General features: G+C 38.1%; 1 protein-coding gene across 1 annotated transcript; it reads right to left on the bottom strand.

The window, feature by feature from the left end:
- Positions 1-738: 738 nt before the first annotated feature.
- Positions 739-31,393, bottom strand: CYP2C8 (cytochrome P450 family 2 subfamily C member 8). Its single transcript, XM_012439613.3, has 9 exons — positions 31,123-31,393; positions 29,741-29,903; positions 29,401-29,550; positions 26,813-26,973; positions 25,401-25,577; positions 9,856-9,997; positions 6,926-7,113; positions 3,292-3,433; positions 739-1,273 (listed from the first exon to the last, which is right to left on the bottom strand). The coding sequence occupies exons 1-9, from the start codon at positions 31,288-31,290 to the stop codon at positions 1,092-1,094; spliced, it is 1,473 nt and encodes a 490-aa protein (XP_012295036.2). The 5' UTR covers positions 31,291-31,393; the 3' UTR covers positions 739-1,091.
- Between the last annotated feature and the right edge of the window lie 29,555 nt (positions 31,394-60,948).

The following is a 60,948-nucleotide window of genomic DNA, read 5'->3' as shown; positions in this document are numbered from 1 at the left end:
CCTCTACTACCAGATGCTGATCTTTACCCACTGTTCCACAAGCCATGGCTACAGCTTTCACTGGACAAGAGACTGACTTCAGTAACTTTATCCTGATAAGAGGACCACTGAACCTGTGCTTGTTCTAACTGTTTACAGAAGCTTTGTGCTTGAGTGCCCTCATGTCCCCGCTCCATTTTTTTGGCCTATGGGGTTAAAGATGAGTGGCTCAGTGAAGTAGGAATGGACATTGAGTGTCTGAATTCAGCCCTCTGTTTTGGTGTTGTTGTGAACACTAAACAAAAATCTGAATTCTTTTTCACTTTATGTTTTAACTTAGAATCAAGTATGAATATGTACTTTCATATTGTTAATCATATGTGCTGAGTTTTATTCTTCTCTCTCCAAACAAGAACAAAATCCTTGGAAAGTCTCAACAGATTACATTATTTTTCTAATTTCTATTTCTTGTTTTACACATAAATGCAATGGTAATTTGATTGTATGGCCCTGAAGTAATTAAGCCTCACATTATCTCCACAAATACACAGCTGAACTCAGTATGTCCCTTAAGGTTGTTTCTTCCCTTGGAGAGATTTTCTCTCTTATAAAGCCAAACCTTCAACTCTAGGTGCCAAACATCCATAGACCTTCCTTACCATATTCTCCTTTGTCAGTCTCTGCCGGGACTCCTGGAATTTTCTTTTCTTTAATTTCTTTCTTACATTATGCACAAAGAAAGGAAAGTCTGAGAACTGATTAATAACAATTAATAACACTTTTTATTTAGCACATTCACAAAAGAAATGGTTCTAAATTATCAATAATGAATCACTTTTCTGTGTTTTATAGTGATAACATATTAAAACATCAGTACTAGAAGAGTATTAGCATATATGGCAGTCAATACAAGTGTTAGAGTATGAATAATTGCAAATATATTTGTGCAATGACCTGAACAACTCTCCTTAATGGAGGTTGAATGCTCATAGGGATATTGAGGGAATCAGAAGATGTGATGAGAGGTTAGAGAAGACATAATAGTGGGAATGACCTTGATAAAAAAGAGCTACAGATGACAGCAGATCTGCAACCAGATGACCTAGCATTCTTCAGACAGGAATGAAGCAGATCTGGTACGGGGGTGGCAAAGAAACAATCACATTGCTAACTGAAGTAGTATTGAGGTTCTTTATATCACCAACAGATTTCAGATTAAAGTTCTGTAAAATTGTGGTTAGGAATAAAAATATCTCCATGCGGGCGAGTCCCTCTCCTGCACAAATTCGTTTCCCTGAAGATAACAAAGAGAGAAAGTAGTTACTCCTTGTATTTAACTGTGACTATCACAGACAGTCTGTTTGTGACTTGCACAAACAGAATATGCAGTAAATAATTGATGAATGACTGGGTAGATGAATGAACACATGGATGAATAGATGGATGAAATGATGGATGGAATAATGGATGGTGGGACAAACAAATGTACAAAAATGGACACACTTGCTATCTGTCTAACATCTAATCTCAATAGGCATCTTTCATTCAACAAATATTTAACAAATACTCGTAACAATCACTTCATTAGTTATTTCCACATTAAAACAGCTCTTTTGCCATTTTGAGTTTCCACCTGTCATTATATAAATACAACCATATCTCTGTTTCCTGTTTCAAGCCTGATATTCCACGATCTTTCCTTCCACTTTTCACATAATCCGTTCTCAGCTCTAGCCATACACACTCTTTATCAACGTTGAACACACCATGAAGTTTCAAGTTTCATATCCTGTTGTTCGTTTTGGCTAAGATACACCTTTATTAGGCTACATTCAGGACATAGGTCCAATTTTATTTCATCTTCACACTATTTATAATCCCCTCAAGTAATAAAATCATACCCTCTCTGGTTTTCCTCAACATCATACTCATGCTTTCATTAAAACATGAATCACCTGGAATCATAATTCTGTATTTATTTATCTATTGTGCTAAAATGTGAATTCTTGGGTGGGCATGGTGGCTCACGCCTGTAATCCCAGCACTTTGAGAGGCCAAGGTGGTGGGTAGATCACTTGAGGTCATTAGTTTGAGACCAGCCTGGCCAATATGGTGAAACCCTGTCTCTACTAAAAATGCAAAAATTAGCTGGGTGTGGTGTGGTATGGTGTGGTGTGTGGGCACCTGTAGTTCCAGCTACTTGGGAGGCTTTGACAGAAAAATTGCTTGAACCCAGGAGGCAGAGGTTGCAGTGAGCTGAGATCATGCCACTGCACTCCAGCCTGGGCAACAGAGCGAGATTCCATCTCAAAAAAAAAAAAAAAGAAAAAGTAAATTCTTGAATGAAGGTCTCTGTCCTTGTTATCTTGGAATCTACAGTGCCAAATATAGAGCAGACATAAAAGGTCAAAGAATCAAGGAAGGAGATTCCATGGCCAGAGACTCAGCACACAAAATGCAGGTGTGAAAATCAAGAATACAGGATATATGATCAAGACTGGAGGAATTCAGAGTGCTTTGGAATCACCATAAAGTAACCTCCTATCTTGTCAAGGTTTCCTGAACCCCATGATTATTTAGCAAATGTCTGACATTCTTGATCTAAAGTAAACGTTCTGCTCTGTCATTCATTAATTCCTTCAAAATGTCCAGCCTTCCCTTAGATTTTATCACCTCCTTTGAAGGAGATCAAACACTCTCTGAGTTACTTACTCCATTTTATGTCTCACTGTGTTGTATGAGAGAGCAAGAAGCATGCAGTTTCCCCCTCTATGCCCTACCCAGGGACTGTGCTTTTCTCTCTCAAAGTCCCTGTCTGACTAAATTACAATGACCTGTTTACTTTTCTTCCCTAACTCAGGAGTGAGCCTCTTAAGAATTCATTCTGTTCTCGTTGAAACTTGTGCCCCTAGAGCTCACCCTGGGAGGCGAGGAACACCATGTAGAAAACACTCAATGCAGTTGTGAACTTAGATACATTTCTCGTGGCAGGTAAGGAAAGATCAGATGAAGTTTGCCTTCTAGGAGGAGCTCTTGGGTACCTTAGTGATGTATCTAATGGCAGAGTTCAACCAACCTAGACATTAGTTTTCTCAGTTAGGAACAATGGAATTAACTCCTCAAAGCCCCACTATCTGGCCCAATAATGAGGGTGTATTGTGAGGGTGGAGCACACAGGTATTGGGAGTGGTGCTCTTGATCACGAACAAATAGAAATTCTACCAGCCCCAGAGGAGGTGCCATGTAAATTGCAACTGATTCCCAAGAGTTATCTCTTTCCCTTAAATACAGGTGGAGATAAGTTTCTATTACCTGCTGAGAAAGGCATGAAGTAGTCACTTTTCTTAAAGTTGCCATTTTTATCCAGAAAGTGGCCAGGGTCAAAGATCTTTGGATTGGGAAATTCTTTGTCACTGTGCAGCACGGAAGTCAGTGATGTCATTATGGTTGTGCCCTGGAAGTAACAAAACAGATAATCTGATTTATAAAGAAGTCTGGAAGTGAGAAGAAGTAGTGGACATCACATAGTCCCATATCATTGATCTTTAGATGAGGAAACTCAGGTCCAGCCAGACACAGTAATTTACATAGATGAGTTTAAGGCCAGTGACGGAATCTTGCTGAAGAGCTTTCTAATCACATTTGAAGTCTTGGGTACTTGTGTGTAACCTTCTGAATGTGCTCTCCTGATCAAGTGTGGATGCCCCTGTCTGTCCCCACTTGCCGCTCTATTTCATCTCTTCAAATTTCACACATCTTGTATTTAGATTATGTAGATTATGATTTAAAGTGGAAGTCTCTGTTGATATCTGAAATGTCCAAAGTATCTGTTCATGAAACTTTTGTAAATAAACATCTAATCTATCTAAATATGTTGTCTTTTGAGATGATAATCACAAGTGCAATAACAGGTAAAAACTATGGAGTGTTTATTATTGCCATCTATAGATTAATGTTAGTTTAAAACACTGAAAGATGATGAAATTAGAAAAATTATCACTTTGTCACAATTCAAGTCAGGATCATCAGGTCAGGCAAGGATCATCAATTAAAGCTAGAACCAATGGGTATGTGATTCTGGAAGCAGGAGTAACACATAGTCTTAATGTACCCCCATAGATTTTTACTAGTTGCATATAAAAAGCAGATCAGGCCAGGCACAGTGGCTCACTCCTATAATCCCAGCACTTTGGGAGGCTGAGGCAGGAGGATCATGAGGTCAAGAGAGCGAGACCATCCTGGCCAACATGGTGAAACCCTGTCTCTACTAAGAATACAAAAATTAGCTGGGTGTGATGGTGCATGCCTGTAGTCCCAGTTACTCAGGAGACTGAGGCAGGAGAATTGCTTGAACCCGGGAGGTGGAGGTTGCAGTGAGCTGAGATCACGCCACTGCACTCCAGACTGGTGACAGAGTGAGACTCTGTCTCAATTAAAAAAAAAAAAAGCAGAACCTCTGCAATGGTGAGATCTGGAGGATACCACCATATTATGTGAGGAACTTAGCATGAGCAATAATGGCACATGTGACATTTTATGCTCGTCCCTCATCAGTGTGATTCAGTGGGATATTTAAAGCACCTATGTAGTTTTCTTGCCAAAATTGTAGCTGGAATCTGCCTCTAGAAAACAGTCACACAAAACCAGTCTGAGGAACATTTTAAATGACTGCTGGTCTCAAAAAGGTCAACTGATTGAAAAGAAACAAACAAGGAAAGGAACTTTCCTTGATTATAGGAGGTGAAAAGGTCAACACAAATAAACTATATGCTTGTTCCTTGCCTGGATAGTAAACTGCAGAAGAAAAAAGCCATAAAAATATTCTCAGAAAATTGGAAAAATTTAAATTAGGCTGTATTATTATTTGAACAATAACTACTGAGTATGAATATTATTGTGTATAAGGAAAATCTTTGTTTTGGGGCATACATACTGCAGTATTGAGGTGTAGATAGATTCCAGTATTGAGAAAGACAAGCCTCTCCTGGTTGTGTGCTTTGGTAAAAACTGTGTGGACTGAGGTCCTAACTCTGGTAGAAAATCAGTGATAATTAGGGGGAACCCCATTGCATCTTTATAAGTTATCAATTCTGTCTTCTCCAGAGGATGACATTAGTAATTGAAACCTTATCAATCTCATTGTTTTCCGTCATGAAAATATAACTTCTATTATTTTTAATTGCTTAATAATAAGTGGAATTGTGTGGCTTATAGCACAGCAATTAAAACATCTGGATGAATACAGAAACCATATGATAGAAGGTATTGTGAACCTGCAAAGACTAAAATTGGTCTCCAGATTACAAAGGCAAAAATTGGTCCCAGTGATGGAAGAACCTCAGAGAGGTAAGTCCATACCTACAGTTAATATTTGACTGTGTTCACATCATGTTCAATTCTGATTCAGGACAGGAGGTGTTGTCATTATTACTGCCTATGAGAGAGGAATGAATCCATTCTCTGACATTCTGCATTTTTTCATATATTATATCTGGTACCAAACCATAGGTTTTTAGGCATTTCAAGAATACAACTAAGTGGTCACAAGAAGAAAAGTGGAAGAAAGAGAAAGCAATAAAAACAGACACATATTAGGAACATTTCTCACCTAGTTTTATGCAACCAGCATTATCTTGTTATCATAACTCTGACAAGAAACTTTTGAAGAAGAAAAGTTGCAGACAAAATATCTTATGAATATAAATACAGAAGTTCTAAACAATAAGTAACAGAGCAAATACAGCTTTTTCTGTATACTTATATATATTTAGTAACGGATGTGAGGCCAATATATGCAATCAGACAGATGCGGAGAATCAATTTGGCAAAATTGCACACATATTCATGACAAAAATTTATATAAAAATAAGAGAAGAGGGAAAATTTTCCTAATCTGATAAAGAACATCTACTAACATCTTAAAGATTTCTGATAAAGAGTATCTACTAAAATAGTTAAAGCATCATTCTTAGTAGTGAAGTATTAATATTCTTATACTCTACCCTGCAGCAGATCAGAAATGAAATAAAAGGATGCCCTCTATCACTAATTCTGTTCAGTGTTATTATGGAAAGCCTAGCCAGTTCAATAATGCAATAAAGATAAATTAAGGACAAAATAATTAGAAAATAAGAAATAAGATACATATTAACCTAGATAGCAAGATAATGTACATAGAAATTCCAAGCATATCCACAGGTAAATTATTAGTAATTATCAGTAAATTAAGGAAAGTTGTTAGATGTAAGGTCATCAGAATAGTAAAATTAGATACAATTACATATACCAGTTACAAAGAAATAAAAATTTATAATAAAATATTAATTATCTAGGAAAAACATAATGATAGAGTTGTAAGCCACTGTACTGAAACTAAAACATTACTGAGAAAACAGAATAAAGCTCAGTAAGTTGTGAGCATAACCATATTCATGAATTTAAAAATTCAATGCATGAACATGCTAAGTCTTTCCAAATTGAACTATACATTGAATGTAACTTTGATAAAAATCTCAGAAGAATGTTTTTGGAAATTGACACACTGATTATTTTCAACAATTATTTGAAAATGTAAACACCTAAGAGTAGCCTATTAAGGAAACCTATTATAGGTGGGGAGTTGGGGAGAGAGAGCACAGGGAGAAATGCCAGATATAGGTGATGGGGAAGAAGGCAGCAAATCACACTGCCATGTGTATACCTATGCAACAATCTTGCATGTTCTTTACATGTACCCCAAAACCTAAAATGCAATTAAAAAAAGAAAAAAAAGAAAAGAGCTTTATAAATTTTTATAGCCCCAAACAAAATAGCAGAAAGTCCATCAAGCTGCCACATATATGAGTATTGGACCTCTCTCATCTTGTGTTTTTAGAGGATTGGAGTCAAACTGGCACTTTGGAAATTTTGGAAGCACAGAAATAAAGTGTAAGAGAAACAAGCTTACCTTGGGGATGAGGTAATTTCTGAACTTAATGTCAGTGGTCACTGCATGGGGCACACCGGTGGGGGCAAGGTTAATGTATCTCTGGATTTCGTGCACTACAGCATCCGTATAAGGCATGTGGCTCCTATCCTGCATGCAGGGGCTCCTGTGTCTGCCAATTACGTTATCAATCTCTTCCTGGACTTTAGCTGACAAGACACAAGGAAGAACTGATGGAAACGGAGATACATAGAACATTTATCATAGCAATTCATGGCCACATTAAACATCACATAAAAATCCCAACAACATTACAAACATGAGTTACATGTCCAAAAGTACAAGCAGCCGTATAAAGAGAATTGCCATACAATAGATACATATCATTCCCCTACAAACTAGTAATTACAGTACACAAGTACATTTCTATAAATTAGCACACATGACAACTAATACAAATGTAAGTAATAAATTATTTAAAAAATAAACAACACAATAAGTCAAGAAATTACAGTGCTTGTAAACAGAAAAACAAGAATCAAATAGTATATGTATTATTAAAATAATACATGAGGTATACTGTTAAATTGTAATGGTTTTATAAATATATTTGTGTTTGTGTTTTTTGTGCGTTCATGTGTGTGTGTGTGTGTGTGGGGAGGTGCAATTAGCAATGGTACTCTCTTCACTCTTCCAGTTCCCAATTGTGGCCACTTTGAACATGCTAGCAGCTTCTTCTGAAATGTATATTCATATTTCTAAATAACCACTATCTCTTTACATTTTTTTACTTAACAATTTTTAGACAATATTTAATGATTTTCTGGTATGAGAGATGAGAATTTTAATCTCCATCTCTATTCCATATATAGACACACACCCACAAAGTGATATGTATACACACACACACACACAATTCTCCTACTTATCAGAATATACTTAGACCACAATTCCAGGTTATATCACTATTCATTATTTACATCATTCTGACACACACACACACACATACACACATCTATTTATACACACACATTCTTCGTTGGCTTTTTAGTTAACTCACAATTTTATATGTTTCAAGTTAGACTATTTGCACATGCTCAGGTACATGTTTGCAACTCCCAGTAATAATTTCCCAATTATCTGGAAATCTCAGACTATCAATCACATCTCTTCGCTTCTTTTCATCTCCTCTACATGTGTTATCCACCTGGTCTTTTCTGAAGTGGTTTTTTTCCAGGACTGGTGCCCAGCAGTCTCTCTGATACTCTCATTCTCTTAAATGAGGTCTCCTGATTCCTGGCACCTGTGGTTTTTACTGACTTGGTTTCAGACATGAGATGGAGCACAACCTCCAGTATTGGAGAAAGTTAGTATAGAGCGTGAAATTTGTAGCAAGCATACAGGTCTATTTTTTTTTCTATTAATACACAAGATACTATGCTTGGTAATTCTGATGCTGTCCGAATGCTGATATTTTATACATGACCTAATATATGTCTCTGAAAGATTTTCCCTTTACTTCTGGTGCTCCAAAATTCTATGACCCTGTGTCCTGTGGTGCATGTTTTAATTTCATTTACTCTGCTGAACACTTGTAACTTACTATTAACATGGCAAAATATGGGGGTCTTTTCTCTAGACTTGTTTCTTCTCTGGAGAATATCTAGCTGACTGCTGAATGTCAGGAAGCAAGATGGAGAAAAATGCTGAGTCTTTGAATCCGAGGAGTAGATCTTTCCCAAGCCTTTTTTTCTGGCTTCACACCTCACACTTTTCTGGCCCTGTAAATTTTTCCCAAGTACAGGGCTTCTTAGCCTCAGTTTCTCTGGAGAGAGTGCCTCACTTTTCCAGTGGGAAAAAATCAGGTCCCTGATAAAAGGAGTTATGGAGGAAACCTGGGAGAGCCTCCCTTTCAGCCTCATTCTCTACCTTCTTTGGCCCTTGATGCCTCCAAATACTCAACCTTATAAGAATCATAGTGACACATATTAGCTTTTCCTCTTGATAAATCTTCCTCTGCTGACACTTAGGTTACAACTTCATCCTCTAGTTGTGTCAATTGTCAATTCTCCATTGTCTCTCTGTATTTTAGAAATTTGCCAAAGACTTGTTGGCTGTTTTCTATTCTCCTTTCTTTTTACTTCAGCAGGCTAATTTTAATTTATAATTTAGTTATTGAAATTTCAGTGGGATCCTGACACGGGGGAAAAGGTATGCTATCTGCTGCAAAACAGGAAGTATTTAAAGGTAAATTCTAAGGAAATGTAGAATTTACTCTAAAGGTAAATTGTAAATTCTAAAGAAAAGTTGTATTGGAAAGATGCAATTATTAACCCCCTCTTCCAAAAATTCCCATTTGGTAAAACAGCAGTTGTATGAAATACACTTCTAGAATAATAAAATTCCTTTAGGTACAGTCTCTGCTTAAATCAAAACACCTTTCTTAGGAGTCTAACTTTTAGATTACTTCCCAAACTGGAATTTATCTCAGGATGCCTCACTACAATTCTAGAATTTCCACTTATGCTTCAATAAAGATTGTTTTTATCTCCCTACCCCAGCATTAGAGCATGGAATTTTCAAAATGGGAAAAGATATGTTCAAGAATATACCTACTGTTCAAAGTGGACTTTTCATTATAAAACCAACATTCAATACCAGGCCAAATTATGTTGGCTCTCCCAACCACAAATTACTTCTGCTGAAATCCAGACACTTAATCAGGGCTTTATTTATTTTGCTGCTGCCATACTGTTTTTACTGATCTTGGACATCCTCCTTTATCGTGCAAAGATGTCCTTTTTAATGATGGTATCAAATTTAGACAGATTACAGCTGATGACACAAATTTAAAGAATGAAGCTTCTTTAAGGGAAGCAGAATGGAGGACACTGGCACCATCTTCTCAGCATTGTTCTGAAATTCACTTTGCTCATCATCTGTGGTCCTACCTGTGACCTCTGGGTGCTTCAGCAGGAGCAGGAGTCCATATCTCAGAGTGGTGCTTGTTGTCTCTGTTCCAGCAACAAATAGATCAGCTACAGTGCCAACCAAGTTTTCAATAGTGAATTCAGACTCTTGGTTGTCCTTTTCCTAGAAGTGATTTCATGCAATTATCTGAGAAATTATGTGCCAGCATATCTAATTACATTAAATTAAAAAAAATACTATGTTATAAAGTTAGCCAGAAGAGAAACTGGGTGGTACAGTATTAGAAAAAATAACTGTATGGTATGGCAGAAACTGCAGATCAGTTGACTCAAACTTTATTTCCTGATAGACCTACAAATTCCATTCATGAAATCATTTGCTGCTTAGTTTAGTTACAAAGAATATTTATTTCCCCAGAAATATAAGCAGAAGTACACTGATGCCCTGTCTTAGTTCAATTTGTGTTATATAACAGAATACTGTAGACTTGGTAATTTATAAAGAAAATAAATTTATTTCTGATGATTCTAAAGACTGGGAAGTCCAAGAGCATGGCACTGGCCTCTGGTAATTGCCTTCATGCTATTTCATTGCATGGCAAAAAGTAGAAGGACAAGGAAGGGTAAGAGTGAGAGAACAAGAAAGAGCCACACTCACATTGATGACAAACTGTCAAGAACCACACAACTCTTGCAGTAATGATATGAGTATACTTATAAGGGCAGAACACTGATGACCTAGTCATGTCTTGTTAGGCTGCACCTTCTAACACTGTTGCATTGGGCAATCATTGTTAGTGCATGAACTCTAGGGGACACAATCAAACCAGAACATGAATCTTCTTTTATTTTCTTCTTATTACTCAAAACACAAATGTGAAGGAGGAGGTGGGATTGACATCACCTTGGGACATGAGTATTTGGTCATAGTCATCAAGACTTCTGTATTAAATATGGTGAAAAAAAAAAAAAGAAGGCATTGACTCTCTGATGCTTCAGGGCTACCATATTATTTCTAATCTAGGCCACTATAAGACTTCTTGTATTTGAGATATATAAACTATTTGGTTAAGCTCTTGATATAGTTTGGATAATAAATACTGTCTCCCCAAATCTTTAGTTGAAATTCAATCCCCAGTGTTGTATTTGGGACCTGGTGAGAGGTGATTGGATCATAGGGGTAGATTTCTCATGAATGTTTTTTCCTTTGATGCTATCATGAAAATAAGTGAGTTCACATAAGATCTGGTTGTTTAAAACTGTTTCTCCAACTTGCTTCTCCTCTTGCCATGTGATGTGCCTGCTGCTGCTTTGCCTTCTGCAATGAGCAAATGCTCCCTGAGGACTCTCCAGAAGCTGAGCAGATGCCAGCATCATGCTTGTACAGCCTGCAGAACTGTGAGCCAAGCAGACCTCATTTTCTTATAAATTATCTGGCCTCAGATATTTCTTTATAGCAATGCAAGAATAGCCTAACACATTCATTTTTATGAATTTTTCTTATTTTTAAGTGAAAACAATTTTAGTTTATAAATATAGGTAAATTAGGGCCATATTATGAAAAGTGTTACTCTCTTGAATCAAGAGTTTGCAATTCTCTTCTTTCATTAAAAATTTACAAAGACTCAGTATTGCCGACATATTCGTTATGAAGCTGAAATTGTTTAAAACAAATATATCAACAAAACCAAGAATAAAATATAATGAAAGAGAATGAGCTCACAAAGGCAAGATAGGTCTGACAAAATTGCAATCCAGATGGGAGGCAGCAGGCAACTTATTCTAGGGAACAAGTTCAGGAATAAATAGGAATATACAAAGTGAAGAGAAATGTCAATTATTAACACAAAGACTTGAGGTATTAACTGCCTATATTGGATGCAGAAGAGTAGGGGTAATGCAAATGCCAAGGCTAAGGGACTAATCAAATAAAGATCTCATAAATGGAAAGTGTGAATACACCTTCAATAAGTATTTGAATTAGCAATCAAGAACTCCCATGCTAAAAAAGTTCCAGCTCAGGATATCTTCACTAGTGAATTCTACAAAAATAGTTAAAAAGAGCTCGGATCCAAGGGAAAAGGAAAGAGACCTTGTGTGAACAAGGTAATGTCCTCAAGAAGTCTCAAAATCACAGCTCACTACAGTACTTGTGCTCATGAAGGCAAAGAAGCCCACCTTGACTTCAGATCCTAGCAGTCTTCCAGATTGGGTAGGGAAGCAGAGAACACTCCCATCTGCCTTTTCCATAGATTACTAAGTCTCTCAGTGTTTGACCTTTGCCAGCTTCTTACTTTATTTGTGTGTGTGTGTGTGCGTGTGTGTGTTTGTGAGCTGTAGATTCTTCCTATGAGTTGACCAATAAGCTCCATTACTCTCTCTAACACTCTATTTGGCCTATGATTATTCACCTGTAATATTGGCTCTTCCTTTGAGGATAATTGGTCATTGACTTCTTTGTCAGCCAACTGGAAATCTCTGATGCCTCAGGCTGTGGAAAGGTCTGAGAGATGTACAGTGGCTTAGACTCCACTCTTTGGTACAAAGGAGGACAATGTTGAGTGGGGCTTAACTGGGCCTGTCTATCCTCTGGTCTCCCAACAGCAGGTGCAAGCACCACCACTGATGGAGGTGGCAGGAGAGTTACATAGACTCTGTAAGATTTCCTTGGTTATAAATAGCCTTAGTATGGTGGTTTTCTCAAATGCCAGCTGTACTAGCAATATACTGGGCTTGTGAACACACTCAAGACCTTCTGATTAGCTGGGATAATGTGGGTATGGTGTTAGCTGAGATAAGACAAAAGTTTTCTCCTTCGCAAATGCTGTGTTATTTTAGCAGAAGATGTTGTAATAGGCTGTGCCCATTGGTTTCCAGCTATGAGATGTTTCTTGCAGGAGAAAGACACCTACAGTGGTAGCTGTAGGATCTGTGCTTGGCTTATATTTCCCAGGGGAACATGTAGAAGAATGAAATATGATTTCTCTATCTCACCATATACAACAATTCATTCAAGATAGACTAAAGACTTTTATGAGACTTGAAATCATAGAAATTCTAGACAAAACCCTAGAAAAAACTCTTCTGAGCTTTGGTATAGGCTAAGGATTTATAACTCAGTGTTTAAAAGCAATTTCAACAAAAAAAGTTGGCAATAGGACCTAAGTAAACTAAAGAGCTTCTGCACAGCAAAATAAATGACAAGCAGAGTAAATGTACAAACTACAGAATGAGAGAACATATTTTCAAAATATACCTTCAACAAAGGACTATTTTCCAGAATCTACAAGGAGTTCAAGACAGCAGGAAAAGAAACCCAATCTCATTAAAAAGTGGGCAAATAGCATGAACAGAAATTTCTCAAAAGAAGGTATACAAATGGAGAGTGGAGCAGGATGGCAGAATAGAATGCTTCACTGATTATTCCTCCTGCAAGGACATCAATTAAACAGCTGTTTACACAAAATGTACCTTCATAAAACCAAAATCAGATGGGTACCTAGATTTAAATGTATATCATTGAAAGAGGAACTGAAGAGGTAGAAAAAATAGTACTGAATTACTGACACCCTCTTTTACCCTGGAAGCAGTGGCATGGTTCAGAGAGCATTTGTTAATACTGAGGGAGGGAAAGCATAGCAATTGTAGAGCATAAAATCAGTGCTGTTCTGTTATGGCAGAAAGGAAAACCAGCCTAAATTCAGCTGATGCCCACTGATGCATTTAAACCAGCCCTGGCCAAAGGTGCATCTTTGATACCAGTAGTTGGAACTGAGTTTCTACAAGCCTCACCACTGTGGGCTATAGGACTCTGGGACTGTAAATAAACTTGAAAGGCAGACTAGGCTACAAGGACTGTAATTTTATGTGAGTCCTAGTGCTGAATTGGGTGCAGAGATAATAGACTGGGGATGGGGGTGAGCAACCTACTGACACACCAGCTGGGGATGGGTAAGGGAATGCTATCATCCCCCATCTCCTAACCCCAAGCTGCCCAGCTTTCACTTCCAAAAGAGACTCCACTGCCTTTAGAAAGGAAAGGAAAGAGTGAGAAGGACTGTATTTTGTGGTCTGAGTGCCAGCTAGGCTGTGGTAGAGCAGAACACCAAGTAGACTTCTAAGGTTTTTGACTAGTCTTGGGCTTCTGGGTAGTACCTCTGGACATGCCAGGGGACTGAAGGAACTTGATGCACTGAAGGGAAGGACACAGGCCTGACTGGATTCACCACCAGCTGATTGTAGAACCCCGGATCCTTGAAAACATGGCAGTAGCTAGGGAGTGGTTACAGCAGGCTTTGGACAAGACCCACTGCTCTGCTGACTTTAAGCCTAACCCAGTGCAGCCACAGTGGTGGTGGATACATGGGTGCTTGTGTTACTTCATCCCCAGCTTTGGTTGGCTCAGAACAGAGAGAGAGAGAGACTTTGTTTATTTGGGAGAAACTAAGGGAAGAGAACAAGGGTTTCTGCCTGGTAATCTGGAGAATTCTCTTGAAGCTTGTCCAAGATTATCAAGGCAGTCATCTACCAGTCTTCAAGAACCACTGCATTATTGGGCTTGGAGCGCCCCTAAAGCAGATACAGATTAGATTACAACACTTACCTCATTTCCCATTTATTAAAAAAAAAAAGTGCAATTCACTGCCAGTGCAGTATTCTAGGGACAAATCAAAAACAGGTTAAGTCCTTTTTAATATCTGGAAAGCCTACCAAGAAGGATGGGTACAAAAAAAATCCCAGACTTCAAACATGACAAAAATACCCAACTCTTGAATGTTCAGCCACAGATGAACATCTACAGGTATAAAGAATATCCAGCTAAAAGAACATGTGCTAAACCAATGCAAAGAAACTAAGAACCTAGAAAAAAGGTTAAATGAGGTGGTAACTAGAATAAACAGCTTAGAAAAGAATATAAACGACTTGATGGAGCTGAAAAACACAGCACAAGAACTTCAAGAAGCATACACAAGTTTCAATAGCTGAATCGACCAAACAGTAGAAAGGATATCAGACTGAAGATCAGCTCAATGATATAAGAGTGAAAAGAAATGAACAAAGCCTCCAAGAAATAAGGTATTATGTGAAAAGACCTAATCTACTATGATAGGTGTACCTGAATGTGACGGAAAGAATGAATCCAAGCTGGAGAACACTCTTCAGGATATTATCCAGGAGAACTTCCCCAACCTAGTGAGGTAGGCCAATATTCAAGTCCAGGAAATACAGAGAACACCACAAAGATATTCCTCAAGGAGAGCAACCCCAAGGCACATAATCATCAGATTCACCAGGGTTGAAATGAAAGAAAAAATGCTAAGGGCAGCCAGAGAGAAAGCTGGAGATACACACAGAGGGAAGCCCATCAGATTCACAGCAGATCTCTTGGGAGAAACTCTACAAGCCAGAAGAGAGTGGAAGCTAATATTCAACATCCTTAAAGAAAAGAACTTTCAAATTAGAATTTCATATCCAGCCAAACTAAGCTTCACAAGTGAAGGAGAAAGAAAATCCTTTATAGGCAAGCAATTGCTGAGAGATTTCATCACCACCAGGCCTGCCTTACAAGAGCTCCTGAAAGAAGCACTAAACAAGGAAAGAAACAACCAGTACTAGCCACTCCAAAAACATATCAAATGGTAAAGACCATTGACACAATGAAAAAAATCCATCTAATAATGGGCAAAACATCCAACTAGCATAAAAATGCCAGGGTCAAATTCACACATAACAATACTAACGTTAAATGCAAATAGGCTAAATGCCCCATTCAAAAGACACATACTGGCAAATTGGATAAAAAGTCAAGACCCATTGGTGTGCTGTATTCAGGAAATCCATCTCAAATGCAAGGACACACATAGGTTAAAAATAAAGGGATGGAGGAAGATTTATCAAGCAAATGGAGAGCAAAAAAAAAAAGCAGGAGTTGTAATCCTAGTCTCTGATAAAATGGACTTTAAACCAACAAAGATCAAAAGAGACAAAAAAGGGCATTACATAATGGTAAAAGGATCAATGCATCAAGAAGAGCTAAGGATTCTAAATATATACGCACCCAATACAGGAGCACCCAGGTACACAAAGCAAGTCCTTAAAGACCTACAAAGAGACTTAAGACTCCCACACAATAATAGTGGGAGACTTTAACACTCCACTGTCAATATTAGACAGATCAACAAGACAGAAAATTAACAAGGATATCCAGGACTTGAACTCAGATCTGGACCAAGCAGACCTAATAGACATCTACAGAAATCTCTACCCCAAATCCACAGAATATACATTCTTCTCACACCACAGGGCACCTACTATAAAATTGACCACATAATTGGAAGTAAATCACTCCTCAGCAAATGCAAAAGAATGGAAATCATAAGAAATAGTCTCTAAGACCACAGTACAATCAAATTAGAACTCAGAATTAAGAAACTCACTCAGAATTGCAGAGCTTCATGGAAACAACTGCTCCTGAATGTGAACTGAATAAATAATGAAATGAAGGCAGAAATAAAGATGTCCTTCGAAACCAATGAGAACGAAGACACAGTGTACCAGAATCTCTGGGACACATTTAAAACAGTGTCTAGAGGGAAATTTATAGAAATAAATGCCCACCAGAGAAGTGAGAGAAGATCTAAAATTGACACCTTATAATCAAAATTGAAAGAGCTGAAGAATCAAGATAAAAAAAACTCAAAAGCTAGCAGAAGACAAGAAATAACTAAGATCAGAGCAGAACTGAAGGAGATAGAGACACAAAAAGTCCTTCAAAAACTCAATAAATCCAGGAGCTGGGATTTTGAAAAGATCAATAAAATAGACAGACCACTAGTCAGATTAATAAAAAAGAAAAGGGAGAAGAATCAAATAGATGCAATAAAAAATGATAAAGGGGTTATTACCACTGACTCCACAGAAATAAAAATTACAATCAGAGACTACTACAAACAACTGTATGCACATGAACCAGTAAACCTGCAAGAAATGGATAAATTCCTGGACACTTGCACCCTGCAAGCCTAAACCAGGAAGAAGTTGAAACCTTGAACAGACCAATAACAAGGGCTGAAGTTGAGGCAGCAATTAATAGCCTACCAAACAAAAAAAGTCCAGGTCCAGACGGGTTCACAGTTGAATTAAACCAGATGTTCAAAGAGGTGCTGGTATCATTCATTCTGAAACTATTCCAAACAACCCAAAAAGAGAGAATCCTTCCCAAATCATTTTATGAGACCAACATCATCCTGATACCAAAACCCGGCAGAGACTCAACAAGAAAAGAAAACTTCAGGCCAATATCCATGAGGAACATAGATGCAAAAATCTTCAATAAAATACTGGCAAACCAATTGCAGCAGCACATCAAAAAGCTTATCCATCACAATCAAGTAGGCTTCATTCTGGGGATGCAAGGCTGTTTCAACATCTGCAAGTCTATAAACGTAATCCACCACATAAACAAAATCAAAGACAAAAACCACATGATTATCTCAATAGATACAGAGAAGGCCTTTGACAAAATTCGACAGTGCTTTATGCTAAAAACTCTCAATAAACTAGGTATTGAAGGAACATATCTCAAAATAATAAAAGGTATTTATGACAAACCTACAGCCAATATCATCCAGAATGGGCAAAAACTGGAAGCATTTCCTTTGAAATCCAGCCCTACACCAGGATGCCCTCTGACACCACTCCTATTCAATATTGTATTGGAAATTCTGGCCAGAGAAATTAGGCAAGAAAAAAAAAGGTATTCAATTAGGAAAAGAGGAAGTCAAATTGACTCTATTTGCAGATGACATGATAGTATATTTAGAAGACCCTATCATCTCAGCCCAAAATCTCCTGAAACTATTAAGCAACTTCAGCAAAGTATCAGGATAGAAAATCAATGTGCAGAAATCACAAGTATTTCTATACACCAATAACAAACTAATAGAGAGCCAAATCATGAGCAAACTCCCATTTACAACTGCTACAAAGAGAATAAAATACCTAGGAATACAATTAACAAAGGGCGTAAAGGACCTCTTCAAGGAGAACTAAAAACCACTGCTCAAGGAAATAAGAGAAAACAAAAACAAATGGAGAAACATTCCATGCTTATGATTAGGAAGAATCAATATCGTGAAAATGGCCATGCTGCCCAAAATAATTTCTAGATTCCACGCTATCCCCATCAAGCTACCAATGACCTTCTTCACAGAACTGGAAAAAAACACCTTAAACTTCATATGGAACCAAAAGAGAGCCTGCATAGCCAAGACAATCCTAAGCAGAAAGAACAAAGCTGGAGGAATCATGCTACCTCATTTCAAACTATACAACAAAGCTATAGTAATCAAAACAGCATGGTACTGGTACCAAAACAGAGATATAGACCAATGGAACAGAACAGAGGCCTCGGAGGTAATGCCACACATCTACAACCATCTGATCTTTGACAGACCTCACAAAAACAAGCAATGGGGAAAAGATTCCCTGTTTAATAAATGGTGTTGGGAAATCTGTCAAGCCATGTGCAAAAAGCAGAAACTGGACCCCTTCCGGACACCTTACACTAAAATTAACTCCAGATGGATTAAAGACTTACATATAAGACCTAACATCATAAAAACCCTTGAAGAAAACCTAGGCAAAACCATTCAGGACATAGGCATATGCAAGGATTTCATGACTAAAGCACCAAAAGCATTGGCAACAGAAGCCAAAATAGACAAATGGGATCTAATTAAACTCCAGAGCTTCTGCACAGCAAAAGAAACAATCATTAGAGAGAACTGGCAACCAACAGAATGGGAAAAAAATGTTTGCAAGCTACCTATCTGACAAAGGGCTGATAACCAGAATCTACAAAGAACTAAAATAGATTTACAAGAAAAAAACAAACAAACCTATTCAAAAGTGGGAGAAGGATATGAAAAGACGCTTTTCAAAAGAAGACATATATGAGGCCAACAAACATATGAAAAAATGCTCATAATCACTGATGATTAGAGAAATGCAAATCAAAACCACATTGAGATACCACTTCATACCAGTGAGAATGGCAATCATTAAAAAATCTGGAGACAACAGATGCTGGAACAGATGTGGAGAAATAGGAACACTTTTACACTGTTGGTGGGAGTGTAAACTAGTTCAACCATTGTGGAAGACAGTGTGGTGCTTCTTCAAGGACCTAGAAATAGAAATTACATTTGACCCAGCAATCCCATTACTGGGTATATACCCAAAGGATTATAAATCATTCTATTATGAGGACACATGCACACATATGTTCATAGTGGCACTATTTACAATAGGAAAGACCTGGAACCAACCCAAATGCCCATCAATGATAGACTGGACAAGGAAAATGTGGCACATATACAACATAGTCCAGATTCATCCATGTCCCTACAAAGGACACGAACCCATCGTAAGAAATGATGAGTTCATCATAAGAACTCATCATAAGAAACGATGAGTTCGTGTCCTTTGTAGGGACATGGATGAATCTGGAAACCATCATTCTCAGCAAACTGACACAAGAACAGAAAATCAAACACCACATGTTTTCACTCATAGTCAGGTGTTGAACAATGAGAACACATGGACAAAGGGAGGGGAGCATCACACACTGGGGTCTGTTAGGGGGCAAGGAAGGGAAAGCAGGGGAGGTGAGAAGGTCAGGGAGGGGTAAAATGGGGAGAAAGGCCATATGTGGGTGACGAGGGATGGAGGCAGCAAACCACATTGCCATGTGTGTACCTATGCAACAATCCTGCATGATCTGCATGTGTACCCCAGAACCTAAAGTACAATAAAAAAAAAAGTACAGCAGTGTCTAGAGGGAAATTAATAGCAATAAATGCCCATATGAGAAGCGAGGAAAGTTCTAAACTCGACACTCTACGTCAAAATTGAAAGAGCTGGAGGACTAAGATGAAAAAAGCTCAAAAGCTAGCAGAAGAAAAGAAATAACTAAGATCAAAGCAGAACTGAAGGAGATAGAGACACAAAAAAACCCTCAAAAAATCAATAAATCCAGGAACTGGCTTTTTGAAAATATGAACTAAATAGACAGACCACTAGCAAGATTAACAAAAAAGAAAAGGGAGAAGAATCAAATAAATGCAATAAAAAACGATAAAGTGGATATCACCACAGATTCCACAGAAATACAAACTACAATCAGAGATTACTACAAACAACTCTATGCACATAAACCAGTAAACCTGGAAGAAATGGATAGATTCCTGGATACTTGCACCCTCCCAAGCCTAAACCCAGAAGAAGATGAAACCCTGAATAGACCAATAACAAGGGCTGAAGTTGAGGCAGCAATTAATAGTCTACCCACCAACAAAAGCCCAGGTGCAGATGGGCTAATTTTACCAGATGTACGAAGAGGAGCTGGTACCACTCCTTCTGAAATTATTCCAAACAACCCAAAAAGAGGGAATCCTTCCCAAATCATTTTATAAGACCAACATCATCCTGATACCAAAACCCAGCAGAGATGCAACAAAAAAAAGAAAACTTCAGGCCAATATCAATGATGAACATCAATGCAAAAATCTTCAATAAAATACTGGCAATTTTAAAACACAGCCTAATTTTACCAGATGTACGAAGAGGAGCTGGTACCACTCCTTCTGAAATTATTCCAAACAACCCAAAAAGAGGGAATCCTTCCCAAATCATTTTATAAGACCAACATCATCCTGATACCAAAACCCAGCAGAGATGCAACAAAAAAAAGAAAACTTCAGGCCAATATCAATGATGAACATCAATGCAAAAATCTTCAATAAAATACTGGCAAACTGATTGCAACAGCACATCAAAAAGCTTATCCACCATGATCAAGTAGGCTTCATCCCAGAGATGCAAGGCTGGTTCAACATATGCAAGTTGATAAACTTAATCCACCACATAAACAGAACCAAAGACAAAAACCACGTGATTATCTCAATAGACACAGAGAGGGCCTTCAACAAAATTCAACAGCACTTTATGCTAAAAACTCTCAATAAACTGCATATCAATGGACTGTATCTCAAAATCATAAAAGTTATTTACGACAAACCCATAGCCAATATCATACTGAATGGACAAAAACTGGAAGCATTCCCTTTGAACTCTGGCCCTAGACAAGGATGCCCTCTCTCACCACTTCTATTCAATATAGTATTGGAAGTTCTAGCCAGAGCAATCAGGCAAGAAGCAGAAATAAAGGATATTCAATTACATAAAGAGGAAGTCAAATTGCCTCTATTTGTAGACAGCATGATTGTATATTTAGAAGACCCCATTGTCTCAGCACAAACTCTCCTTAAATTAATAAGCAACTTCAGCAAAGTCTCAGGATAAAAAAATCAATGTGCAGAAATCACAAGCATTTCTATACACAAATAACAGACAAACAGAGAGCCAAATCAAGAGGGAACTCCCATTCACAATTGCTACAAAGAGAATAAAATACCTAGGAATACAACGAACAAAAGATGTAAAGGACCTCTTCAAGTAGAGCTAGAAGCCACTGCTCAAGGAAATAAGACAAGACACAGATGCAAAAACATTCCATGTCATGGTTAGGAAGAATGAATATTATGAGAATGGCCATACTGCCCAAGTAATTTATAGATTCAATGCTATCCTCATTAACCTACCTATGGTCCTCTTCACAGAATTGTAAAAAACCACCTTAAACTTCATATGGAAACAAAAGAGAGCCTGCATAGCCAAGACAATCCTAAGCAAAATGAACAAAGCCAGAGGCATCATGCTACCTGACTTCAAATCATACTACAAGGCTATGGTAATCAAATGAGTACGGTACTGGAGCCAAAACAGAGAGGTAGACCAATGGAACAGAACAGAGGCCTCGGAGGCAACACCACACATCTACAACCATCTGATCTTTGACAAACCTGACAAAAGCAAGCAATGGGGAAAGGATTCCTAGTTTAATAAATGGTGTTGGAATAACTGGCTAGCCATGTGCAGAAAACTGAAACTGGACCCTTTCCTGACACCTTATACTAAAATTAACTCCAGATGGATTAAAGACTTAAACATAAGACCTAACACCATAAAAACCCTAGAAGAAAACCTAGGCAAAACCATTCAGGACATAGCATAGGCAAGGACTTCATGACTAAAACACCAAAAGCATTGGCAACAAAAGCCAAAATAGACAAATGGGATCTAATTAAACTCCAGAGCTTCTGCACAGCAAAAGAAACATCCTTAGAGTGAACCAGCAACCAACAGAATGGGAAAAAATTTTTGCAATCTACCCATCTGACAAAGGGCTAATATACAGAATCTACAAATAACTAAAGCAGATTTACAAGAAAAAAACAAACCCATTCAAAAGTGGGCAAAGGACATGAACAGACACTTTTCAAAAGAAGATATATATGAGACCAACAAATATATGAAAAAATGCTAATCATCACTGGCCATCAGAGAAATGCAAATCAAAACCACATTGAGATACTACCTCACGCCAGTTAGAATGGTGATCATCAAAACATCTGGAGACAACAGATGCTGGAACAGATGTGGAGAAATAGGAACACTTTTACACTGTTGGTGGAAGTGTAAATTACTTCAACCATTGTGGAAGACAGTGTGGCAATTCCTCAAGGACCTTGAAATAGAAATTCCATTTGACCCAGCAATCCCATTACTGGATATATATCCAAAGGATTATAAATCATTCTATTATAAAGACCCATGCACACATATTTTCGTTGCAGCACTGTTTACAATGGCAAAGACCTGGAACCAACCCAAATGCCCATCAACGATAGACTGGACAAGGATAATGTGGCACATATACACCATGGAATACTATGCAGTCATAAAAAATGAGTTTGTTTCCTTTGTAGGGACATGGATGAATCTGGAAACCATCATTCTCAGCAAACTGACACAAGAACAGAAAATCAAACACCGCATGTTCTCACTCATAGTCAGGTGTTGAACAATGAGAACACATGGATACAGGGGGAGCATCACACACTGGGGTCTGTTGTGGGCGACTAAATCAGGGACAGAGGGGGATAGGGAGGGTAGGGATAACATGGGGAGAAATACCAGATACAGGTGATGGGGGGATGGAGGCAGCAAACCACATTGCCATGTATGTACCTGTGCAACAATCCTGCATGATCTGCACAGGTACCCCAGAACCTAAAGTACAACAAAAAATATATACATTAAAAAAAATTAAGGATTATACATCATGACTAAATGTGATCTATAGGAGGAATGCAAGGGTGGTTCAATACGAAAATCAATCAGTGTAATACACCACCTTATTAGAAGGAAAGGAAAAATCTAACAAAGTCATTATCAAAAAAGAAGCTGAGAAAGCATAAGAAAAAATTCAATAGTCTTTATTAGACAAAGGTCTAATATACAGAATCTACAAGGAACCTAAATTTGCAGGAAAAAAAACAAACAACCCCGTCAAAAAGTGGGTGAAGGATACGAACAGACACTTTTCAAAAGAAGACATTTATGCAGCCAACAAACATATGAAAGAAAAGTTCATCATCACTGGTCATTAGAGAAATGCAAATCAAAACCACAATGAGATACCATCTCACACCAGTTAGAATGGCAATCATTAAAAAGTTAGGAAACAACAGATGCTAGTGAGGATGCAGAGAAATAGGAGAGCTTTCACATTGTTGATGGGAGTGTAAATTAGTTCAACCATTGTGGAAAACAGTGTGGCAATTCCTCAAGAATCTAAAAGTAGAAATACCATTTGACCCAGCAATCCCATTACTGGGTATATACCCAAAGGATTAAAAATCATTCTATTATAAAGGCCAATGTACACGTATGTTTATTTCAGCACTATTTACAATAGCAAAGACTTGGAATCAATCCAAATGCCCATGAATGATAGACTAGATAAAGAAAATGTGGCACATATACACCATTGAATACTATACAGCTACAAAAAAGAATGAATTCATGTTCTATGCAGGGACATGGATGAAGCTGGAAACCATCATTCTCAGCAAACTGACACAAGAACAGAAAACCAAACATCACATGTTCTCACTCAAAAGTGGGAGTTGAACAATGAGAACACATGGACACAGGGAGGGAAACATCACACACCGGGGCCTGTTGTAGGGTCGAGGGCAAGGGGAAGGAGAGCATTAGGACAAATACCTAATGCATATGGGGCTTAAAACCTAGATGATGGCTTGATGAGTGCAGCAAACCACCATGGCACATGTATACCTATGCAACAAACCTGCACATTCTGCACATGTATCCCAGAACTTAAAGTATAATTTAAAAATTCACTTAAAAAATATGAATAGAAGGGAAATTCCTTATCATAATAAAATGTACTTATAAAAATTCCAAAGGTATTTTATATCAAATTGTGAAAATTTAGAAGCTAATGACCTAAAATCAGTGGGAAGAAACCCAAGTATATTGGCTTTCACTACTGCTATTCAACATAGTACTTAAGACCTTAGCCAAAACTATTAGGTAAGAAAGAGAAATAATATAGCAATTTGTATGTTATGCATATATTTTTAAAAAAATTAATGATTATATGTCATAACTAAATGGGATCTATACACGGAATGCAAGGGTGGTTCAATAAGAAAGCAATCAATGTGATACACCACCTTATTAAATGGAAAGAAAAAATCTAACAAAATGACCATCTTAATAGAAGCTGAGAGAGCATAAGACAAGATTCAATACTCTTCATGACAAAAAACTCAAAAATACAAATAGAAGGAAAATTCCTTATAATAATAATACATATAAAAATATATCAAATTGTGAAAATCTAAAAGCTTATGTCCCCAAATCAGGGGGAGATGATCTAAGTGTATGCAATTTCACTACTGCTGTTCAGCACAGTACTTAAGTCCTAGCCAAAACAATTAGACAAGAAAGAGAAATAAAAGGCATCTAGGTAAGAAAGGAAGATGTAAAACTATTTCTATTTTAAAATAACAGTTCTATATAAATAAAAGGCCATACAACCCACACCAAAAAAAAAAAAAAAAAAAAAAAAAACCAGGAGCTGATAAAACGTTTTCAGCTTAATTTCACTGTTTAAGATCGATACAGATATCAGTTGTGTCTGTTTATATAAGCAATGAGCAATATGAAAATAAAATCAAGGAAATAATTAAATTTGCAATAGCATCAAAAGGGCCAAAAGTCCTAAGAATCTACAACCAAGAAGATAAAAGACTGAAAACTATCAAATGTTGCTTAAAAAAAATAAGGAATACTTAAATAAATGGAAAACCATGTCATGTAAAAGGATTGAAAGAATCAAAATTGTTAATATGGCAATGCTTCCAAAAGATAGGGTCTATGCATTCTAGCCATTTGACAATTTTATATTTCCATGATGTTTGGTGCAGGTTCATAAACACAGTATGTAATTAAGATGCTTGTCAAACATTGCTGGCCTGACCATTTAAACATCCTTAGTAAATTACGGAAGGATTTGGTGAATCACACAAGGAACAAGAAATCAAAATACTGAGCTGTTGCTAATATCTTACCTGCTGCATTTTGATCAGGAAGCAATCGATAAAGTCCCGAGGATTGTTAACATCCAGTGATGCTTGGTGTTCTTTTATTTTCTCCCAAATATAGCTTTTTGTAAGAGCGACATTTTTAAACACTTTGTTGTGAGTTCCTGGGAAATAATCCATGAGGAGAGGGAAATTATTGCAGATCTAAAAGAGAAAAAAATATCAGGTCATAAGACATATGTATCTTCCACCAAGCCCTGATTAGAAATTATAGCTATAAATATGAATAGAATGTTGTGTCTATTTTGATGAGGAAATTTTTATTGTGCATGTATAGCAATTCTCTCTACCTAAAGATTGGAGGGAGAAAATTTTGACCAGGGAATCAAAGATAATACTTATTTTCTTCACTCATACATCATTTTTATTGTATAAAAGTATTTCTATATCAATTTTCTCATTTATAAACCAAGTCTTCCCTACAACCTTGAAACATAATATGGCATGAATTACTATGATTTATATTTAGTTGATGATTCCAGAGGTTAAGGGAGTTTGGGCAACTCATGGAGAACACAAAGCTAGAGCCCACTGTTTTTATTTCTGTCAAGTAGCTTCAAAAATGGAATCAGTGTTTTAGCAGTGGGAGCAGCTCAAAGATGCTTTAAAACCCAACCGTGCACCTGGGTGATTTCTCTAAGATCACACAAATTTTTTATTGCTGTCAAGTAGCTTTGAAAATGGAATCAGTGTTTTAGAAGTGGGAGCAGCTCAAAGATACCTTAAAAGTCAACTAAGATCACACAATTATTATTTAGGCAGAGTGTAGGGCATCCCAACTCAGCACAGGGTAAAATTTGGATGTTTGTTTATGGTTCATACATCACTGTCATTCCTAACCCAGCTGCCTCATCAGCCAGGATCTCAGCTGCAGCATCAAACACCCCTGCCCTAATCAGTGTTTCCTGGCACCTTCTATGGTCACAAATATTCTCCCTTTTTGATGGAGATATTCTTTCCCTAAATTAGGACATTTCTGCAAAGTAATGTGAAGAAGAGGTCAGTAAGTGTGGATTGGAGGATAAGCCTACTGAGTAATGAAAGTCTTCAGAAAGGCCCCAGATGTCCATGGAGTGATACAGGCATGATTTTGGGCTGTCACTAAAGTAGTTTATCAAAACAGGCTTTGGGATTTAGTGGATAAACCACTGGTCAGGAAGCCAATAGACTTGAAAGCAACCCCTGTATTAGGGCATTCATTTTCTGTGTGTAAAATAAAAGGCTTGGTCATCTTTCCTAGATGTTCACTTCAAAAATTTCTGAGGACTGTGGAGTTCAAACATGCACTTCATGCCTTGGGAAACCACCAAATAGAATTTAGGACTTATCAGAAAAAAGAGCATAGGTGGTTTCCCAGGAAGATAAAAACTTGGGCTTACCTGGATCCATGGAGAGCTCAGAATCCTGAAGTTTTCATTGAACCTTTTCATCAGGGTGAGAAAAGTCTCATCTTTATAATCAAATCGATTCTGGAAAACAACGGAGCAGATCACATTGCAGGGAGCACAGCCCAGGATGAAAGTGGGATCACAGGGTGAGGCTAAAGATTTAAAAACAATTTTAAAATACGATTAAAATGTAAATATTTAAAAGATATGCATTTATCAAGACACAAAGGACATTTATAAATTTTAAACAATATCTTACAAATTCCTCACATGTCCAAAAGAAAAAATCAACATGAATGAAACCAACATATCATTTTTACCTTAAATATGAGTTGTGCATTACAATCTAGCTAAACAATGTCACTTCACATGTGGTAATTCACATCCACTGCCTTTACTTAAACTCTTTTAACCAAAGGTGTCTTTTATTTTGGAAGGAAAAAGACTTTTTCGAAATCCAAATAATTCAAGTTTTTAGAGGAGAATCACATCTATCTTTAAAGTCTCTGGATGATAAAGCACAGATATAGGAAGAGAAAAGTTGGGGACCTGGAAACGTCTTATATATAGTGAATAGCTGAAAGCATTGTGGGCTGAACCAATAGAAATAAAGTTAGGGAGATTGCGAGTGAATGCATGTGTTTGAGGGAACAAATGTGAAAAGCAGATACATCCATGTGATATGAGAAGAAAAACTAATATAAATGAGCATTAAGTATGACATAGATTTGTTTATCTAAATAACTAAAATGGATAACTTTTTATTTTATTTTATTTTTTTATTGCATTTTAGGTTTGGGGGTACATGTGAAAAACATGCAAGATTGTTGCATAGGTGCATACGTGACAGTGTGATTTGCCGCCTTCCTCCCCTTCACCTATATGTGGCATTTCTCCCCATGCTATCTCTCCCCAACTCCCCACCGCCCGCTGGATAACTTTTTATTTCAAATCTAAATTCCAGTAAGGCTAACCAAAAAGTAAATTGATAAATGGAATCTTTTTATTTCTTTTTTCAATTTGTAAAAAATGAATTTCCCTCCTTACAAAATAATGTTTATCATTTCCGATCATCCTCCAAATTTAATTCATTTGGGCAAAACTACTGTTTTGTGGATTCTGGGATATTATTCAGTATAGTCATTAAGATAAGTATGTTTTAATACAGTTTTATATTTGACCATAAGTTAGGCCAAGTCTATCATTTTACAGGTACAGAAATTATTTAAAAGGTTTTTGTCTTTTGGTGAGGGAATCTCTAAAATGAAATTGCTGTAACCAAGTGACTAGTGAACATTAATGGAAAGGGCTCCCAAATTCACATCTGTAGCTCCTAAATAAAGGTGACATGAAATGAAAGAGTTCTGAATAAAGTTGGAAAATTGAAAAACAGGAAATCTACTGAGTTAGCTACTTCTATGACAGGCTCCTTTAAACATTACAGGGCTCTAAAGTTTCAGAAAAAGTGTTGTTTTAGCCAAAGGGAGGAAAGGTAATGTGGGAAGCCTTGGTGAGTGTGTGTGTGTTTGTGTGTGTGTGTGTGTGTGTGTCTGTGTGTGTGAGATTCTCAAGTACAATCTGGTTTTCAGAGTTTTTTGTCATTGCATTTGGGAGAGTAAATTGAAAAAGGTAATTTGATATCCCAGCTGATAATCACATTGATTACAACAAGTACTTCATAGGTGAATAGGATTGGCAGTGGGACAAAAATGATTATCACAAATTTCAAAACTAAGATCCAATACAGGGGAAAAAAAGATGAGCAAAACTGAAAACATAGCCTAGTTACATTTAAGGAAGAGAGGATAAAGAGTTTTTCATAATAGTTAAAATCTAGTTAAACAAATTATTTACAAATTAGTATTTGCATATTTTGCTGAGTTATACTATAGACCATATCTAGTCAAACATATAAATTGTTACAGTAAGTAGTGGTTAACAAGAAGTAATTAATCCTGACAGTTTTCAAATAGGACTATGTTTCCTGAGAAATAAGAACTGATGAGAACTGTACTGAGATATACCTAAGAAAGTAAAAGCATACATAGTGTCATTGCTGGCTAGAGCTGAAGGCATGGACCTGGAAGGAATTCCCAGACATGTGAGTCTGATCATATGAAAAAAAACGCTAATTAAACGAAAGCACATGTCACTTAGTTCATGTTCCATAAAAGTGCAATGGGGTCATTTCCACCATGTCCACTTTCCAAGTGTTCTCAGGTGAAATGTTCTGGGGCGGTAACACAGATTTATGCTATGGGGGAAACTTTCTTTAACTCTTTTCAAAAATGAACTCAATACCCTTAGTTATAATTTCTGATTTGGAAACCAGGAAACAAAATTGAGCAGAAAATAGGATTAAATGATCTTTTATCCCTACACAATATGAACCAACACATCTGTATAGGCAAAGCACAGATACACAAAACCTCCCTTGTCTCTGTGCTTCAAACCTGCTTCTACCACCTGAGGGCTGACAACCAGGATACCCAATGAAGATCTGGCCACCCCGGAAATGTTTCCAAGGATGTCATTAGTGAAGACAGCTGACAGTTAAGGTCAGTGACGCAGTCACCCACCCTTGTTTTTTCTCAACTCCTCCACAAGGCAGCGGGCTTCTTGTTGAACACGGTCCTCAATGCTCCTCTTCCCCATCCCAAAATTCCGCAATGTTGTAAGGGAGAAACGCCGGATCTCCTTCCATCTCTTTCCATTGCTGAAAACGATTCCTAACAACAACAACAACAAAAAAAAAACAAGGAGGCAGAAACTGGGAGAATTCACAAGCAAGAAAGAAAGAGCTGCAACACTCGGCAGCCACGCAGATAGGCTAAGCTCTGTGGAGAAGCTCTTTAAGTCTCTGTTTTCCATCCTCCTCATCCCAGTTACCGAAACTGACACAGGCATATGCGCACCTACCAAGTTCTTTAGTAGTTCTTTGAGGTATTGGGAAAACGCTTCTTCCAGAAAACTCCTCTCCATTGTCAATCAGGGCTTCCTTCACTGCCTCATATCCGTGCAACACCACTACGGGCTTCATGCCAAAATACACGGTGAATACAGAACCATAGACTTTTGAGAGCTGGGAAAGGAAATGCAAATAGCAGCAAAACAAGTCACTGTTTGCTCCAAATATTATGTGTGATTCAGACTGATATTATCATTGTATCTTTATGTTTATATTTGCCACACATAGATTGGATATTTCTGAATTTTGTAATGAATGTGATGGTGATTGTTACAGCTGCTACTTATAGATAGCCTATTATGTGCCATGGAATGACCCAGGCAATTGGTACACAAATCACAGTTAATCCTCACTTCAACACATTCAGCACATTCATTTACCCCGTTTAAAAAATGAAGAAACTTAGGCCAGAGAATTCCAAATTCATTCTCAGAGTCCAACAGGCAATATATAGAAGCTCCAAACTTGAACCTCTGCTAATTTAAACTCTGATGCTTCAGCAATTTATCACTCCTCCATGTCCACCTTGAGGCCAATACCCAGCTAAGGACTTCAAGGTCACCTGTAAAGCTCTTACCATGAGGATTTTGACTCAGCGGTCCTCTGATGAACCCTAGAACTCTGTATTTTCAGTGTCACCCCAGGAGATTCTAATGCCCAGTTCAGTTTGTAACTGCTGGTATTACCAATACAGAAACATGAAGCACCACAAAGGTAGAATCAGGACATTCAGCATCTCCTGGAAGAACCATGTTTTCCATTCTCCAGCAACCTTGGCTACAGACAACAGCTTTGTGCAGAATCCAAAAGAATTCTGTTACCACTAATTGGACCATGACTATTTACTTCTTTATTACATGCACCTATGCTTGTCCTGAATCCATAGATATTTTTATGTCACATCAGGCATCAAATGAATCTTCAGAGAAGTTGAATTTTCATGGCTATTCTGAATAAAACACAGGACTACTATAGTAGAGGACTTATTGGGTGAAATTTCTAATCACACACACTTCCCTTCAGTCAAAAATCATAGAAAAACACTATGAAGCAAAGAAGGGAAACAGCACTTCAAACTTTTGCCTCTGTATTACCTGATTCTATCATACAGTGACCCCAATGTTTATGTATCAACAAAATGCATCAACTTACTCCACTATTTCTGACAATGACAGACTTAAAAAGACAAAAGAAACATCAAAATTCAGAGGCAGTATTTTGCTGTACAATGATCTATTGCAATAGTGTGTTTCCAGGAATATATTTTATCTAAAAATAACAGTCAAATAACTTACCCTTTGCAAGTGACTGGGGTAACATAAAGCATACTTACATTGCTGAAAGATTTGCAGATGTCCTTAACATCTATCTGTAGGATGTTTCCAACAATAGGAAGAGGAGTGGGGCCAGGAGGGAGCTTCCCTCTCCCAGAGCTCTGTCTCCAGAGTGAAAAGAGAAGCAAGAAAGAGAGACAGAGCAACAGGACCACAAAAGGATCCATTGAAGCCTACTCTTCTTACTAACACGACTATGAGCTTGCACTGCCAGGCTTTTATAACACTCCCTTGCTGATTCAGTGTGTCTCTTTGACATGTAAAGTAAGCAATCATCTAGATCCAATTTGTGCATGTTTTCTGAGTGGACTTTGGCCCACGAATAGAGATAAAATGTTTTTCTGTTCTTCTCCTTTCCAGTGCCAATCTAGGAGATTCTGGTTTAATTGTATTGGTTGGAGTCCAGATATTGGTAATTAAAATAAAAAGACCCTGGGTGTTCCAATGTGCTGTGATGATGTAGAAACACTGAAGTAAATGATTCTATGCTAGAATATACTCAAAATTCAATATTCTCAGATGAATGACCAGTTGGGAATTTATGACTTTGAGGGAAATCAGTGTATTCTATATGTCCTATATAAAAAATGTACATTGTAATGCTACACCAAAAAATAGGAGACATACCCCTTGATAACAAAAGCCTTTCAAATATTTAGTATAGTTCACTTAAAATACAGCTGCCTAAACATGAAATAGTGAATATAACTTATACATATTGAGTGACCAAACATACATAAAATTATTAACTAATAAACGTATATTTTATATATTTAAATGTATATAAATAATATTCATAAGTGTTTTTATGTTATTACATAATACTATTTATGTTTTTATTACATTATTGTAATAATAGGTGATTGCTTACTTTACATGTGAAAGAAACACACATTGAATTACTAGGGAGTGTTACGTATATTATTACATAATAATAACATAAATACATATTTATATTTTTATTAAATATATAACAAAATATACATATAAATATATATTCATCATTAAAGAAAAACCACTGGAATATAGAGACGATCATTTTTTATTTTTCAAATGGGGAAAGAAACTTTGGGAGAACAGGACACCTGTCAGTGCCACGCAGCTCACAGCTGATAAAACTGGCATATGAGCAGAGATTTTCTGATGCCCATTTGGGTGCATTATCACTTACACAAGAGCTGGTTCAAGAACAATTTGAGAAAAACAAAAAAGAAAACCCAGACATTAGTTACTCTGAAGATATACCACATTGACTCTTCAGAAAGCAACAGGCTTCACATTAAATAGAAGCTCATTATTTGTCTATAAGGATAGAAGGACCAGAGATGCTCAAAAGAAGAAATAAAAATTAGGGTTCTCCCCTCTGCATCACCTCACAAGTGAAAGTTGTTCAACACTATTAAGGAAAGGGCCAATCTCACATAATTTATGACAGAGGGCTTGAAAATCTATTGCTTCTTCACCTCTCAGTCACCTTCAGACATGACTGCTTCTATTGTTTTCAGTCTGTTATTGTCACAAATAATAGAATGTAATCACATGCAGCAAGAATGAGAAATTATACACAGAACAACAGTTGTGGATTCAATAGAAGATGGAATGTAGGGAAATCATTGACTGAACCCAGAGCACAGAACAACTGCAATGTGCAAATCTGAATGGGAACTGATCGTCAATGGTCATGAAGAACTAAATACAACTGGATTTATAAACATTACTAGATCACTAATGACAAAATGTGTGTACAAAGGCATGCTCCGAAAAGATTACATTTATTCTAAATTGAACAGTACAGTTATTTCCAGCTCTTTCATTAAGAAAATATTAAGACCCAGTTACACAATGTTTTATGGATTATGCTTACAGAGATTATGACAAATTTACAGAGAATTTTCATATTCATCACATCTCTTTTATTCTTTCAATTATCTTTGCCCATTGTAAAATTATTCCCACTTTAGAGAGGAGAAAGTTAGATCTAGGAGATTCAGAACTTTAGCTAAGGACACACACAATGCTGGAAACCATAACCCCTGCATCTTGCTGCCTTCCATCTAAGCAAAACATTCAGTAAAACTGGGGCACCAAGATTTACTGAAGTTCAATACTTGTAGATTAATCTAAGTAGTGACTTTTAAAATAAACATTAATTTAGTTAATAATTCTAGCACCAGTTGAGTAAAATGTGGGTCACATGCGTTTGGTTTTATAACCTTTAAAAAGTGAGTGAGTCCAGGTCCTGATGAACCCTTTATCTAGGGCAAAGGGAGGCAGTAATTTACTGCCCCACTCACATAGGTATAAGCTAGTTTAATTGGTTAAAATAAGCTCATTCTCTCTTTAGAGCAATAATTTTATTCCTTGAGAGACAGCTATCCTTGCTCTGCTCCTCATTTCTTCTCTTGAGCTGAGGCTCCTGCCTTGACCTTTGTTTTTATAGAATAAAAGGAACATAGATAATTTAAAGACAGATGGGATCTCTGAGATCTACTAGTCTAAATTTTGCTTTGTTTTTCAGGAATGAGCAATTGGTGACTCAGTGAGTTAGAGCATTATTAATGCATCAGTAAAATATTTTGTATTAGAATTCCAGTATTCCTGCTTGCTGGTTCAATGAAATATTTGGCCAGAGTTGTGAGTTAGAGTGGGTTTTTTTATTAATATAATTTATTTTTTATAGCAATTTTAGGCTCCCAACAACACTAAGTAGAAAGAACACAGTTCCCACAAACCCCTTCCCAGCACCTACAAATAGTCTTTCGCACAGTCAACAACCCCCATCAGTGGGGTTCATTAGTTGTAGTCAGTAATCCAACAATGATGAGACATAATCATCAACCAAAGTTCAAAGTTTACATGGGGTTCACTCTTTGTTTTGTACAGTCTATAAATTTGACTGATGTATAATGCCATATATCCAACATTGGAGCATCTTACAGGATACAGTCACTGTCCTAAAAATTTTCTGAGCTCTGCCTATTCTCTCCTTTCACTGAAAGTCCTTGGTAACAAGTGAACCATAGTTCACTTTAGTGTTGTTATAGTTTTGCCTTTACTATAAGAGATTGTTATATAGTTGGAATCATACAGTATGTAGCCTTTTCAGATGAGTTTCTTTCACTTACTAATATGCAGAAGCTTTCTCTGTGGCTTCTCATGGCTCAAAAGCTCACTTCTTCTTACCACTAAGTGGTAATACAATAATATTCCCTTGCATTGATGTACCACAGTTTATCTATTCATCTAGTGAAGGATATCTTGGTTGCATCCAATTTTGGCAATAATGAATAAATCTGCTATAAATGTCCATGTGCAAGTTTGTGTGTGGATATAAGTTTTCAACTCATTTGGCAAATATCAAGGAGCACAACTGCTGGATCATATGGTAAGCACAATTTAGTTTTGTAAGAAGCCACCAAACTATCTTCCAGAGTAGTCTGTAACATTTTACATTCATACTAGCAATAACTAATAGTTCCCATTGCTTCAAATCCTTGCCAACGTTTGATTTTATCAATGCCTTAGATGTTCATTATTGTAAAGGTGTGTGTCATTGTTGTCTTCATTTGCAGGTCCCTGATGAGGTATAATGTTGAACAGTCTTCATGCTTATTTGACGTCTGTTTATCTTCTTGGGCGGGATGTCTGTTCAAATTTTTTGCTCATGTTTCTATTAAGGGTGTCCAATTTCTTATTGTTGAGCTTTAAGAGTTCTTTGAGTATTTTGGATGACAGTGTTTAATAAGATGTATCTTTTGGAACTATTTTTCCTTTTCTAGTTCAACTTCTCCTTCCCTTGATAGTGTCTTTTACAGAATAAAAGTTTTTTGTTTAACGAAGTTCAGATTATTGATTTTTTCTTTCATGTATTGCACACTTGCTGTTGCATTTGTAAAAGCATTGCCAAGGTCTTCTATATTTTCTCCTCTGTTAGCTTCTCAGAGTTTTATGGTTTTGTGTTTTACATTCAGTTCTATAAACACTTTGTGACTAGTGTAAGATTTACATCTAGATTCTGGTTTTTGCAAAAAAAAAAAAAACCTTAAGATAAGTGGGACTTAATTAAACTAAAAAGCTTCTGCACAGCAAAGAAATAATTAACAGAATAAGCAGACAGCCTACAGAATGAGATAATATATTTGCAAACCCTGTATTCAGAAAAGAGCTAATATCCAGAATTTATAAAGAACTCAAACAAGTAAATAAAACAAAACAAATAACCCCCTTAAAAACTGGGCAAAATTCCAATTGTCACAGGCTATTGCTGCATTTGTTTTAGAGGTCTTAGTCATGAATTATTTGCCTAGGCCAGTGTGACAATTTTTCCTAGGTTTCCTTCTATGATTTTATGGTTTTAGGTCTTACATTTGTCTTTAATCCATCTTAAGTTAATTTTGATATGTAGAGAGAAATAGGGGCCCAATTGCGTTCTTCTCCTTATGACAAACTAATTTTCTCAGCACCATTTTTTGAATAGGGTGTCCTTTCCAAAGTGTATAATTTTGCCAAAGATTTGTTGACCATAGGTATGTGGCTTTATTTACGTGTTTTCTATTCTGTTCTAATGTAGGAGTAAGGATTTCACATTATTTTTTATAAGGTTTACAGTAGACGGACTCTATTTTGAAATTTAATTTATTTTCTTTAATTTCTGTGAGTTCATAGTAGGTATGCTTATTTATGGAGTAAATAAGATGTGTTGATACAGGTATGTAACGTATAAAAACCACATCATGAAGAATAGAATATCCATCCCCCTCAAGTATTTATCCTTTGAGTTACAATCCAGTTATACTCTTTTAGTTATTTTTAAATGTACAATTCAATTATTAATGACTATAATAACCCTGTTTTCCTATCAAATAGTAGGTCTTTTTTATTTCAACTGTTTTTTTATTCATTAAGCACCCTAGATACCCCCCACCCTCTCACTACCCTTCCCAGTCTCTAGTAACTCTAATCTCTATTAGAGAAATTATACTCACATAGTTGTAAGAGGCTGGAAAGGGTAGTGAAAGAATGGGGGATATGAAATGAGTTAAATTTCTTTGATTTGTAGAACCCACAAATAAGCAAAAACATGTAATTCTTGTCTTTCTGTGTATGACTTATTTCACTTAACATAATGATCTCCAGTTGCATCTATGTTGTTGCAAATGACTGGATCTCATTCTTTTTTTATGGCTGAATAGAAGTTCCTTATAAATATATGCCACATTTTCTTTATCACTGTTCTTGCATAGAGTGTTCTATAAACATCTGTCAGGTGCATTTGTCCTAGAGTGAAATTTAAGCCCAGTGTTTCTTGTTGACTTTCTGCCTCAATAACCATTGTAATCCTTTCAGTGAAATGTTGAAGTCCTCCACTATTATTGTGCTATTATTGTCTATCTATTTTCTTAGGTCTAGTAGTCATCATTTTATAAATTTGGGAGCTCAAGAGTCCGGTGCATATGTATTTAGAATTGTAATACCTTTTTGTTAAATTGTTCCTTTTATAATTAAATAAGGACATTCTTTGACTTTTTTGCTGTTATTTTAAAGTCTGTTTTATTTAATATAAAAATAGGTACTGTCTGCTTTTGATTTCCACTGGCATGGAAGATCTCCTTCCACCTCTTTACCTTGAGTCTTTTCTTTTTTTAATATTTGTGTGTCTTCTTTTTTTTATTGCATTTTAGGTTTTGGGGTACATGGGAAGAATATGCAAGATTGTTGCATAGGTGTATACGTGGCAGTGTGATTTGCTGCCTTCCTCCGTTCACCTTTATCTGGCATTTCTCCCCATGCTATCTCTCCCCAACTCCCCACCCCCCGCAGTCCCTTCCCTATTTCCCCCCAACAGACCCCAGTGTATAGTGCTCCCCTCCCTGTGTCCATGTGTTCTCATTGTTCAACACCCACCTATGAGTGAGAACATGCGGTGTTTGATTTTGTGTTCTTGTGTCAGTTTGCTGAGAATGATGGTTTCCAGGTTCATCCATGTCCCTACAAAGGACGTGAACTCATTGTTTTTGATGGCTGCATAATATTCCATGGTGTATATGTGCCACATTTTCCCTGTCCAGTCTATCATCAATGGGCATTTAGGTTGGTTCCAGGTCTTTGCTATTGTAAACAGTGCTGCAATGAACATTCGTGTGCATGTGTCCTTATAGTAGAAAGATTTATAATCCTTTGGATATATACCCAGTAATGGGATTGCTGGGTCAAATGGAATTTCTATGTCTAGGTCATTGAGGAATCGCCACACTGTCTTCCACAATGGTTGAAGTAATTTACACTCCCACCAACAGTGTAAAAGTGTTCCTATTTCTCCATATCCTCTCCAGCATCTGTTGTCTCCAGATTTTTTAATGATCGCCATTCTAACTGGCGTGAGATGGTATCTCAATGTAGTTTTGATTTGCATTTCTCTAATGACCAGTGATGTTGAGCATTTTTTCATATGTTTGTTGACCTCATGTATGTCTTCTTTTGTAAAGTATCTGTTTATATCCTTTGCCCACTTTTGAATGGGCTTGTTTGCTTTTTTCTAGTAAATCTGGTTTAGTTCTTTGTAAATTCTGGATATCAGCCCTTTGTCAGATGGGTAAACTGCAAAAATTTTTTCCCATTCTGTTGGTTGCTGATTCACTCTAATGACTGTTTCTTTAGCCGTGCAGAAGCTGTGGAGTTTGATTAGGTCCCATTTGTCTATTTTGGCTTTTGCCAATGCTTTTGTTGTTTTGGTTATGAAGTCCTTTCCTACGTCTATGCCTGAATGGTTTTGGCTAGATTTTCTGCAATGGTTTTTATGGTGTTAGGTCTTATGTTTAAGTCTTTAATCCATCTGGAGTTAATTTTAGTGTAAGGTGTCAGGAAGGGGTCCAGTTTCTGCTCTCTGCACATGGCTAGCTAGTTTTCCCAACACCATTGATTAAACAGGGAATCCTTTCCCCATTGCTTGTTTTTGTCAGGTTTGTCAAAGATCAGATGGTGGTAGATGTGTGGCATTACCTCCGAGGCCTCTGTTCTGTTCCATTGGTCTATGTCTCTGTTTTGGTACCAGTACCATGCTGTTTTGATTACTGTAGACTTGTAGTATAGTTTGAAGTCCAGTAGTGTGATGTCTCCCACTTTGTTCGTTTGGCTTAGAATTGACTTGGATATGCGGGCTCTCTTTTGGTTCCATATGAAGTTTAAGGTGATTTTTTCCAGTTCTGTGAAGGTCATTGGTAGCTTGATGGGGATAGTGTTGAATCTGTAAATTACTTTGGGCAGTATGGCTATTTTCACATTCATTCTTCTTAACCATGAACATGGAATGTTTCTCCATCTGTTTGTGTCCTCTCTTATTTCGTTGAACAGTGGTTTGTAGTTCTTCTTGAAGAGGTCCTTTATGTTCCTTGTTAGTTGTATTCCTAGGTATTTTATTCTCTTTGTAGCAATTGTGAATGGCAGTTCGTTCTTGATCTGGCTCTCTTTAAGTCTGTTATTGATGTATAGGAATGCTTGTGATTTTTGCACATGGATTTTGTATCCTGAGACTTTGCTGAAGTTGCTTATCAGTTTCAGGAGATTTTGGGCTGAGACGATAGGGTCTTCTAGATATACAATCACGTCATCTGCAAATAGAGACAATTTGACTTCCTTTAATTCTTTTTCTTGCCTGATTGCTCTGGCTAGAACTTCCAGTACTATATTGAATAGGAGTGGTGAGAGAGGGCATCTTTGTCTGGTGCCAGATTTCAAAGGGAATGCTTCCAGTTTTTGCCCATTCAGTATGATATTGACTGTTGGTTTGTCATAAATAGCTTTTATTATTTTGAGATACGTTAAGTCAATACCTAGTTTATTGAGGGGTTTTAGCATAAAGGACTGTTGAATTTTGTTGAAGGCCTTCTCTGCATCAATTGAGATAATCATGTGGTTTTTGACTTTGGTTCTGTTTATGTGGTGAATTACGTTTATAGACTTGCATATGTTGAACCAACCTTGCATCCTCAGGATGAATCCTACTTGATCATGGTGGATAAGCTTTCTGATGTGCTGTTGCAATTGGCTTGCCAGTATTTTATTGAAGATTTTTGCATCTATGTTCATCATGGATATTGGCATGTAGTTTTCTTTTCTTGTTGAGTCTCTGCCAGGTTTTGGTATCAGGATGACCAGGAATTGCAATTCTCATCTCTGAAAAAATAGACTTTAAAGCAACAAAGATTGAAAGAGGCAAAGGAGGTCATTACATAATGGTAAAAGGATCAATGAAACAAGAAGAGCTAATGATCAGATTAATAAAAAAAGAGAAAAGAGAATAACCAAATAGATGCAATAAAAAACGATAAAGGGGATATCACCACAGATGCCACAGAAATTCAAACCGTCATCAGAGATTGTTACAAACAACTCTATGCACATAAACTAGGAAACCTGGAAGAAATGGATAAATTCCTGGACAGTTGCCTCCTCCCAAGCCTAAACCAGGAAGAAGTCGAAACCTTGAATAGACCAATAACAAGGTCTGAAATAGAGGCAGCAATTAAGAACCTACCACCCAAAAAATGCCCAGGTCCAGATGTGTTCACAGCCGAATTCTACCAGACATACAAAGAGGAGTTGTTACCATTCCTTCTGAAACTATTCCAAATAATCCAAAAAGAGGGAATCCTTCCCAAATCATTTTATGAGACCTTGAGTCTTAAGAATTATGTGTTAGGTGTGTCTGTTGAAGACAGTAGATATTTGCTTGGTAATTTTTAAAATCCATTTTCTCATTCTATGTCTTTTAAGTGGAGCATTTAGACCATTTATGTTCAATGTTAATATTGAGATATGAAGTATTATTTCTGTTATGTTGATTGTTATTACCTCATTACTTTGCTTTCTTTAATGTGCTATTGCTTTATAGTACCTGTGAGTTTTATGCTTCCAAAAGGTTCTATTCTGGTGCATAACAACCATTTATTTCAATATTTAGAACTTCTTTTAGCATTTCTTATAGATCTGGTCTGGTCATGACAAACTCCTTCAGTGTTTGCTTGTCTGAAAAAAACATTATTTCTCCTTTATTATGAAACTTAGTTTTGCTAAATACAAATTTCTTGGCTGACAGTTATTCTGTTTAAGATGACTAGTAATAAGACCCCAAACTTTTCTGCCTTGGAGGGTTTCTGCTGAGAGGTCTGGTTTTAGTCTGACAGGCTTCCCATTTTAGGTTACCTGATGCTTTTTTCTCTCTACTGTTAGATATCATTCCTTTAAGGTTGAATTTAGATAGCCTGATTACTACATTCTTGGTGATGTCCTTTTTTGCAAGAAATCTCTCAGGTGTTTTCTGAGCTTCTTGTATTTGGATGTCTAAATCTCTAGCAAGGCCAGGGAAGTTTTTCTGAATTATTCCCTCAAACAGAATTTTTGAATTTTTGTTTTATCTTCTACTTCAGGGACACTAATTATATGTATGGCTGGCCATTTTACATATGCCCATATTTCTTGAAGACTGCAGCAGACTTAAGCGTCTCTGCCCAGCTGCCCTTAAGGGAGCAACAGAGCTCCCAGCACAGCATTTTGAGCTCTGATAAGGGACAACCTGCCTCCTCAAATGGCTCCCTGACCCCCATATAATAAAAAACACATGAGATCCCATTTGTCTATTTTGGCTTTTGTTGCCAATGCTTTTGGTGTTTCAGTCATGAAGTCCTTGCCTATGCCTATGTCCTGAATGCTATTGCCTAGGTTTACCTCTAGGGTTTTTATGATGTTAGGTCTTATGTTTAAGTCTTTAACCCAACTGGAGTTAATTTTTGTGTAAGGTGAAAGGAAGAGGTCCAGTTTCTGCTTTCTGCACATGGCTAGCCAGTTATCCCATCACCGTTTATTAGACAGGGAATCCTTTCCCCATTGCTTGTTTTTGTCAGGTTTGTCAAAGATCAGATGGTTGTAGATGTGTGGCGTTACTTCCAAGGCCTCTGTTTTGTTCCATTGGTCTATATCTCTGTTTTGGTACCAGTACAATGCTGTTTTGACTACTGTAAACTTGTAGTATAAAGTCAGGTAGCATGATGCCTCCAGCTTTGTTCTTTCTGCTTAGGATTGTCTTGGCTATGCAGGCTTTTTTTTTTTTTTTTTATTCCATATGAAGTTTAAGGTGGTTTTTTCCCTTTCTGTGAAGAAAGAAGACAATGGTAGCTTGATGAGTATAGCATTGAATCTATCAATTACTTTGGGCAGTATGGCCATTTTCACAATATTGATTCTTCCTAACCATGAGCGTGGAATACTTTTCCCATCTGTTTTTGTCCTCTCTTATTTCCTTGAGTAGTGGTTTGTAGTTCTCCTTGAAGAAGTCCTTCACATCCTTTGTTAGTTGTATTCCTCGGTATTTTATTCTCTTTGTAGCAATTGTGAATGGAAGTTCACTCATGATTTGGCTGTTTGTCTGTTATTGGTGTATAGGAATGATTGTGATTTTTTGCACATTGATTTTGTATCCGGAGACTTTGCTGAAGTTGTTTATTAGCTTAAGGAGATTTTGGACTGAGACGATGGGGTCTTCTAAATATACAATCATCTCATCTGCAAATAGAGACAATTTTACTTCCTCTTTTCCTAATTGAATACACTGTATTTCTTTTCCTTGCTTGATTACTCTGGCTAGAACTTCCAATACTATTTTGAATAGGAATAGTGAGAGAGGGCACCCTTGTCTAGTGCCAGATTTCAAAGGGAATGCTTCCAGTTTTTGCCCATTCAGTTTGATATTGGCTGTGGGTTTGTCTTAAATAGCTTTTATTATTTTAAGATATGTTCCATTGATACCTAGTTTATTGAGAGTTTTTAGCATAAAGTGCTGTTGAATTTTGTTGAAGGCCTTATCTGCATCTATTAAGATGATCATGTGGTTTTTGTCTTTGGTTCTGTTTATGTGATGGATTACGTTTATAGATCTGTGTATGTTGAACCAGACTTGCATCTCCGGGATGAAGCCTACTTGATTGTGATGGATAAAGTTTTTGGTGTGTTGTTGCATTTGGTTTGCCAGTATTTTATTGAAAATTTTTGCATCAATGTTCGTCATGGGTATTGGCATGAAATTTTTTGTTTTAGTTGTGTGTCTGTGATGTTTTGGTATCAGGATGATGTTGGTCTCATAAAATGATTTGGGAAGGATTCCCTCTTTTTGTATTGATTGGAATAGTTTCAGAAAAAATGGTACCAGCTCCTCTTTGTACGTCTGACAGAATTCGGCTGTGAACCCATCAGGATCTGGACTCTTTTTGGTTGGTAGGCTATTCATTGTTGCCTCAACTTTAGATCTTGTTATTGGTCTATTCAGGGATTTGACTTCTTCTTGGTTTAGTCTTGGGAGAGTCTACATGTCCAGGAATTTATCCATTTCTTCTAAATTTACTGGTTTATGTGCACAGAGTTGTTGGTAGTAATCTCTGATGGTAGTTTGTATTTCTGTGGAATCGGTGGTGATATCCCCTTTATCATTTTTATTGCATCTGTTTGATTCTTCTCTCTTCTTTTTTATTGATCTGGTTAGCAGTCTGTCTATTTTGTTACTCTTTTCAAAGAACCAGCTCCTGGATTTATTGATCTTTTGAAGGGATTTTTTATGTCTCTTTCTCCTTCAATTCTGCTGTGATCTTAGTTATTTCTTGTCTTCTGCTAGTTTTTGAATTTGTTTGATCTTGCTCTTCTAGCTCTTTCAATTTTGATGATAGGGTGTCAATTTTAAATCTTCCTTGCTTCTCATGTGGCCATTTAGTGCTATAAGTTTCCCTCTAGACATTGCTTTAAATATGTCCCAGATATTCTGATACATCGTGTCTTCATTCTCATTGGTTTCAAAGAACATCTTTATTTCTGCCTTCATTTCTGCTTCAGTAGTCACTCAGGAGCAGGTTGTTCAATTTTCATGTAGTTGTGTGGTTTTGAGTAAGTTTCTTAATCCTGAGTTTTAATTTGATTGCACTGTGGTCTGAGAGACTGTTTGTTATGTTTTCCATTCTTTTGCATTTGCTGAGGAGTGATTTACTTCCAATCATGTGGTCAATCTTAGAGTAAGTGCTATGTGATGCTGAGAAGAGTGTATATTCTGTGGATTTGGGGTGGAGGGTTCTGTAGATGTCTATTAGGTTCACTTGGTCTAGATCTGCATTCAAGTCCTGGATATCCTTGTTAATTTTCTGTCTTGTTGATCCGTCTAATGTTGACAGTAGAGTGTTAAAGTCTCCCACTATTATTGTGTGGTAGTCTGAGTCTCTTTGTAGGTCATTAAGAACTTGCTTTATGTGTCTGGGTGTTCCTGTATTGGGTACATATATATTTAGGATAGTTAGCTCTTCTTGCTGCATTGATCCTTTTACCATTAGGTAATGACCTTCTTTGTCTCTTTTCATCTTTGTTGGTTTAAAGGCCATTTTATCAGAGACTAGAATTATAATCCCTGCTTTTTTTTTCTCTCCATTTGCTTGGTATATCTTCCTCCTTCCCTTTATTTTGAGTGTATGTGTATCCTTGCATGTGAGATGGGTCTCCTGAATATAGCACACCAATGGGTCTTGACTCTTTATCCAATTTGCCAATCTGTGCCTTTTAATTGGGGCATTTAGGCCATTTACATTTAAGGTTAATATTGTTATGTGTGAATTTGCTCCTGCCATTTTGATACTAGCTGGTTGTTTTGCCCATTAGTTGATACAGTTTCTTTATTGTGCCCATGGTCTTTACAATTTGGTACATTTTTGCAGTAGCTAGTACTGGTTGCTTCTTTCCATGTTTAATGCTTCCATCAGGAGCTCTTATAAGGCAGGTCTTGTGGTGACAAAATCTCAGCATTGCTTGTCTGTAAAGGATTTTATTTCTCCTTCACTTATGAAGCTTAGCTTTGCTGGATATGAAATTCTGAGTTGAAAGTTCTTTCCTTTAAGGATGTTGAATATTGGCTTCCACTCTCTTCTGGCTTGTAGGGTTTCTGCCGAGAGACCTGCTGTGAGTCTGATGGCCTTCCCTTTGTGGGTAATCCCACCTTTCTCTGTGGCTGCCCTTAGTATTTTTTCCCTCGCTTCAACCCTGGTGAATCTGATGATTATGTGCTTTGGGTTTGCTTTTTTTGAAGAGTGTCTTTGTGGTGTTCTCTGTATTTTCCTGGAATTGAATATCAGCCTGCCTTGCTAGGTTGGGGAAGTTTTCTTGGATAATATCCTGAAGATTGTTTTCCAGCTTGGATTCATTCTCCCCATCACTTTCAGGTACACCAATCAAACTGAGATTAAGTCTTTTCACATAATCCCATATTTCTTGGAGGCTTTGTTCATTTCTTTTCACTCTTTTTTCTCTAATGTGGTGGAACTCACAATCACTCCTATTCCCAGGTGCTCTGTTCTGGGAAAGTGGGGTTTTATTTATAAGTACTTGATGCCCTGCTGCCTTTTTTTTTTTTTCAGAGATGCCCTGTCCAGCAGGACAGGAGTCTAGTCACAATCTGTCTGCATAGGCACTGCTGGGCTTCCACGGGCTCGGTCCAGCTGTTGTGTGAGCTTCCTCTGGCTTTTGTTTACACAGGTAATATTAAAACCACCTCTGCAATGGCAGACAGACTTACCCCCACCAAGCTCTATCATCCCATGTTGAACTTGAACTGATGTGCTTGCTGCGAAACTCTCAAGTGAGAGGGTTTTAGTGTGCTGGTCTTTGTGGGGGTGGGACCCACCAAGATGTATTACTTATCTTCCTGCTTTCAGCTCCTCCTCTTTCCAGGGAGCAGAAAGCTCTGTCTTTCAGGCACTCCAGGTGCCAGCCAAAATATCTGTCCAGATTTGCACTGACAGCCCATGGCACAGGCTGGAGTGGTCACTCAGATCTGTGCTGGCAACTTACAGTGCTTGTCAGCCCAGTGGGGATCTCCAGTTCTGTGGGTTGTAAAGACCTTGGGAGAAGTGCAGTATTTGAACCAGAGTGCTGGAGGGGAAAAGTCATTGATGGCCTCTGTTCAGTAGGAAGGGAGTCCTCTGGCCAGTTGCACTTCCCTGATGAGGCAGTGCCCTGCCCTGCCTCAGTTTCCCCTTCTTGGGCTACACACAGTGTCCAACCAGTCCCATTGAGATGAACCTTGTTCCTTGGTTGGAAGTGCAGAGATAATGCACCTTCTGGGTCACTCACTGGGAAAAAAAAAAAAACTAAGATTAGCAATGCCTACCTGTCATGACTCCCTTATATTATGCAGGGATTCTGTGACATTATCTTGTAAACTCTGGATTTTCATCTGTGGCATTGCAAGAAAAAAATGCTTTTACTTTTCATAGGGACCAAAAAAGCAAAAAAAAATAAAGAAATGGGAAATGGCAGGTTTTGCTGGACTCTAGTCTAAGCCCAAGGCTCTTGGGTGGGATCAGGATCTGAAAAAGCATTTTTAGAAACTACTAACCCTGGGGGAAGGAGTTCCCCAAAGTCACTGTACCCCAAGGCATTAGGTGAAAAATACTCATCAAATTTAGAGGCTTTTCTCTTCATCCTATCTAGTATTTCTGGACTATGCAATTTACAGATAGCTTCTGGGAATGGCAGCTTGTCATTGAGGTCAGAGGCTGGCTATCACCTGGAAGAACAGGGAGGAGAGGGGAGGGAAAGGGAAGAGTGCTCTGTGTGGTGGCAAGAGGGCTCTATAGAGATGCTCCAGCTTCTCAGAGCAGCATCCCTCAAGCAAAGACTTGGCCTGAGATTCCCCTTTCTCAAGGTGGGGTGATGTCTAGGTTGACCTGGAGACCCAAAAGTTTAGGATGTATATGTGTTTTGATCCTCCCATCACCCCCATCTGCCTTTGTTTCTTTATGAGCCATACCTGTTCTCTCGTGCCTTCTGGAACATAAAGCTTCCTTTCTGTTTTCTACAGTGGTGCTTTATCTCTCTTAATCTAGCCTTCAGCCATGGGAAATAATTTACAAATTCTTAAATAATCCATAATCTCTCCCCTGCTTCTGTCTTTACATAGGATTCCAGCCACGTAGCAAACTTAGCCTCCTTAGAACCACCAACCTCACAAACTCCTCATGCTCCATTTCCCTCATTGAGAATCTCTGAGTATGATGAGAAACATTCTAGAGACTGCAATCCCATGTAAATGATATAGAGACAAACAAGGTCGAGGAGGGATACTATGTGCTGTGATACTATATTCCCCTTGTGGGAATTATTAATAGCTTAGAGAAATCCTGCAGTTAAAAAAAAAAAAAAAAAAAGCCTGTTTAACTTTAACCCAGTAGTTCCCTAAATTATTAACCAAGAAACTGTGCTGTGCATAAATTCATGTAGCACACTTTGAAAAATATTGATTTAAAGCATGGGAACATTGGTGTGAACTCATGAGAAGGAAAGGAGAGTGGACTTCTGAGTTTCTGTGTGCTACGTTATCACATAGTTATAGGGATTGAAGTGACACTTCCAGGCTGACCAAGGAAGAAACTGTTTACCCTCTTGGTCAAATCCTTATCTTTGGAGTTTGAAGAGGTTATTTTATCAGATCACTCCAAGTAAACTAGCACAGTAATTGATTTATTCTAAATTAAATCACTTGAGATGCATCTATAAACCAGAATGCCAATGTGGCAATATCCTGAGTGATCAGGAACATGCTCTGGAGTCAAATAGATCCTGCTCAAATCCCAGCTCTCTGACTTACTGCTTATATGACCTTATGCTCTCTCTCTCTCTCTCTTTTTTTTTTTTTTTTTGTGAGACAAGAGTTTTTCTCTTATTGCCCAGCCTGGAGTGCAATGGTGCATTTTCGGCTCACTGCAGACTCTGCCTCTCAGATTCAAGTGATTCTCCTGCCTCAGCCTCCCAAATAGCTGGGATTACAGGCATTCACCACCATGCCTGGATAATTTTTTGTATTTTTAGTAGAGACAGGGTTTCACCATGTTGGCCAGGATGGTCTCGATCTCTTGACCTCATGATTCACCCACCTCAGCCTCCCAATGTGCTGGGATTACAGGCATGAGCCACTGCACCTGGCCCTTAGCTCTCTTATGAATAAAATATGGACAATAATACTATCTACATCCTGAATTTATCTATATAAAGCACTTAAAACAGGAAATTTTTATTTGAGCAGAGAATCAGAATGTGAGGTTACTATGTCTCATGGTAAATATTTCTAGGCTGTGACAGTATCTAAAGATATAGCCTTCAATATGGTTTGGCTCTTGTCACCACCCAAATCTCATATCAAATTGTAATCCCCACTTATCAGAAGAGGAACCTGGTGGAAGATGATTAGCTTATGGGGGCAGCCTTGCAGTATGATTTAGCTCTCGTCCCCACCCAAATCTCATCTCAAATTGTAATCCCCATTTGTCAGAAGAGGGCTCTGGTAGGAGATGATTGGATCATGGGGGCAGATTTCTCCCTTGCTATTCTTGTGATAGTGAGTGAGTTCTCATGAGAGCTGATGGTTTTAAAGTGTGTCACTTCCCCCCACTCTCTCTCTTTCTCTCTCCTTCCTGCCACCATGTAAGATGTGCCTTGCTTCCCCTTTGCCTTCTCCCATGATTGTAAATTTCCTGAGGCCTCCCCAGCCATGCATAACTGTGAGTCAATTAAACATCTTTCCTTTATAAATTGTTCAGTCTCAGGTAGTTCTTTCTAGCAATGTGAAAATGGACTAATACAGCCTTACTCTGCCATAGAATAACTTTTTTTTTTTGAGATGGAGTTTTGCTCTTGTTGCCCAGGCAGAAGTGCAATGGCATGATCTTGGCTCACTGCAACCCCCACCTCCCAGGTTCAAGCTATTCTCCTGCCTCAGCCTCCTGAGTAGCTGAGATTACAGGTGTCCGCCACCATGCCCAGCTATTTTTTTTTGCATTTTTAGTAGATATGGGGTTTCACCATCTTGGCCAGGCTGGTCTCGAACTCCTGGTCTCAAGTGATCTGACTGCCTCAGCCTCCCAAAGTGCTGGGATTACAAGTGTGAGCCACAGGGCCCAGTCTAGAATAACTATTAACCGAAGAATATGGGACTGTGAGCAAGCAATGAGGTGGACAATTTTATTCACCTTTGCTTCATGGATGATAAGGAAGGACCAGGGGTCCTAGAACTACTCAGTTTTTAATCCATCTTCCAATGGCCCATGTTGTAGAGAGCAAGCCCAGAGGTGAGTTACAGCTGAGTACTGGGGCAATGTGTCATATGAAGAGAAAAGAGGAGATAATAAGGAGAGTTTAACATGGATGAGGGAAAGTGGGAAGTGTTTTTAACAGCTGCTAAAAGTATGGAACTTAGGGGACAGAGAATTATGTCCCAAGAAGACTTCTCAGATGTTTTTGGTGTTACGTGATATGAAATCCCTGAGTAATCCAGCTTTAAGGAAACCAACATGAAAGGTTGACATTGTTTCAAAGCTTCTAGCATTTAATTCGTGTGTGTGTTTTTTTTAGTGTGATGCCATGCTTATACTGAGATACATGCTTATCTGGGGCCACCAGATTTATTAGGGTTACACTGACCAGGTTACTGTCTGTTCTTTATTTGGGCATCTCTTATTGCTGTTTCCCACTAGTCACTAGACTTTTCATTGTAACTCCATATGTGATTCATATCTCAAGATATATTGCAGTTTCAAATGTGACATCTTACCTTACATTATTTGCATATTGTATTTCATTATCTCCTCTCTTATGTGTTAGAGAAGTGGCTGGAGTTACTTTTATTTTCTCTGCAGAGTGCTGTAGTTTGAGATCATGTCTTAGAGTTGGTTACTTCTGAGAAGAATTCCACTATACATAAATTATCAGTATCTAGAAATTTCAGTTGGCCTCCTTCATCAAGGCACATTCGGATTCAATTTTCAGGAAACTTAGTCACTTTCTGAACTATTCAGAAAGTTGGAGAGGGAGGCCATGTAGGGTAGATTTAAGCATCAACCTAATTTTAATTTTTTTTTAATATGAGTTTAGATAGAACCAAATATAATTTGACAGTGTCCATTTTTGGCTACAGAAGATTTTTGGTAATTTGGTTCAAAAGATGTATCAAAATGCTTAGAGTTGACCAGGACCAACCTGGCTTCCATTTTTCTGTCCCATGTCCTCACTGGTTTATTAATTTGGATAGACAGCACGGCCTGATTTTTTTATCAGAAGATATAGTCACCATACTCATGGAAGAAGGAATCAGGGACTGTGGACTACCTGGTGAAGGTACATAGTGAAGGGAAGGACAGATAAGATTTGGGGTTTAAAGGATAAGGGATGTCCTATTCATTTGTTTTTAAGGAAAAAGGAAACTGAACATTTGGGTATGCAAAGAAGTCAGTAGAAAGTGAGGGATTAAGGGTGGAAATAACCACTGAAGCAAGTTCTGGAGGAGACAAAGGCAGATTTAATCACAAACCTGGGTGGCCTTGGAGAGGAGGAAGCACATGCCATTCTCAGGGAAAGAGAAGATGGAAGAAATATAAGGCATCTGAACTGAAGGAGTTTCTGACATGACCTTAACTGTCTCCGCATAGTTAAGAAACAGTCAAACGACTGTGAGGAAAGCAAATGCAGGTTTGGGAGTGTGAGAAGAATAGAAAAGAGGATAGTGAGTTGTTTAGGGAAAAAGTAAATAAGTTCATGTCAAGTTCGAGCCACCCTGAGGGCCTAGCTGACAGCCCCATCACTACATAGCACACTTGTCAGTGTCGTCATGCAGCAGCCCAGAAGCCAAGTCATGGATGGTTTGAGTCTGCCCAGAATTGGGGACTGGGACGTGCCTGTGGTGGAAAGTCAAGCTGTCTTAGGGAATCTCTGGCTGGTGAGTACCATCTAAAATGCTTATCGTGGCACCAGACCAAGGCCAAGGAACTAGAAGTTTGCTGAGGACAGAGAAGTTTTATTAGAGAGAATAGAAGGGAAGAAAGAAGTCAAATTCAGGGATGATGACTTCAGAGTTTAATAATACAGAAATGAAGTAGTTTGAAGTGATAATTCCAGTTTTCTTCAATGAAGATTTAGAAAAGAGTCAGGGAATACTGAGGTCTGAATATGAAGGAAGTCATCCTTACGAACTTTGCTGTTACCCAGTGTCCAGGCTGGATGACAGGTATTTCCAGGAAGAGAATGGGTAACATGAATATGTGACATTTCCTCAACTCAGGTGACCACAAAACTGTTTTTTCTTGCAAATACCAGTATTCCAGAGATCATACTTTGGAAAACTCTGTTCTAGGGCTCATGATAGACTTTCAGCTTGTTGAATGAATGAGTTACAGGTAAGATGTTAAGAGGCAGCCTGGGAGGGTGTCAAAATAAAGAGAAGCAAGTATAGTGTCTCCAATTATGGGAATCATTGTAAGCCTAGGCATCCCCCGCTCTGGTACTTCCATCTCCTGCACCGCCACCTTCTCTCTCTACTGCATCCCTGTCACCTTCTTGCTACCAATTATGGGCCAGGGAGTAAGATTTATTTACTGAGATACATCTCCTTATTACCTATTCCTTTCTTATGTTTGTAGATGGTTCTGTTATTGCAAACCCCCAAATAGATCTCAATGAAATCAAAGTCACTCTTTGGTGGTGAAGGGTTGGCAAAGAATACCACAACATTTTGAAACCTTGTGTGCAGAGAGTCCCTGTCCCCAGGTGTCCTGCCAGTTTACACATAATATGCGTGTACATATTCCTCACCCCACAGCCTTCGTTTCTCTTCCATTTCAGTTGGCTATGCCTATACCCACCCTCATTTTATGTCACTCTGATGGTTAGTTAGCAAAGGAGTATAATGAATCAAATGGTATTCTACAAAGTATCATAGTAAAGTGGTTGGGTAAGATGTGCTGGATTAATGCTGCTTCTGAAAATGGAAAACCAACCCTATCACCACCACCGCCATTCCACCCCCCCGTCACTAGGTAACTGGAGGACAGACAGGACAGATATCAGAAAGTTCTTTGTAACAAGAAAAGTAGTACAGAACTCTTCACTAAGCAGAGGATTTGGTTAAAGAACGTACAAGACGTGGAATGGCTCTCAAGTATCTGTTGGAGGGGATACCAGCTTTGGTGTAACCATGACTTTTGTTGCTTTGTTTCAGAACGCCAGCCAGGCCCCTCTGTGGCCAATTCTAATGCCCTCCCTTCAAATTCAGCTGGGATCAGTAAGGAGCTGATTGATCTGCAGCCTCTCATCCAGTTCCCAGAGGAAGTCGCCAGCATCCTGATGGAGCAGGAGCAGAGTATTTACCGCAGGATCTTGCCGGTCGACTACCTCTGCTTCTTAACCCGGGACTTGGGCAATCCCTAATGCCAGAGGCACTCCCTGCCCTGCCTCAAAGCGTCCATCTCAGCGTCAATTCTTAGCGCTCAGAATGGAGAACACAACGCCCTTGAAGATCTGGTGGTGAGGTTTAATGAGGTAAGAAACCGCTTTTCGATGTCTTGGTATCTGACTCGCCCGTAAGTGATTTTCAAGCATCCTTCCCCTTCTAGGTTTGTCTGTTCCTGATGTATCTCATTGCCACTCTGTCTTGCCACTTCCAGATGACTGTTTTCTTTCCAGGCAAGGTGACAGACATCACATTGCAATCCTTCCTCTCACTGTACCCCAGCTTGCCCTTAAGCCTAATTGATTTCACCTCCATTCCATAGCATTACCCAGTCCACCAATCCTAGTCCCTTTGGGCACCCACAATGCCAATGCCCAGCCCCTTCCTCTCCCCCACCAAACCCTCATTCCCACAGATGCTTTTAAAACCACATGCCTCAATTTTGAGTTTTGACAGCATGATCCCTGACGTATTCGTATAACCAACCCCCTCACCCACTTCCATTATCAGGATTCCCTCAGCAGAAACACCTGGGTCAACAGAGCAGGCAGGAACCATGGGGCAATTCATTGAGGGGCAGTGAATCACCTCGGTTCTCTCTCTGCATCCCATGAAGATCCTCAGCCCCAGAAAGTCACTCCAAAGCCTCTGAGACCACATCAGAAGCTGTTCTGAAAAAGACAGGTGTGACTGGAGTCTGAGAATACTTAGGGCAAAGCCATTGTGTGGGGGTCTAGAGACTCATTGGGAGATAAAGAGCCACTGGCTGGCATCCCTGTGGCCCTGGGGCAGGGAGGAGCAGCAGGAAGGAAGCAGGGAGTCTCCATGAAGTGCTGGGGTCAGGGCTGACTGCCCTCTTGGGCTTAAAAGGCACTTTATCTTAGTAATGTAACCCACACCCCAACTTTTCTATTCTACATTTTGTGGTTTAGACTTAATTTCTTTTGCTTTGAATATTAAATCACAAAATATTAATTGGTATGTTTGTTGGTTGTTAGTTGGCTGAACACAGATACAATGGTTTTCTATTTTGGTAATTTAATAAACTCTACCTAAATGCTAACAGGATATTCCTATTCTGAGTCATATACATCTCTGATTGACTGAGGATCTGTCAGCCTTTTTTACTTAAACTCTTTCTGGCCAGGTGCAGTGGCTTATACCTGTAATCCCAGTGCTTTAGGAGGGTGAGGCGGGAGGATCGCTTGAGGCTGGGAGTTCAAGCCAGCCTAGGCAAAATAGCAAGACCTTGTCTGTACAAATTTAAAAATTAGCTGGGCTTGTTGGTGCACACCTGTAGTCTCTGTGGAGGCTCAGAACAGAGGATCCCTTAGCCCAGAGGCTTCAGTGAGCTAGGTTCACATCATTGTACTCCAGCCTGGGTGACAGAGCAAGACACCATCTCTTGAAAAAAACACAAAACACTTTCTAACTGGAGCTCACTTTGTAGCCTCCATAGCTTGCCAATCCAAATCCTGATGACAGTTGTAAATGTCAGTGACCATGATAAGGCCCAGTGAATGCAGCAAATGTTAGAGGCTGAGCTCAAGTGATTCTGTGCCCAGACATGCCCTGAACACCAGTCCATCTGGCACTGTTGTGCTATTTTATATGCACCACTTACTTGCTCCTTACAACAACCTTGGGAGACAGACATTGTCATGTCATTAGCCCCATCTTATCAATGGGGCTAATTTTCTAATTAATGGGAAACTGAGGTATGTGGAGATGAAGTGATTTTCACAAGATTACACAAGTGGTAGGTGGCAATTTTGGTTTAAGCCCACATAGTCAGGCCCTGGAGCCTGCACTTTGAACCACTATAGGATGCTGCTTCCCACCTGCAGCAGGATTGCACTGGGGGGTGGTGTCTGCTAAAACTGCAGATTCCCAGCCCCACCCCAAACTGAGTAAGACAGAATCTCTGGGAGTCCACATGAGAGCTTGCAAACCTCACTGCCCCAAAGTTGTTTTTAAAAATAAATCTCCTGATGTTCTTGATTTTCCTTACTGATAAAAGTGGGATGGAAAAATGAAAGTTCCAGTAAACTGAGTGATTTTATTAGTGGATTTCACTGTATTTCATGAATTATTTTAAACTTCCAGATCTACCCACTCTCACATCCTTAGGACTCTATCTTGTCTTTTTTTTTATTTTTAAATTTCCACCTGAACTTAAAAGTGAACTGCTAAAACTTTTAAAATCTAATTTTAAATTAAACTTGGATTTCTTCAATTCACTTCCATAACCTTGGGAATCAAAGATGAGTCAGTGATTTCACTAATTCAGAGTTAGCGATAATATGACCTACAGCTGGGTAGAGGCAGGCTTTGGACTATCTCTGAAAATAGCTTAGCTAAGCAACTTCAGAATGTAAACAAGATTTCTGGGAAAACAAACTACTTAAGAGAACAGTCTGTTTCAAGTATTCTCAAGCATCTATTTTCATACAAATTATGGGTATGCTGATTAAAAATCAGTCTCATATAGGCAGATCCCAAATGATCTCTACTAGACGAGACTGGAATAGCTAAATTCTAGTTCTCTTGTATATCTTTAAAAAGTTTCATTACATCAAAAGAGAATTTTCAAATTCAGATTTTCACCTATTTCTAATGGCCTTGCCTTCAAATCAGCATGGCTTTACATACTGTAAAAAAAAGGAAGAAATGGAGTTTGCATTTGCATTTATTTAATAGATGCTCTGGACTAGACATTACATTTTCACATTTAAAAAAATCTCATTCAATTCTTATGACAGTTGTCATTATCCCTGTCTTCCAGATGAAGAAAGTGAAGCTTAGGCAACAAAATAAATAATGATAGTGCTGAATTATGGCCCATAGAGTAAAGTAAATATTCTTGAGTTCATACCGATATAAATAAATCAGTTTGATGGGGGTGGGGAGTAGGGACAGCACTTACTTATAGAAAATTTTCAATTAATAAATGTAGAAAGAATGAGAAAAATAGAAAATCATCATTAGAACACTACAGTAATAACTGTGGCAGGCAAGGACCACTGATGAATTCTAAAATTTTGGGCAAAAGTAACCTTGATGAGAAATAAGATATTTGCAAATAGTCTCAAAGCATCTCTCCACAAGATGTTTATCAATACAAAGGGAAAATAGAACAATGAAGAAACCTGGTAGACACTGGCTTGACCAAGTGATCAGTAATAAGACGTATCAACATACATCTCCTGATATGATGCCCTGAGAAAGGCAGGACTTATCTCTATGGTGTTCTTGCCAAAAACACACAACATAAATCTAGTAATGAAAAAAATATCAGGCAAATCTAAATGGAAGGACATTCTACTCTTCAAAAGTGTCAAGGTTATAAAAGGTAAGAAAAAACTGAGGAACTGTCAAAGACTAGAGGAGACCAAGAGACATGACAATTAAATGCAGTGTGGGATCCTAGCGGATCCTGGACCAGGAAAAGACATTAATGGAAAAACTGGAGAAAGTCTGAGGCTTATAGTTTAGTTAGTATGATTGTATCAATGTTAATTTCCTGGTTTTGACAATTGTGCTATGATTATGAAAGATGCTAACATTAGAGGAAGCTGGGTGAAGGGTGTACAAGAACTCTCTGTACTGTCTTTTGCAACTTTTCTGTAAATCTAAAATTACTTCAAAATAAAAAAAATTTTTTTAAGCAGTGAGCTCAGAGAGACTGAGTCACTTGTCTAAGTAGCTGAGTGAATAACAGAATCCAGATCTTTTTTCAAAGCCTAGCTCTTCTTACCCAGCTGCTTCTTTCTTGTTGAATTATCAGGTTCAAGTCTGTAGTAAAACCTGACTTGCTAATTGAGAATTATTTAATTAGCCTTGGATCTCTTTCCCTCTTCCCTCCCTCTGTTTCTGCTTCTTTTCTAAATCTTCTGTGTGTCTATCCTTTTTCTACTTCTCTTTCTGTTTCTATTTTTATCCAATTTCCCATTATCTAGGTTTCTGCCATCACTCCCTCATTCATTCATTCATTCACTGAAGACATTTGTTTATTTGAATTTTTAGTTTTAATTTTTTGTGGACACATAGTAGGTGTATATCTATATGGCATATAAGGTATAATTTGGTACAGGCCTACAATGGTAATCAGAGTAAATAAGTAATTCACATCAGAGTAAATAAGGTATCCATCATCTCAAGCATTTATCTGTTGTATTAAAAACAATCCAATTACACTCCTTTTGTTATTTTTAAATGTACAATTAAATTATTATTGACTGCAGTCACTCTGTTGTGCTACCAAATACTAGATCTTCCTTTTTTTCTAAATATTCTATGTACCCATTAACTATCCCCACTTCCTCCCTCACTCCCCTCTACTACCTTTCCCAGCCTGTGGTAACTCTGTCTCAATGAGTTCAATTGTTTTAATTTTTAGCTCCCACAAATAAGTGAGAACACACAGAGGTTATCTTTCTGTGCCTAGCTTATTTCACTTAACATAGTGGCCTTCAATTCAATTCATGTTATTGCAGATGACAGGATCTCATTCTTTTTTATTGTTGAATGTATTTATAGACTACATTTTCTTATCTATTCATCTTGTTGATGGACACTTAGTTTGCTTCTAAATCTTGGCTATTGTGCATAGTGAAATAAACATGGGAGTGTGGATATCTCTTCGATATATTGATTTTCTTTCTTTGGGGTATATAACTAGAAGTGGGATTGCTAGATCACTGAAGACACACTTACTGGCCAGGTGCGGTAGCTCATGCCTATAAGCCCAGCACTCTGGGAGGCCGAGGCGGACAGATCGCTTGAGCCCAGGAGTTTGAGACCAGCCTGGGCAACATAGCAAAACCCCATCTCTACAAAAAGTATGAAAAATTAGCCAGGCATGGTGGCACATGCCTGTGGTCCCAGCTACTTGGGTGTCTGAGGTGGGAGGATTGCCTGAGCCTGGGAGGTCAAGGCTGCAGTGAGCCAAGATTGTGCTATTGCACTTCAGCCTGAGTGACAGAGTGAGACCTGTCTCAAAGAACAGACACATTCTACATAGAGTACCTACTATGCTCTAACCTTCTTTTTTTTCCCATTGGCATGTCAAACATGTTTTTTAAAAATAAGAAATTAGCAATATATGACAAAAAAATTGATGTTATGAGCCCATACTTTGATTCTGCCAAAATTGGATACACAAAATAAATGCACTTTCCTCAGTGGAAAGATGTATATTCCTTGGAACTTAGTATCTTAAAGACAAGAAAGAGAATATTAGCTCCATTGCAGGTGCTAGTCACTGGGGTGGGGGAAGTGAATGCATTTCCTCATGCATCCGTTCAGTTAATCCCCCACTTCTTAGAAGTAATGTACTGTGGTAGATATGCACTAAGGAGAGTAAATAGTCTGCTAGAAGCTCCCAGGCATGGACACAAGTATCTACCAAAAAAGGCAGGAAGTAAGTGCAGTGAGAGTGGCACCAACCGTGAAGGCTGGGGTGTCCAGGTGGGTGACCAGAGCTCATTCTACTGAGCCCTGGAGTCTGGGGCTGGGTCTTGAGAGATGGGAGGAATAGAGGGGGAAGTTCATAGAAATGGAAGACAGTCTAAACAAAAGACAATCAGACAGTTTTTGTCATGAGCAAGACTCATGGCTTAGGAAGGCAGCTGCTTCCAGATTACCCCTAGAACCATGCTTATGAGCTAGAAGTGTCTATATTCTAACAACTCTCCACACAATGACTTAACTGTAATGTGGGAAAAAGGAAGAAAATTCCTAATGCTTTTTGGGCAGTTTTTCATAATGTTCATTCTTAGGAAAGCATGGTTAATATGCAATTCAAAGTATGACCATGAAATTACTGAAAAGGTTCAGCTTACATTAACGAAAACCTGGAGATAAATCATTTAAAATCACTTTAGATTGTGGCTTGGAAGCAATGTTTCCTCCCCATTCCCCCTTCTTCTGACCTATTAGACTGTGGTGCACAGACTAGAGAAACTTCTTAAAGGAGTCTCTCTTTATCCTTGAAAAAAACAGAAGCACATGGAGGGGTCAGTCCTCAGGCAGAGATAGTAGATCTGTGTTGGGGGTAGGCTTGGTCCTGCTTTGCTTAGTTTGAGAGACAGGTCTTCCCAAACTTTCTTAATCTGGACACCTCTCTGAAGTCATATTCCTGATCTAAAGCTCCTAGAGGCCAATATTCTTTCTCTCTCCTTTCAAGAGGAGCAGCCAAGAAGTGCAAACTTCCTGATCAAGCACAAAGTCTCTCACTTTGACAGTCTCAAATCATATTGTTCTTTTTTCCCCTCCTTTATCTTCCTGCATCTAGCTTATACCTCTAGCCCACATTCCTTTTGATCTTACTGTTTAAAAATTCCTCTTAAAATAAATTTGTAAGCCCTTTATCTTTTCTAGAGGAAATGGAGAGGTATTTTTTATTGACAGTTTTACCAAAAAGATGACATGCTTCAGTGCACGCAGCTGAGAAGAGAAGAGGGAAATTGAGATTGCAAGGCATCCTTCCTGCCTTCACTCCCTCTCCCCTCTTTCCTGAGAAGCACCTTGGTGAAACGTGGAATGAAGGGGAGGATCCTGGCATCACGGTTCTGAGTTGCTAGCTCTCAAACCTCATGTCTCCTTAATATGGCCTCTGCTCTTGTCATGTTGTTCACCAATGATGATTTTGGGGGTTGGAACCCTTCATTGAATCTACAGCTGGTCCTTGAAGTCTATCACCCAAATAAATTTTTTACTCCATAACCTGTCACCACCCACACCACTTCCTGGCACTCTTTTGTGTAACAGACAGTTAATATCTTTGGCTGGAAAGTGATTTTCTTTTCTTTTTTTTTTTAAAGGGAATAAAGGAATTTTTATTGTAGAAAAGTAAAATGAGGACCACAAAGGGCTTTTAGGGCAGTAAAACTGCTCTGTGCAATACAATAATGGCAGATATATGTCATTGCCCATTTGTCCAAATCCACAGAAAGTACAGCACTAAAAGCGATCCCTAATGGAAACTATGGACTTTGAGTGATAATAATGTGTCATTGTAGGTTCATTGACTGTAACAAATACACCATTCTGGGTGCAGGATCTTGATGGAGAGGCTGTGCCTGTGGGAGACCAGGAGACATGTGAAATCTCTCCACCTATTGCTAAATTTTGCTGCAAAAGTAAAGCTGCTGTGAAATATAAAGTCTATTTAAATTTGTTTTAAAGTAAGATCAACTAAAATAATATTTGAAGTACAGGCATGCCTCATTTTATTGTGCTTTACTTTATCACCCTTTGCACACATTGCATGCATTTTTTACAAATTGAAGGGTTGTGGCAACTCTGCATTGAAAAAGTCTATTGGTGGCATTTTTCCAAGAGCATGTGCTCGTTTTAAGCAACAAAGCACTTTTTTTTTGCCATCTGGAAAAGGCAGTGCTTCTCTCTTTTAATATTTATTATAGATATATATTAAAAGAGAGAATATAAATATTATATAATACATACCCCAAAACCTAAAACACAATAAAATATACATAAATTTTATTGTGTTTTAGGTTTTGGGGTACATGTGAAGAACATGCAGGATTGTTGCATAGGTACACACATGGCAATGTAGTTTGCTACCTTCCTCCCCATCACCTATATCTGGCATTTCTCCCCATGTTATCCCTCCCCAACTTCCCACCCCCCACTGTCTCTCCCCTAGTTGCCCTCCACAGACCCCAGTGTGTGATGCTCCCCTCCCTGTGTCCATGTGTTCTCATTGTTCAACACCCACCTATGAGTGAGAACATATGGTGTTTGATTTTTTGTTCTTGTATCAGTTTGCTGAGAATGATGGTTTCCAGGTTCATCCATGTCCCTATAAAGGACACGAACTCATTGTTCTTTATGGCTGCATAGCCTTCCATGGTGTATATGTGCCACATTTTCCCTGTCCAGTCTATCATTGATGGGCATTTGGGTTGGTTCCAAGTCTTTGCTATTGTAAACAGTGCTGCAATAAACATACATGTGCATGTGTCCTTATAATAGGATGATTTAAAATCCTTTGGATATATACCCAGTAACGGGATTGCTGGGTCAAATGGAATTTCTATGTCTAGGTCCTTGAGGAATCGCCACACTGTCTTCCCCAATGGTTGAACAAATTTACACTCCCACCAACAGTGTAAAAGTGTTCCTATTTCTCCATATCCTCTCCAGCATCTGTTGTCTCCAGATTTTTTAATTATTGCCATTCTAACTGGCATGAGATGGTATTTCAATGTAGTTTTGATTTGCATTTCTCTAATGACCAGTGATGATAAGCATTTTTTCCTATGTTTATTGACCTCATATATGTCTTCTTTTGAAAAGCGTCTGTTCCTATCCTTTGCCCACTTTTGAATGGGCTTTTTTTTTCTTGTGAATCTATGTTAGTTCCTTGTAGATTCTAGATATTAGCCCTTTGTCAGATGGGTAGATTGCAAAATTTTTTTCCCATTCTGTTGGTTGCTGACTCACTCTAACGATTGTTTCTTTTGCTGTGCAGAAGCTCTGTAGTTTACTTAGGTCCTATTTGTCTATTTTGGCTTTTGTTGCCAATTCTTTTGGTGTTTTAGTCATGAAGTCCTTGCCTATGCTTATGTCCTGAATGGTTTTGCCTAGGTTTTCTTCAAGGATCTTTATGGTGTTAGGTCTTATGTTTAAGTCTTTAATCCATCTGGAGTTAATTTTAGTGTAAGGTGTCAGGAAGGGGTGCAGTTTCTGATTTCTGCACATGGCTAGTCAGTTTTCCCAACACCATTTATTAAACAGGGAATCCTTTCCCCATTGCTTGTTTTTGTCAGGTTTGTCAAAGATCAGATGGTTGTAGATGTGTGGCGTTGCCTCCGAGGACTGTGTTCTGTTCCATTGGTCTATGTCTCTGTTTTGGTACCAGTACCATGCTGTTTTGGTACCAGTACCATGCTGTTTAGACTTGTAGTATAGTTTAAACTCCAGTAGTGTAATGCCTCCCGCTTTGTTCTTTTCACTTAGAATTGACTTGGATATGTGGGCTCTCTTTTGGTTCCATATGAAGTTTAAGGTGGTTTTTCCCTGTTCTGTGAAGGTCATTTGTAGCTTGATGGGGACAGCATTGAATCTATAAATTACTTTGGGCAGTATGACCATTTTCATGATATTGATTCTTCCTAACCATGAGCATGGAAGGATTCTCCATCTATTTGTGTCCTCTCTCATTTTTTTGAGCAGTGGTTTGTAGTTCTCCTTGAAGAGGTCCTTTACATTCTTTGTTAGTTCCATCCTAGGTATTTTATTCTCTTTGTAGCAATTGTGAATGGCAGTTCGTTCTTGATTTGGCTCTCTTTAAGTCTGTTATTGGTGTATAGGAATGTTTGTGATTTTTGCACATTGATTTTGTATCCTGAGACTTTGCTGAAGTTGCTCACCAGTTTCAGGAGATTTTGGGCTGAGATGATGGGATCTTCTAACTATACAATCATGTCATCTGCAAATAGAGACAATTTGACTTCCTCCTTTCCTAATTGAATACCCTTTATTTCTTTTTCTTGCCTGA

This window comes from Aotus nancymaae, unplaced genomic scaffold, assembly GCF_030222135.1.
Source record: "Aotus nancymaae isolate 86718 unplaced genomic scaffold, 86718_ANA_hifiasm-v0.15.2.pri h1tg000010l, whole genome shotgun sequence".
Lineage (NCBI taxonomy): Eukaryota > Metazoa > Chordata > Mammalia > Primates > Aotidae > Aotus > Aotus nancymaae.
This window is presented reverse-complemented; position numbering and strand designations above follow the sequence as displayed.

Bases quoted from the DNA above. Each gene is read 5' to 3' on its own strand.
- CYP2C8 (XM_012439613.3), bottom strand. From the start codon at position 31,290: ATGGATCCTTTTGTGGTCCTGTTGCTCTGTCTCTCTTTCTTGCTTCTC. The intron at 29,904-31,122 runs GTAAGTATGCTT...TTCCTTTCCCAG, and splicing joins TCTGCAAATCTTTCAGCAAT to CTCTCAAAAGTCTATGGTTC. The intron at 9,998-25,400 runs GTAAGATATTAG...AATCACTTCTAG, and splicing joins TCCTGATCAAAATGCAGCAG to GAAAAGGACAACCAAGAGTC.